The 72,089-nt window shown below is 41.8% G+C and overlaps 2 protein-coding genes across 3 annotated transcripts; both read left to right on the plus strand.

Moving 5' to 3' along the window:
- Positions 1 to 5,900: 5,900 nt before the first annotated feature.
- Positions 5,901 to 6,676, plus strand: LOC147612240 (uncharacterized). The gene is made up of 2 exons (XM_086784286.1): positions 5,901 to 6,060; positions 6,205 to 6,676. Exons 1-2 carry the CDS (start codon positions 5,927 to 5,929, stop codon positions 6,551 to 6,553), a joined length of 483 nt encoding a protein of 160 aa, XP_086640412.1. The 5' UTR covers positions 5,901 to 5,926; the 3' UTR covers positions 6,554 to 6,676.
- Positions 6,677 to 29,441: 22,765 nt separating this feature from the next.
- Positions 29,442 to 33,135, plus strand: LOC147612241 (uncharacterized). 2 transcript variants are annotated; one of them, XR_015263681.1, is made up of 3 exons: positions 29,442 to 29,590; positions 29,750 to 30,687; positions 30,842 to 33,135. XR_015263681.1 is itself a non-coding variant. In XM_086784126.1 (2 exons), exons 1-2 carry the CDS (start codon positions 29,475 to 29,477, stop codon positions 30,132 to 30,134), a joined length of 501 nt encoding a protein of 166 aa, XP_086640252.1. In that variant the 5' UTR covers positions 29,442 to 29,474; the 3' UTR covers positions 30,135 to 33,135. The 2 variants fall into 2 exon arrangements, 1 of the variants encoding a protein (XP_086640252.1); XM_086784126.1 differs by having other exon boundaries at positions 29,750 to 33,135.
- The last annotated feature ends 38,954 nt before the right edge of the window (positions 33,136 to 72,089 follow it).

The following is a 72,089-nucleotide window of genomic DNA, read 5'->3' on the forward strand; positions in this document are numbered from 1 at the left end:
TAGAGTGAATTTAGAACTCTTCTTAGAATGATGGGAGAAAGGAAAACCCTTGCTCAAAGTTTTCAAGTTTCACTCATAAGTGGATGAGATGATAAAGAGAATTGTTTAAAACTACGATTTCCTCCTCAACCCGTGGTGTAAAGGATTGATGTAAGCTCAATTCAACTAGTTTGGGGCGATCTTTGGCTTGAATTTGTAAAAGTGCAGCTTTCGATTTTGAGGGCATGGGTGGGTAGGCATTCTAAAATTATTCTTCAACAACCCATGGTTAAAAGCAAGGTTACTGTTGTATCAAGGTTACTCTCCAACCCCCTCCCCACTGTTAAAAGCAAGGTTACTCTCCACCCCGCTCCCAAAGCTTCTCAAGTCTAAAGCTCCAAAGCATAGTTGCCAACTCATGAGTTTGCTAGTCAAAAGCAAAGCACCAAAATTTGGACCTAAGACCACCCAAAGGTGGTTCAAGAAAACCAAACAACCTGTCTACACCTTCTTCTCTCTGATAGAATATCATGTGGATAACAACGAGCCTAAAGTTATAATATGTGTAAAGGATGATATATTGGAGGAGTACACTCCTAAAGGTTCTACTACAAAAGCATTACTGAAGGTTGGCCTGGACTTGGGTTATTATCTTAGGTGGGATAAGCATTACTGAAGACTGGCCTAGACTTGGGTTATTATCTTAAGTAGGATAAATCTCCTTTTGTATGGGAGGATAACACGTAGGATGCTAGCTACAAATTGTTGAACTCCACATAGTTAGCTAGCTTTGTCTCTTTAGACGATGTAATAGAAATATTGATCAGATTATGGTGTAATTGAGACCTTCAAAATGATGGCAAGTCACCTTATAGTCTTTCCCATTTTTAGCCCCCTTTAGTGTATTTTTTTAACGGCCCCTTGCAAATTTTGAAAGTACTTATTTAATGGTGAAAAATGCTCAAAAGAGGGGCATGACGGCTGTCGAAGATCAAACCTGGTGAAAAAGATTGATATTTGGTTCTAAATAGTTTGGGGCAATCATTGCCAACCTAATGCCTCTCCAACCTAGAAAAAATCATAGCTTGTGATCTACAAAGCGTCACCATAGGAATTGTCATTGAGAAAACAATTCCTATGGAGATCGAGTTTCCTTGGAGAGGCCTACCACAAGATCCCCATGAAATGGCACCTCCAAAAGAATCCTTAAAACAAGGAGGAGGCTGAGGCAAAGATCTCATGCTTGCCTAAACATGCAAGTGAACGCCTGCTTGTGTGGGGAATCCCAAGAGAGAAGGTTGCCTATGCTTTTCTACAGTTTTTGCAAACAGTTCGTTGCATCTACGAGACGGTGAACTGCATCATTTGTTTTCGCTCGCCTGCTATGCTATGAAAGATCTTTGCTAGAACATCAAGATGGCAAATCTCCAACATGAATCATGAGCACAAATGGGGGTGATTATCCTTGCCATAAGAGTGCCAGGTACCCGCCCACAAACTTTCGGTCCCTATTGTAAGGATGTTGGTAACAACACCATGCACATGGACCTGCAATGCTTGTGCCCAACAAATGGCTGAAAGGCGTTGAGAATACACGAGGCAGTCAGGTTGATTTGTTCTCTTTGTGTAGCGTGATTGTGTTTTGCTCAAGTAAGATTCCATCTAAAGCCAATGTTGCTAGATGGCTGCAAGATGATGTTATGGCTTACCCTAACCCCCCTTGAAACACATCCAGTAAGGGATTACCTGGTGAACTACAATTGTCGTGAGGATCTTTCCAATGGCCAAGCTCGTAACCCTTGAGGTCTCCAAGCTCGTAACCCTTGAGGTCTCCAAGCTCTACAACTCCTTGAGAAGCAATTCCACCGCGTTCACACCGGCGTGTTGCACTACGAGTACTCGTCCCTCCTCTCACCTCACATCACTCACACACACTCACTAGCATGCATTAGGGAGAGAGATTAGCAAGAGCAAGACTCAATTGCACAATGGGAGAGTATGTTGTATTATGAGAGAAATTCACTTATATACATAGCCATAAGTGTTCACCTCATTTAAACTGTGGCCAGCCGGGCACTTTAGGCTTATAGGAGGCCCAATGCTATTACAATGACTACTCTCATAATATATCCATGAATTACATCACTTGGGACTTCATTCTAACTTAGTACCACACGCTCTTGAAGCAAGAATCTCCATAAATATTCCGTCAGGCCATTATGGACGCCTGTCTAAGTTGTAGATTTGGACACCATTGCTTCATATCTTGAATGTATGACCTTTTGGTGTATCTACCTTGACTCCTTGATATAAGATAATGGCGGTAGCTTTGGTTAACCCCCTAGGAATGGGTTAACAGATGATGTCTTTCATGGTAGAGTGATTTCTCAGGTTTTCTATCTAAGCAAAGGTTTCTTTAATATTTTGTTTACGAAAGCACAAGCAATATCGGAGTTGTCCCCTCTTCATGGATCACAGGCTGATGCATGTTATTCCATTTGATCCTTTTTTTTAATGTTAATAGAAGCCTATCTAAGTCTTTTCCTATGTGGTTGGAAGTTGTTAGGCTACCTCCTTGGCTTCATCCTGCTCTGAGGGAGATTGCTAGCATGATTGGCTTGGTACTATATTTACTTAAGGAGGATGCAAGTAATCGACAGGTTAATAGTGTGTGTATTACATGGAATAGAGCCATAAAAAATCCTAAATCTATAGAGGTGGATTTATGTGATTTTTAGGCAAGACGGAGTTGATTCTGAAATTTCTAACTTTCCTTGGTGCATGCTTTAAATGTGGGGGGTTCAGACATATTGCTAGAAATTGTGTAAAGGGGGGTCAGGATAGCAACTTAGGGTGAAAGTAAGGATAAGCAAGGGGAAGAGAATAAGACCAGGGAAAAGGAAGTCGGCGGGAGTAAAGGGGAAGAGCCTGATAATAAGGGAAAAAGGATTGTGGAGAATGATCGGGATTTGGTAGGAGAGGGAGGCTGGAGGACACTGAAGGGGAAAATGAGCATAAGGCAAGCTAAGGACGAAGCCAAAAAGAAATCCAGTGGAGGAGGAATTGGGGCTAATCAGGGTAGCAAACATTCTGATAGCCTAAGCCCATTGATGTATTCAAACCCTTTTAACCCACTAGGGAAGGAGGATAATGGGACTTCATGAGTTTAGAAATTCAATTAGCAAGTGGATGAATCCTGGAAGGAAATTCAAAGAGAAGGGGATCAAGGGGGGAGTGGAGAGGAGATAGAGACGGTATTTGAGACTGCACTCTCATGAGCTCTACTATTAGAATTAGTAGTTGTTCGTGGAATGTTAAGGGGATTAAGGATAAAAAGAAGAGTACTTCTTTTTGGAGTTTGATTAAGGATTGGGATTTGCCTATTATAGCTATTCAGGAACATAATTTATATGGGTCTAAAATCTTGAGAAGGGACAAGTTTACGGATTGGGTTGTAATGTATGGGGGTGTGAATGGAGGGTTTAGTGATGTTATGACCATTGCTAAGAGTTATCTATGTCCTAATGTAGATGGACATGTGAGGTGGTGAAGAGAGGTCAAATTGTCATATATTTAGGGGTTCCATTTGGGGCTACGGTGACCAACAAACAACTGATCGATTGGGCACTGGACAGATTCTTTGTGAAACTGAAGAAATGGGAGGGTATCAGGGTCCCCTTCCATGATAGGGTGGCTATATGCAATACTGTATTGAATGCCTATATAATGTTCCTATGCCCTGTATTGGACTTTAGAAAAGGGCACTGGCAGAAGATAGTCAGACCTGTGAGAGATTTTGTGTGGAGGAATGCTGGGTCCAATAAAAAGACATTGGCTTGGTTGGCTTAGGACAGAATTAGCCTGCCTAAGAGTGAAGATGGATTAGGTATTCTTCATCTTCCTTCTCATACTATTGCTAGGTTGCCTGTACTTTTGCCTAAATGTCTTCAACAGAAGGAAATTTGGTTAAAGATACTAAAAGAACTAGTGGACTGTTCAACTATCTATTTTGATGGAGTTTGGCAAGGTCTAAGTTGGAAAGATAAAGTGTTTTCTCATGCTCCTCTCAAAAGGTCCTCACCCATTGTGCAGGATGTCATGTACTAAATGGAAAGAGGTGTTGGAACTTATGGTTTGGGATGGCTGTGGTAGAGCTTCAGGGAATTCTTTGATGTGTCTAGGGATTTGGTGGACTCATAAGTTTAACCCCCCTTTAGCTTTACAAGACCCTAGAATAGCCAAAAGATTGAAAAATAAGGGGTTGAGGAGATTTAATGACTGTTGAGATGAAGTATCAATAGGTTGGAAGGAGCTTGAGCAATTGGAGATGGACCTTGCCTTATCTAATAGGGAAGCACAACTTGTCAGACATGTGCTGGAGGAGGTGCAGAAAGACTGGACATCCACAGTAGTGGATGAATCTTTCCGGATTAGAGACTGGTCGTGGTTTAATGGATTAGAGACTGGTCGTGGTTTAATGGATCTAAGCTGGTTAGGGGCACAACCAGAGTCTTGTACAATGCTTTGAGAATAAATGAGGATAATGTCATCTACTGTAATAGAATCTAGAAAGTGAGTTGGAGCTCCAATTGTTGGAGAAGGAAGTGGAAGCTGCAATATGGAAGATTGAAATACCTACTAAATCTTAGGTGTTTCTTTGGAGAGTGTGTATGGGACTCTGCCCATTGGTTCTAAACCGGTTTAGAGGAATTTTACACGTGGATGCTGCCCTAGATGTAAGTCTGCATTGGAAGATGGGAAGCATGCATTTTGGGACTGGCCTGCCATTAGGGGTGCCTGGTTTAAGATTGGGAAATGGGTCCAAAGCAACCTAGGGGTGAAAAGTCAATGGGGGGACTGGTTGATTGGGAGATGGACAATAAATGGTGGACATGTTGATTTGATTTTTAATATTATCAGATTCTGTTGCTTGTGGGAGATCTGGAATTCCAAAAACTGCATTGTTTTTCAGAAAGATGTGTTTGGGTTAATGCATAAATGTATATGAATGTGCGTGCTGGTCTATATGCTTGGTTAACAAGTTGAGTGGGGCTGAACTGTTTCAGTTGATTCAGACTTTGCAATTTGCTATCTATCATCTGACCCTTCTCCTCTGGGTGATACGTGTAGACATACTGGTTGTGCCTAATGATGTGGTGTTTTGGACGCCACTTGCACGCTCGTACCGGGATCAGATCATGGAAGCCACTAACCATGATCCCATGCGGCCAGAGAGTAATAGCGAGGGGGCTTCCTTGGGAGGACTTCCCTATGCACGCAGAGAGAAATAACGGGGGGCTTCCTTACGAGGAGAGAAAGCGTGTACCAGGATCAGATCATGGAAGCCAGTAACCATGATCCCATGCGGCCAGAGAGTAATAGCAAGGGGGCTTCCGTGGGAGGACCTCCCTACGCACGCAAAGAGAAATAGCGATAAAAGGGTGCTATTGGCGACTCCCTTATCGTACCCGATAAGGCATTGGTGGCCACGTTCTCACTCTGCAGGTGGTTTCCATGCAATGCAACGCGTGTGGATTTGCCACGATCTTCGAACCCTCCAAAATTTTCCAAAGTTCAGTTACCTTAGTAAAATTTCCAGAGCTCGGTTTTCCCAAGGTAAAGCTGAGACTTCAGGATAACAAAATTATTTATTTCAAGAAAAACGTTTACTAAAAAAATAAGTAGGTGGGTAGGCTGCAGGCATTCTCAAATTCAACACCGTGGAGCGAGGGGCGGAGAGACGATGACAACAAGGGTCCCACCACTGGAGCGGCGACGACTGGGCCTAGCGCGCCCACTAGAGTCTTGCTCCTCCAAGTCACGATTCAGACCGAGTGACGGTACTCGTGCGACCGGACCGAGTCATGGTGGTCGTGGTAGGCTATTAATAATAATCATAATCAGGTCAGAGCTGAGGGGGGTGTGTGTGGGTGGGTGCAGTCATACAATGGAACAATCAGGGGAGTGCCCATCCATACACAGGCAATTGGAGGAAGAGGAGTGCTGCAGCATGTGTGGCGATGTGGGCTTCCCGGAGGAGCTCTTCCGCTGCCACACCTGCCGTGAGAGAGTCCAGCACATGTATATTGCAGCATTTCTGAGTCCCACTGACTGCATAATCTAACTTATCAGTACATTAATTGAAGTCATTTCTTTGGTTTGATTATTAGCCTACGAGCAGGAGTTCTCAATTTCTGACGCCATTAAGAATTGCGCGGCCTTCAGGTATTGCAGCAGGTGGTATCTGAAGCTCTCACCCCAAGCTGACAACTGGGCTTGCGAGTGGTGCTTGTCTGCTGCTGTTGCTTTGAGAGAGCCCATTATGCCCCGCAAAGCTGCACAGCTCCGAAATATTGCAACTGCAGCTGATGATCCGAAAAGCAAGAAGCATTATAACAGAAGAAGCTCCGGCGCCTTAGACCAGGTTCATCGAGATGGAAGCAGCGCGGCAATTGTCAAAAGAAAGCGTAACTGTAACTCTCTGCAACCATGCCGACCCACCACCATCTGCACCACCACCAAAGGCAGCCGCGCACAACGCTTCCGGAGTCTACAGGACGTCCTGTGTTCTTGATTGGTAGCATAGCTTTTCCTATGATGTAATCGAATGACAACATGTGTTCCGAGACAATTGAACTAAGGTTCTTAAATCTGTACGTTGTAAACTTTATTAAAGAGCTAAGGTTCTTAATCTGTACATTGTAAACCCTTAATAGATGCACCCCAAACGTTTTTTAGTTTATGAATTAGTTTGAATGTACAAACCTTGGAGTTACGTATAAGGGGGCTTTTCATTTACGTATAAGGGGGCTTTACAAATGAAAGCGTGGAAAATCTTAAAAATTATATCGGGGGCATATATATAATTATTGTAAATATAAAGACATATTTTATCTTTAGCAAAATTTATGGCTCCAAACAAATTCATTTCTAATACTATTTCCATTTCTCCTTATCTTCTAAGATGGAGGTATTGGAGCCACTCGATTCATTAGATGATGATAAGACTTTGTCATCTTCTATCAATCGGTTTGGATTGACATCTGTGTGCCCAACACATATTGATGAGCATCTACTTCAAAATCTTTGGTGGGAATAGTAGTGTCGCTTTCTTTTATTTGTTCTAGAGGAATTGTATGTTCCTCAATATCTTTATCTTCAAATATGCATTTTGTAGTGCAACTTGTATTACGTACCACCATTTTGAGTTTCAAAAAATAGGTTGGTAGATTACATGTTACAAGTAACCAGCAATACTATGATCTATTATAATTTTCTCTGCACAAACATATACAAGAGGGTATGTACAAAATCGAAAAATCGATCCACGAGTCATGTGACCACATAGATCCACCTAACCCACATGAGTCGTGTAGTCGCCAGGGTCAAATGGAAAGGATAAAGGTGTACCACTGAAGATGAAGATAATCATACAACTGCCTAGGTCAAATGGAAATCTAACCTGTGCACATCCCAAGATAATGGCTCAAGAATCCCCTAGATCAAAGGGCTAATGCGAAACTTGTTGTTGATGGATGTCCCAAGAGCCATTGATCCATATATATATGTGTGTGTGTGTGTGTGTGTGTGTGTATAGGCACATGAACTATGTATATGTGTGTATATGTGTGTGGTCATGGGGGACTCTCAGAACACCGCTTAACTTTATAACTTCACACACTCTCACTCTGCTATGTAACTTTCTCACTCTCTTTCACGTGCACATCATGTTTATTAAAATAGAGATACAACACTCTTAGTTAACACATAACATATAGTACACATAGATAAATTGAATGGCAACATTGGTCTTTGTTTAATTTATTACGTCTAGAATCAATACAGGTTCACTATAGATCAACTTCTCGACACAAGGCTATGACTTCCTAAGAACCATGACTATGTTAAAATTCACATCACTCGTTATCCACTACTAGTTGTGAGCTAATTGCAACATGCAACCTCTGCAACCTTCAAACTAGTGCATCCCACTAACCTTACAGTATTGACCAGCCATCCTTTTAAGCTTTGTCTTCTTGATCTTGGCTATGGCTACTCTGGTGGTTACATCCTGCCACCTTCACACATGTACAATACCGAGGTGGTGCTTTTACGACGTGCAAGGTGGTCAAACTGAGCATTTTATCGCCACTGAGCTGCTGGGCACAACAAAGTCCCAAAATGGGAGGAGGTGTGTCAGGTAAATTATGGATTCCACCTGTGGCAAGGGATTGGTACTAATAGGGGGGATAGGGTCTTCACTATCCACTTTGCATCGAGAGAGTAGTGGAATTTGTTGGATTGTATCAATAATTTAAGGTATCATGATTAGTATATCTTTTGTAATAAGCACACCACAACCTCGTCCGTCCTCTACTATACAAACACTCATTTACTAGTTTGATTACCTGAAAAATTGGGGCACCAAGTTCCCTCTCCTAGGGTAAGTTATAAGATCCCTAGGGAGTATTTTCTAAATTTCTTGCATTTTTTAGAGCACAAGAAGAAGTAATGTCGTCAACTACACAACCCCGTCCTTCCTCTACTATAAATGCTCATTATACCAGTGTGATTACCTCAAAAATTGGGGCACCGAGTTTCCTCTCCTAGGGTAAGATGTAGGATTCCAAGGGACTATTTTCCCAATTTCCTTCATCTTTTTGAGCACAACAAGAAATGATGGCCTTATCTGAGTTCTTACTACTTGAAGGTGTTTGAAGAGAGGCTTCTGATGGAGCTTTTGATCTCTGTGACCCTTTAGTGTCAAACATATTTTCCTTCAAGTTAATAGCGGTTGTATCACATCGATTAAATATAGTTTTCCTTAAAGTTAATAGCGGTTGTATAACATCGATTAAATATATTTTTCCTTAAAGTTAATAGCGCCTATATAACACTCATTAAATATCATTTTCATCTGTAAAAAGGATAGTCCTGTAAAGTTTGGTCTCATAAACCCTTGAGAAACAAAAAGATCAAATGAGGCTAGCTTGGTTTCTCATCAACTGAGCAATGGGAATAGTAATATCTTATGCATCTAATGTAATCCCATACAGACTTGGTTTCTTGTTGTTTGACAATGTTCAGTGGTGGGACAAGAAACCAAGTTTGTACTCCCATATAGACTTGATTTTTTGTTGTTTAAAATGTTTAGTTGGTGGGAAGAGACTCCATTTGGAGAATTCCACCTAAAAACATTTTTCAAGGCAATGTACATAGCCTTTAGGCTCTAGTGTTCGGAACCAACGTCTAGCTAATCCATTGAAAATCAATTCAAAAGCCAAGATTTCACTAGGTGTATATGGCTTTGCAAATTTGTTAAAAAACTACCAGGTGGTCTATTGTGATGTTCCTGAGGCTCTCTAGGAGCAACAAGTGTTGTTCTTTTACTCAAACCTTGACCTGTAGCATCCAAAAAATCTAGCATTTCTTGAGATGGTTCAAAGTAGATGATGATCCAAGAGGAGAAATTGGTGGCACAGGAGATCTTTTTTCCTTCCTTTAATGTGCGTGTACTTATGCTCAGTCTGTGCAGTGAATTTAATTGTGCCTGAGTGGAAGTTAGAGAATTTAATTGTGCCTGAGTGAGAATTGAATTGTGCCTGAGTGGAAGTTAGAGAATTTAATTGTGCCTGAGTGGAAGTTAGAGAATTGAATTGTGCCTGAGTGGAAGTTAGAGAATTTAATTGTGCCTGAGTGTAAGTTAGAGAATTTAATTGTGCCTGAGTGTAAGTTAGAGAATTTAATTGTGCCTGAGTGTAAGTTAGAGAATTTAATTGTGCCTGAGTGTAAGTTAGACAATTCAATTGTGCTTGAGTGGAAGTTAGAGAATTTAATTGTGCCTGAGTGGAAGTTAGAGAATTTAATTGTGCCTAAGTGGAAGTTAGAGAATTTAATTGTGCCTGAGTGGAAGTTAGAGAATGCACTTAATAGCTACTAATTAGGTGCAAGATTGTTAACAACCTATAGGTCAAACAGAAGGTCTAAGGGTCGAGTCAATGTTCCCTATTGAGTCTAAGTTGGACTGGTCCTTAAGGTTGGCTAAGGGTATTGATTAGTGCGACGGGGGTCTTAAAGACTTTTAATTGGCATTTGGAGGGGTGAGGGTTTATCTAGGGTTTAATCTAAGGTCTAGAAGGATTGGGTGATATTCTAATGGACTCGCTGTAATGCCTGAAGGTTTTAACACCTAAAGTTGATGTGTAGGGGAACTAGGGTCTAGGGTTGTTCTTCAAGGTTTAGGCACCTAAGCCTTTGGGACAATGCCAAAGGGGTTCTAAAACTCTTTAGTGGAATTGGAGGAGTAGGAGTTTAAAGGGTGTACATGTGAATTGCCTATGATTTAGGGGTCTTACAATGGGTCCAAAGGTCCCAAGGTGGGTCGGAAGGGTCAAGGGGGTGGCCTTTTAGGCTCTCTGGGGATTTTAGGGGGTTGAGAGAAATTAGTGACTAAAGGGGTTGTCTTAGTGTCTAGGTGTCTAGGCTAGGGGGCTAATTGTGGGATGTGTGCTTCTACGGTTTAGGTGGGATACTATTGAAAGGAGGTTAATGAGGCAGGAGCAGTGAGTTTGGTATGGTGAGGTGGGATTGATGGTTATGTGAGGAGGCTAGGAAGTCATGGGGTGGGATGAGGTTAGGTTTTGTGAGGTGATATGTGTTAAGTAGCTAAGGTTCCCGGTGTCCATTTAAGTGGACTAATTCTTAGATTAGTTTATTCTATCGTTGTTTCTAGGAAGATGCTTTCCTATATTCTAGGAAAGCATATTGCTATTTTAATTCAAATATGTAACAACTCTTGCCAATAGCCACTACTATTTGTAGTGACCTTATCTTGTATAAAGAGACACTCTCTTTCGTTTGAATACATGATCAATAGGCAAGGTGCTACACACTGAAGCATCTCTCTCTCTCTCTCTCTCTCTCTCTCTCTCTCTCTCTCTATCTATCTACTCTACTCTACTCATTCTTCTCACTAACTTCACGGTTCTCACATGGTATCAAAGCTTTGAGAACTCCATAGCCATTGGCAAGCCTCTTTCATCTTGAGATCTCATATCTTAGCTTTATTCCTTACTACCTTCAAGCTCAAGCTCCTTCTCCTTCAATCAACGTATCATGGAGGTAGTTTCATCTTTCACTACAACAACCAATCCAAGGTTGTTCTCTATTGACAAGCTCAATGGAAACAACTACCTAGTATGGAAGCTAAGAATGAAGCTATATCTCAAGCAACTTCAATTATGGAAGTGCATCGAGGCTGATGGCAAACCCATTGAGGAGCAACCCGAAGCACTCAAGATTTGGAAGCAACAAAACATTATGGAGCAGATGGAGATCATTCTTCACTGCAAAGATCAGCAAGTGCAAATGGTGAGAAGCTTAAAGTCCTCACAAGAAATATGGCAATTCTTCAAAGATTACTATCTACACACTGACTTGATTTATCAAGTCAGAGACTATCTACACACTGACTTGATTCTTCAAAGATTACTATCTATACACTGACTTGATTTATCAAGTGTCTCTAGTGAAGAGACTTGTCAACTTCGACATGCAAGAAGGTTCTTGGACTTTTGGCAGGGTCTTCTAGATGAAACCCTTCTCTCTGGTCTTGAAATCCCAGAGACTCTTTAATCAATGTTCTTGTTGGTAGCCTTTTCTGCAACAAGGGGGGCAACCCATGCTTCAACAATGGAGCTCAAGCTTCAAAGCTTGGTGGAAAAGATTCAATAAGAGGATGCCTTAAGGGATCAAACATCCCACTCCAACATTAAAACAGTGGCTCTAGCCACTTCTATCAATGGTCATAAGCATGGTCATCACAAAAGTGGTTCTCACCACTCGTAGGCCTCATCACTTCAACCCTAAAAGGGGAGACCACAAGCATTCTCATGCTCGAAATACCCCTTACTCCAATGTGAAATGCACATATTGCCACCGTCATGGGCATGAAGATAAGGACTGGTGCACAAAGCAAAGGGCACTATCTAACAACAACAACAATCACCACAACAAGAGACCATTTGGAAGAGCTCACTTCACTAAGGTTCAAGAAGGTAATCAAGATTCTAATCCCCACTTCTATAATCCTCTTGCTTCTCACGATTACCCTCTTCACCTTTTTGCTACTAGTATCAAACATAATACTCCTACAACAAGCCAAGGGTAATGGTGAAGTGGTCATCTCTCTCCCTAATGGCCAATCTACCTTAGTCAAGAAGGTCGACTATGTCCTAGGGCTAAAGAAGAGCCTCCTCTCTATTAGTGAGCTCATTGATCAGGGCATTGAGTTCAAATTTGTAAAAGATGGCGGTCATATCATAGCCAAAGATTATAATGGCAAGAAGATCACCTTGGTATGCCCTAAACATGGCAAGCTTTACCCTCTTGGCAATACCTCTACATCAGCCAAAGCCCTCTCTACCACTATTAACACTCCTGTGTAGAAGTGGAAACCTTCCTATGGCACTATAGACTTGGCCATATTTCAACACATGTCCTGCATCAAATGAAGCACAAGAAGCTTGCAATTGGGCTTCCCAAGGAGATTACCCCAATCCAATTTTGTGAAGGATGTGTAGTTGGCAAGGCCAAACACTTTCCTTTCCCAAAATCCACATCAAGGGCTTCTGACCCCCTTTTCTTGATTCACACAGATCTTTGTGGCCCCATGCAAACCACCTCTCTCACACGTAACAAATACATGCTTTTAGATGATTTCACAAGGTACACATATGTCTACTTTCTCTCAGAAAAATCATCTACTTTCATGAAATTTACATTTTTTCAAGAGTAGGTGGAGAAACAACATGATAGAAAGATCAAAGTCCTTAGATCAGATAATGGTGGGGCGAATACACTTCAAATGCTTTCAAGGAGCATTTCCCTATACATGTCATTCGCCATAAATTTACCATCATCAACAAAATGGTGTGGTAGAAAGGAATAATCAAACACTCATGGAGGCCGCCCACTCAATGCTTGCCGTGGCTCGTCTCTCTCATGTATACTCAGAAGAGGCCATCACCACCGCATGCTACCTTGAAAGCCGATCTGCAACTTCTACTCTTTGTGGAATCACACCATACACACTATAGTATGGCCATGCACCAAATCTCGCTCATCTTTGCATTTTTGGTGCCCCCGCATATCCTCTCCATACTGGCCTCGGAAGCAATAGCCTCGGAAGCCATTTTCGTGGGCTACAGTGATTGCTTTGGCTACAAGGCTTATCGCCTTCATCATCCCAAGGAGCAATGTGCCCATTCGGCTGAGTGGATTGAAGCCATGAGTCAGGAAATGGAGGCTCTCCAAGATTAACACACTTGGGCTCTTACGCCACCGCTACCCATTGTTGGAAGGCCAAGCAGGTGGCAGCTGATTAGTTGTAGGTGGAGGTGGATGTTGCACATTCTACAGGCTTTGTGATTCCGAAATCAGAGGGGGTTGGTTATAGGTTTTTCGAAGGCCTCTTGAGTGGTCTTCAGTAGGTTTCCAAGACTTGGCATCCCACCATAATGGTAGTTGATCTTGCTGAGCATATGGTGCCTCCTTGACTCTGAAGCAGAATAGTTCATTCATTTCATTAATGCATACCAGATTCGACGGGAGCTTCTTGATGAGGCTGTTGAGCTCAGGTTTGCAGAGGACTCTTTGGGAGATAGGATTGCATATCTTGTGGTTTTTGCAGCATGCGAAGGATCTTGGACTCTTTTACACAGGAGGGGGATTGATGGATGGAGTCAGACGCCACGGATGGAGTGACTCAAATCGGGGAGGAGAGCTAGACACGAGGACCTTGACATTAGGCTACAGTTTTTCCCTTGGCTCAAGAGCAATTTTATGGAGCAGTAAAAAGAGGCATCCATCAATTGCCTTATCGTCAACAGAGGCAGAGTACCGAGTTGCTTGTGGTGCTGCTTGCGAGGTGGTGAGATTGTTGAGGTTACTTGGCAAGATTGGGTTTCCACTGGTGGAACCCACAGTCATCTAGAGGCATTTTTTTCGTGAAAAGATCGTTGATGTAGAGTTCTATTCGACGGAGGACAGTGCAGTGGACCTCTTCCCGAAGTCTCTATCACAAGCTTTGCTTTGGCGGCACTCCAGCTCCATGGGGTAGGTTCCATATCTAGGAGCTGAGAGGGGGTGTTAGCAGTCATCTCCTATCTGTATGTTTACACCAGGGCCTCTGTTGTGGGTATGCCTGCAAGATTTAGATTTTTTCTCATTTTTCCCCACTCTCCATATTTTTCCCTATTTTTACCAGGTGTGAGAGGCTATCCTTTGGTTCTTGGATTGATCCAGGTGATGGCCGACTGGTCCTACTGCTCCCCGCTTCTCTCTGTTTTGCTGGCCGACTTCACACGGGGTCGGGTATCCTTTTGTGGCTATCGGCTATCCTTGCTACTGATCGATTGGATCATAGGGGCCATATAAAATGGCCCCTTGCCCCCACACATCTTGTATTCTTGTATTTCAGGATTCCTAGTGTATATAGTAGAGTTACACCTCTCTCTCTCTCTCCCTCTGTATTGCTGTGTTTTTCTGCAGTGCACTTCCTCTTGTGTTTTCAGATTTTGTCTTCATCTTCGCTGCATATTCTGACAGGAGCCACGGTAGTTTGAGAAAAGGGGATGCGTGAGGGGTGAAGGTCATATGGTAGCCGTCAATACTCTAGACCATCGTCTGAACGATGGATCGCATATAGCAGTTGGGCCAGCTGGCTTTTGAGACAGAGACCACCTTAGAAAGCATTGATGGCCGCCGTGTGAAACTATGAGGAGAAGGCGGTGTGAGGAGAGGGTTTGTGTGCGTGAGCCAAACACATGGAAGTCAGAAGATAGAAACGTGAGGTCGTGGCCATGAGGCGACATGACTGGGCGAATGTCGGAAAGTGACGGTGGCCGTGAGGTAAACTCTCAGAGGTTGACGGAGTCATGCGATGGAAGAGGCAGAAGATGTGGCCGTGAGGTGGCGTGGACAGGCTGGAGGTGTCTCAGGCGTGAGGTAGTGACGTTGTGGATGGGAGGTGGAAGCATGGTTGCGTGGGACATGCATGAGGTGTGAGGTGGTGAGGTGGAGCTGATGAAGCGGGAGGTGGAGGCCGGAGGTGACGGTGATAGAGAGGAGGTCGACTGGCACGTGGCCGGTGAGAATTGTTGAAGCGTGAGGACATGGCTGGAAGGCGGTGACGGTGAAGAAGGAGCACTGGGAGATGGCAAAGGCATCACTGTGAGGAGGTGGAAGGTCATGATGGGGAGGTCGACCGGCAGAGATGTCGTGAGGTCGACCCGCAGTGATGTCGTGATGGTTGGCATGGCTTGCCCACCATGAGGTTGATTGCGGACAAGGCTCCATGTGCAGCAGAGCTGGAGGAGTTCAGCGCAGTGAGAGCCTCTACACGGTGGAGAAGGAGCCTACACCATAACTTCCTTCTCAGTATGATGTCAAAACTACTTTCCCTGAGGTTAAATCCACCCCTTTTCCACACTTTCTAACTCTTTTCTTTCTCAGCTCACTGCTTCCCTTTGCTAACAAGGGACCCTAATGGGGCTAAAGCACACACAAATTAAACATAAAATCACAAACAAAATCACACCAAAATATACACAAAGCACATTAACATCAAGCCAAACACTTACAAATTAAAAAAACAAATCCAAAGCAGCCCAAAAGATCTATTCAACCTCACACCAAGGCTTGCTGAGTGTCTACACAACAGATCCATAGAAACCACGTGGCAAAGCTTGGTGGCTTGCTTAAAGCTTGCCTCGATTCCGCAACGGCAGACACCCAAGTTCCAGTACTTCATGTGGGTGTCTCAGGTGGTCTCTTATTATTTGAGAACTTCACATAGAGTAGAAAATGGTGAGGAGAATGATATGAGAGGAGAGAGGAAGAGAGAGAGAGAGAGAGAGAGAGAGAGAGAGAGAGAGAGAGAGAGAGAGAGAGAGAGAAGGAGAAGAGAAGAAGATAGACTAGGAAGCAATCACTATGTATTTCATTCATATCAAACATTTACAATGGATTGGCCCTTTATACAAGATTAGGTCACTATATATGGAGGTGACTGTTAACAAGTGACTCTTGCATTCTAGATAGAAAATAGAAATATGCTTCCTAGAATATTTCCTGGAATCATGCATGGAATAAAGTTAATTCAAATGGACACCTTGCATTAATTGCTAACATCCCCCCTTAAGACAAGAGGTGGATATTTAAACATACTACAATCTAACAAGATGCTGCTTGGGACGATGATTCCCCCCTCAAATGGACATCAGAGAGGAGCCCAACACCAAGGCACGAGAAGAAGCAGTGTTTGTCGTGAGGAACAGGCTTGGTGATGAAGTCCGCCAAGTTCTCTTGAGTAGAGATGTAGTGCATGGTCTTCGACCACCTTGAATAGGTGTTATGCAATCTTCCATTGCTTGAGCTTGTTGGAGACCTTGGGAGAATGGGCAAGAGAGATGGCGGATCAGCTATCACAAAACATTGTGACGGGGGGTATCTCATATGGAAGTTGGAGCTCGCGAAGAAGTTGGTGAGCCAAAGAGCTTCACGAGTGGCGAGGGAAGCAACAATGTACCCTGCTTCAGTCATGGAAGAAGCCATCGATAGGTGTCGCCTGGTGTGCTAAGATATGGCACCACCAGCAAGCAAAAAGGGGTATCTAGAGAGACTCTGCATGTAGGGATCATGGCCTCCCCAATCTACATCTGTAAAGGCCTCCATATTGAGAGAGTCTATGCCTGAATATGTTAGTTTATAGTCCTTTATGGCATGGAGATAGTGTAGACACCCTTTGAGTGCTATCCTATGGAACTTGCGAGGTTGATGGTGGAGAGCTTGAGAGAGAATGTGGCTAGAGTAGCAAACATCCAACCGAGTACAAGTGATGCAATATCTAATCTGCCCAAGAAGATGATCATAGGGAAAGTCGTGCATGAAACTCCTATCAAGATGTGTATGGAAGATCTTCAGGTGCAAGCTAGGCATTTGTGACCACCAGGGGAAAAAGAACACTGGGACATTTGAACATTAGCAAAAATGCCCTCAATATACTTATCTCTTGAGAGAGTGAAATGAAGCACCCATGAGGATCACAACATCAGGAATTTTCTGGACCCAAAGAGGGCCTCTTGAATTAACTTTTGATTAGGAATGGACCAATAGGAAGAGGCCTTGGTGCACATTTTTGACTTCTTTGACCCTAGGGGGCCTAGGCTTTGGTTTACTAATATTACTACTCTTGTCCCCCTACCTCTTGGGCCGCCCAAACTTAGAGGTTTCCCCACCTAGAATCGTGCAGATTAAAAACCCTAAAAATTTTTATTTTTATTTTTCCAAAAGTGTGTTTTCTCTCTCAAACTTCCCCCCAACATACTCTAGGTTTGGAAAGTTCATTTTGAACCTCTTTCTTCCTCTTCTAAGCTCTCCATTGCTGTGCAGAAACTCCATACCTCTCAAGCTCTCCCTCCTTATCAAGCTCCCTCAGTCTCAAGCTCCCTCTCCCTCTTTCTTCCTTTTCTATGCTCTCCATTGCTGCAGAAAACAAAAAACCAGGTTTATTTGGCAAGCTAAAAGAGATCCCCAACCCCCCTCTTAACAATCCCGAATGGCCCAAACGTCATGCTTGGACCATCTTATGCTTAAAGTTTAAGATGGTAAGTGATATCAAGACATCACTCAAGTTTTCAAAGGCATCTAGGTCAGTAGGGCTAAATTGGTTTTGTCCTTTACATGTTTTTGTGCACATGTTCAATTCCATACCAATGCACCAAACAAAAACAATGTATATTTGTAAGGAGGTACGGTCTGACCTCATTCAAGGATTACTAGGAGAGTGTTGGGAGGTTAATGAGGGGTCACATCAAGGTGATGTGTACAAGTGCAATGTAGTAGATTCTACAGTGTCTTTCAGGTTCTTGAAGGCATGCTCTATTTTGTACAGGCATCTGCACTACCAAAGATGGATGCAAAAGTACGGGACATGGATCTCACTTCAAGCCTCAGAAGAAGAAATTATGCCTATTGAGGTAGCTGTGAGGATGATGCAAAATGGATGGATTGAGCGAGTGGCAGAAAGCAAGCATTGGAGCCTAGCAGACCTGCGTCAACATTTTCATGGGCTTTGACAATGTGGAAGAGTAAAGTTTCAAGTTGATGAGAAGAAAGGTATATCTGATTCCACTACATGTCTAGAATTAACCCTTACACTTTCTGGTTATCGTGCCACTTTCTATATCTTTACAGATTGGGAAGTATAAGGAGGGGACAACCATGGCCTCAGAATCATGGCAAATGGGGGGCCTCGAATTTAGCAAGGTGCATAGCCCTACAAACACATAGTAGGCATGTGGAAGAGCTTGAAGATGAACTGAGTATATGGGAAAATAGCCTCTATTTTGATGCACGTGAGAGGCAAGAGTTTCAGGATCGAGGTGAAGGCAATGACAAGCTTTCAAGTCAACAAGGAGATGGAGATCAACATGAAGTAAATGTCACAAGAGGGGCAAAAAATGAAGACATTATAACAATTTTAGATTCGATGACATGCTTGTAATTTTGTAGCAGGCTCTTTTTTAACCAATCTTTATTTAATTGAAATCTTAATATTTTTGCAAACTATAATTTTTTTGTCTAGCCGTCTATTGTGAAAAGGCCAAACTTTAAATTTTAACTATAAATAGCCAAAGGTACCTTCTTTCTCATTTTCACACCATAGAATCCAAGCAAGAGCTCACGCTATCTCTTTGCATTCATATGGCTACCCACTTTGACAATTTCTGTGAGTTCCTCTCCACCACCCCATGGGCGGGGAAGAGCGAGCTCTTTGTCATGTTCTCTCGTGAAGTCAACTTTTCATCGTGAAGTCAACTTTGAAAAGTTGCTCACCCTTGCGTCCCAACATTATGAGACACAGATTGCATACATGTAGCAATACTTGGCTCCCCACTCCATCTTCTTTCCCCATTGCCCCAATGATCGATGGGTTCCTATTGAGCTGGTTAAGTACATTTAACAATATGCCCGTGCCTACATCCAGCGCCTTGAACGCTTCATTGACATCTGCATCCCCGCAGGAGCTTACTGTACCTTCAATAAGCAAGAGGTGAAGAGGTTGGGGGGGCATGACAATTTAGGAACTAAGTTCCTCTCGTGTCTCACCAATTTTGCATTCCTCATCAGCGAGGATGATGAGGATTCGGATGAGGAGGTAGAGATGCCTGCATTGCAGTTGGCAGGGTATTTGAGGGATGACAAGGAAGTGAAGGCACTAGGAATGAGTGCTGGTGTAGAAGAGCAGCTTGCATCAGAGCACTTTCCAGAGGGTGCACAATCTGCAGTTGAACAGTCCACTAGAGTAGAAGATGCGGGGCCATCTTCCCCACACGAGGAGAGCAAGGTGCTACTAGAGCTTGAGATCAATCTCTTGAGCACCATTGTGGTGGAAGGTGAAGAATCCTTATTTCTTCATGACCTTAAAAAGGTAACTGGCTTGAGAATGGATGAATGTTTGGGCATGCAGAGACAGTTGCTTTGGTCAAGGAAACTGTGGTTGTTTGAGACCCCGCAGCAAGCCCTAGTTCCACACAGGAGGAATTCACAACCTTACAAGACAAGCTAAAGGCTAAAAAGGATACCCTTACTGCTGCTGGAGTAATGGAGGAGACCAAAGCACCAAAAAAGGATGAGGCTAAGTCCTCGATTGACCTCTCCGCCCCCACCAGCACTTTGGCAAAAGAAGACATTGAGCAAGAGGTAATAATCGACCTTTTACAACCTAGAAACATTTGTAATTATGTATAGGAAAATATTTTGATTTTTCCTTTGATTGTAGAGGGTGGTTGAAATTGACGCATTTACTGGGAGAGGCGACAGCAGCAGAGACCAGGCCAAGGTCCGTGGACATGATGCTACGTTGGCGCACTATCTTGGTCGACTTCGTATGGATGGCATCACCATTATCCACAGGGACCACCCCTCAATCTGCCGTCACTCTATTCTTTTTGAAAGCCCTCTCTAAGGTGCTCTGTGGATTAATTCTGATGAAAATAACACTTTTATAATAAAAATATTTCTAATATGCATCTTTCTATGCATAGAATGAAAATAACACTTTTAGAATACACAAACAGAGGGGATTACTCTTTTTGAATAACATAAAGATAAAACTTATTTCCACAAAATTTAAGAAAATTTTGCCATAACCTCCTTTGTATGGCTGACATATTAAATCTACATACCCCAAGATGAATTAAAACACTCTAATCTAATCAATTTTCACTTCTAAAGAGCAATCAATAGGAAAATTTTAAATTTATTTTGTTTGTTTCTCATTTTAGGCTAAAGAAAGGCTGAAATTCTTAATGAAGAGAAGGAGGATGCCTTTCCATCAAGGCATAACATCCAATTTCACATTAAAAAAAACAAGAAATCAGAAAACCATAGCTTCTTGCTCGTATAGGTATAGCCAAAAGCATAGGCATAGAGGATCCTCAAGAAATAGCCCAATCACGCCTTGAGCACACTTTGCCCAATTAACAAGAGAAGAAAGCTCAATATTGTAAGAAAGCTTTTGTAAAGATGATGTATCACTTCTTATTATTATGAATACAATACAATTTTTGCAAGCTTATTTTTATCAAGTATATCATTGTTTTTTCTATTTTGTACCATCAATGTTTTTGTGAATGCATCAGAAATGACCCTGAGAGCCTGGGGGAGCAGTGCTAGAATAGTGCAAATTTTGAGTCTACACTGTTGCTGTAGAGCCCAAATTCGCACTGTAAGGTATTTTTATCTTGTAAATTACTATTTCTCATAATCAATGTACTTAACTTGATTATAAATGCATCAAAAATGATTTGAAGGCCAGAACAGTGCAAATTTGGAGCCTGCACCGCTGCTGTAGAGCCCAAATTTGCATTGTTTTGGCATAGCTTCCCCAGCCTTCCAAGAGCAATTCTGATGCATTGGATGACAAATAATGTATTTTTATACATGATTAAAGGTATTTTTATTTTATAAATTACTATTTTTTTAATTAATGTACTTAACTTCATTATAAATGCATCAGAAATAATCCTGAGTGGCTGGGGGAGCAAGGCCAGAACAGTGCGAATTTTGAGCTTGCACCACCACTACTACAGAGCCTAAATTCGCACTCTTCTGGCATAGCTTTCCCAGACCTCTAGGAGCAATTCTGATGCATTGGATGACAAACAATGTAATTTTACACATGATTAAAGCTATTTTTATCTTATAAACTATTGTTTCTTACAATTAGTGTACTCAACTTCATTATAAATGCATCAGAAATGATCCTCAATAGTTTATCTTATAAGCTATTGTTTCTTACAATTAGTGTACTCAACCTTATTATAAATGCATCAGAAATGATCCTCAGTTGGCTGGGAGAGCAGTGCTAGAATAGTGCGAATTTTGAGCATGCACCGCCGTTGCAGAGCCTTAATTCGCACTGTTTTGACATAGCTTCCCCAGTCCTCTAAGAGCAATTCAGATGCATTGGATGATAAACACTATATTTTTACACATGATTAAGGTGTTTTTATCTTATAAACTACTGTTTCTCACAATTAGTGTGCTCAACTTTATTATAAATGCATCAAAATTGATCCTGAGTGGCTGGGGGAGCAGTGCCAGAACAATGCAAATTTTGAGCTTTGCAGCGCCGCTGTAGAGTCTAAATTCGCACTCTTCTAGCATAGCTTTCCCAGTCCTCTAGGAGCAATTCTAATACATTGGATGATAAACACTATATTTTTACACATAATTAAAGGTGTTTTTATCATTTAAACTACTGTTTCTCACAAAACTAGTGTGTTCAACTTCATTATAAATGCATTAGAAATGATCCTGAGTGGTTGGGGGAGCAGTGCCAGAATAGTGCGAATTTTCAGCCTGCACCGCCGCTCTGCAGAGCCTGAATTCGCACTGTTCTAACATAGCTTCCCCAGTCCTCCAGGAGCAATTCAGATGCATTGGATGATATACACTATATTTTTACACATGATTAAAGGTGTTTTTATCTTATAAACTATTGTTTCTCACAATTAGTGTGCTCAACTTCATTATAAATGCATCAAAATTGATCATGAGTGGCTGGGGGAGCAGTGCCAGAACAATGCGAATTTTGAGCTCTGGAGGAGCGCTGCTGCAGAGCCTAAATTCGCACTCTTTTGGCATAGCTTTCCCAGTCCTCTAGGAGCAATTCTAATGCATTAGATGATAAACACTATATTTTTACACATGATTAAAGGTGTTTTTATCTTTTAAACTACTGTTTCTCACAATTAGTGTGCTCAACTTCATTATAAATGCATTAGAAATGACCCTGAGTGGCTGGGGGAGCAGTGCCAAAATAGTATGAGTTTTTAGCCTGCACCGCCGCTGCAGAGCCTAAATTGACACTGTTTTGGCATAGCTTTCCTAGTCCTCCAGGAGCAATTATGATGCACTGGATGATAAACACTATATTTTCACACATAATTAAAGGTGTTTTTATCTTATAAACTATTGTTTCTCACAATTAGTGTGCTCAACTTCATAAATGCATCAGAAATGATCTTGAGTGGCTAGGGAAGAAGTGCCAGAACAGTGCAAATTTTGAGCCTACATCGCCGTTGTAGAGGCCAAATTCGCATTGTTGTGGCACAGCTCCCTCAATCTTCCAGGGCATTTCTGATGCCTTCGGTGACAAACTAGCACATGATAGACACTCTATGTTAAACAAACATGATAACACTGAGACATTGTAAGAGAAACTGGAAATTTTAATTATCAGAAGGTTACAAATGAAAGCCAGATAGGCTACAGTTTTTTCGTTAGCTCAGGAGCAGTAAGAGGCATCCATCTATTGCCTTGTCTTCGATAGAGGTAGAGTAACGGGTTGCTTGTGGTGCTGCTTGCGAGGTGGTGAGGTTGTAGAGGTTACTTGGCAGGATTGGGTTTCCCTTGGTGGAACCCACGATCATCCAGAGGCATTTTGTTCATGAAAAGATTGCTAATGATGACATCTTGCTAGAGTTCTATTCAATGGAGGACAATGTTGTGGACCTCTTCAAGAAGTCTCTATCTTAGGCTTTGCTCCGGCGGCACTCCATCTCCCTGGGGTTGGTTCGACATCAAGGAGCTGAGAGGGGGTGTTAGGAGTCATCTCCTGTCAGTATGTTTACATCAAGGCCTCTGTTGTGGCCAAGAGACTCAGAGACATTGCCTTTGGGATTTCTCGAAGACTCAGTAGATTTGGTAATGGATTCTTTGCATCTTTGCTATGGATAGGGAATCGACCCGAATCATCACATGGGGCACTGTTGCTTGGGCCATAGAGACTGGAGTGGTCAGAGACTATGAGGAGCATGGGGGAGGGCTAGGCCTTCAGATCTCTCATCATTGTATTGCAGCTCGATTTAGGTGTTTTCTCATTTTTTTTCACTTTCTATATTTTTTCCTATTTTTACCAGGTGTGAGAGGCTGTCCTGTGGTTCATGGATTGATCCTGGTGATGGCCGACTAGTCTTGCTGCTCCCCGCTTCTGTGTGTTGCTGGCCGACTTCACACCTGTGCTGGCTGGCTGACCAGAAGCTGGCCGACTGGGAGTTCAGCAGGTCGGGTATCCTTTTGTGGTTGTCGGCTATCCTTGCTACTGGTCGACTGGATCATAGGGGCCATATAAAATGGCCTCTTGCCCCCACACCGTGGAAGCTTGGTTGCGTAGGTGTGAGGTGTGAGGTGGATCTGATGAAGCAGGAGGTGGAGGCCGGAGGTGACGGTGATAGAAAGGAGGTGGACTGGCACGTGGCCGGTGAGAGTTGTTGAAGCGTGAGGACATGGCTGGAAGGCGGTGACGGTGAAGGAGGAGCACTGGGAGATGGCAAAGGCATCACTGTGAGGAGGTGGAAGGTCATGATGGGGAGGTCGACCAGCAGAGATGTCGTGAGGTGGACCCGCAGTGATGTCGTGATGGTTGGCATCGCTTGCCCACCATGAGGTTGATTGCCGACAAGGCTCCATGTGCAGCAGAGCTGGAGGAGTTCAGCGCAGTGAGAGCCTCTACACGGTGGAGAAGGAGCACCGGGCGATGGCAAAGGCATTACCGTGAGGAGGTAGAAAGTTGTGATTTACTGTAGACAAAGTTCCACGTGTAGCTAGCTTTAACGCCGCTGGCTCTTTAGCCAGCTTTCAAGTCATGCAACACCAATTTACTAGCCTTGTGACATAATTGTAGGCTTTCATAGTGTGGAATTAAAACCCTAGTCGATAGCTATCAACGCCTAAGATGCGAAGAAGATTATCACTTACATCACATTATTTTAATTACGCTAATTAAACTTACCTAAATCTAAATTTCAAGCGCCATTGATAACCACCTACCTTCATAGTTGAACGATGCCTCCTACACCATAACTTCCTTCTCAGTATGATGTCAAAACTACTTTCCCTGAGGGTTAAATCCACCCCTTTTCCACACTTTCTAATTCTTTTGTTTGTGAGCTTCTCACTGCTTCCCTTTGCAAACAAGGAACCCTAATGTGGCTAAAACACACACAAATTAAACATAAAATCACACCAAAATATACACAAAGCACATAAACATCAAGCCAAACACTTACAAATAAAAAAAACAAATCCAAAGCAACCCAAAAGATCTATTCAACCTCACATAAAGACTTGCTGAGTGTCTACAACAAATCCATAGAAACCATGTGCTTGGTGGCTTGCTTAAAGCTTGCCTCAATACCGCAACAGCAGACACCCAAGCTCCAATACGTACTCTCTGTTTACTTCATGCAGGTGTCTCAGGTGGTCTCTTATTATTTGAGAACTTCACATAGAGTAGAAAATGTTGAGGAGAATGATATGAGAGGAGAGAGGAAGAGAGAGAGAGAGAAAGAAGGAGAAGAGAAGGAGATAGACTAGGAAGTAATCACTTGATGTATTTCATTGATATCAAAATGTTTACAATGGATTGGCCCTTTATGTATACAAGATTAGGTCACTATATATGGAGGTGTTTGTTAACATTTGACTGTTGCATTCTAGATAGAAAATAGAAATATGCCTCCTAGAATATTTCCTAGAATCATGCATAGAATAAAGTTAATTCAAACAGACACCTTGCATTAATTGCTAACATCCCCCCTTAAGGTAAGAGGTGGACATTTGAACATACTACAATCTAATGAGATGGTGCTTCGGAGGATCATCCCCCCCTGAAATAGACACCAGAGAGGAGCCCAACACCAAGGCACGAGAAGTGGTGTTTGTCGTGATGAGGAATGGGCTTGGTGAGGAAGGCCACCAAATTCTCTTGAGTAGAGACGTACTACATGGTGATGTACCCTTCTTCGACCACCTCCTTGAGTAGGTGGTATGCAATTTTCACGTGCTTGAGCTTATTGGAGACCTTGGGAGAATAGGCAAGAGAGATGGTAGATCGGTTCTCACAAAACATTGTGACGGGGGCTATCTCATATGTAAGTTGGAGCTCACAAAGAAGCTGGTGAAGCCAAAGAGCTTCACGAGTGGCGAGGGAAGCGGCAATGTACCATACTTCAGTCGTGGAAGAAGCCACCAATAGGTGTTGCTTGGTTTGCAAAGATATGGAACCACCAGCAAGCAAGCAGAGGTATCGAGAGAGACTCCGCATGTAGCGATCATGGCCTCCCCAATTTGCATCTGTAAAGGCCTCCATATTGAGAGAGCCTGTGTCTGCAAAATATTTTAGTTTATAGTCCTTTATGGCATGGAGATAGCGTCTACCCTTTGAGTGCTATCCCATGAACCTTGCCGCTTGCGAGGTTGATAGAGAGCTCGAGAGAGAATGTGGCCAGAGTAGCAAACATCCAACCGAGTACAAGTGATGCAATATCTAATCTGCCCAAGAAGATGATCATAGGGAAAGTCGTGCATGAAACTCCTATCAAGATGAGTGGTTCAATAGAATGGATTTTAAAATCCCTCTTTTACAAATTTTTTACATACGAAGTGTACCATTTATAGAGGGTATTCACAAGTTGAATAGAAAAAGGGTATATTTTATTCATGAAAAATCCATAGATAAGGGATTTTTAAAACAGGCCTTGAATGCATATCATACAGAGGGCTTACTTATAGTGAATCCCCTGAGGACTATGTTCACCTGGCCTTCAACCCTTGGTTGGCTTATAATAACCATGTCTACTTTCTCTTACAATTGCCTATTTGTTTGTTCTGTGTAGACCAGGGCTTCCCTCAGCAGCACGACCATTTCTTGTTTTGTCTCTTCAACCACCTTCTGGAGCCTTGCTAATTGTCTTTTCATTTTCTCCATCTGGCCCTCTTCTGTTCTTCTTCTTCTTAGGTCCTCTTGGAGTGGTGCCTTTTGATTTCTCAGTTTTTGGATTATGGCCTCCTTTTTCTTGACTTCCGCCTATAACATAGATATTTCCTTGGATCCATTTGTCATACACCTTCACAGATAATTGAGGCTCCCTTGTACCGACCTTGTGCCAATATTTTTTGGAAAAGTGGCCGGACTAGGTTTAGAGGGCTCTACTTGTGATTGCTTGAGGTGGATGGGCTCTATCACCATGATCCCCTTATGTTTGTGTCCCAGGTGTAGAGGTCATATGGCGGTTCTTTCCTTATTTATATGTAGACATTGATTTGAGGGGGCTTTCTACTACTACTGTTCCTTGAGCTTGTGCGAGAGGTTGGACTTCCCAATTTCGGTGGTCCTTCTTGAGTTCTCTGCTCCTCTTGTCTTTTACGCTCATCTTTCCAAGTTTCTTCCCCTTCTTCATTTCTCCAAACTCATATGCCCTCTTCCTTTTGGATGACATTTGTCCTAAGCTTCCCTCTTCTTGAGTCCTTGAAGGAGTCTCTTCCTTGTTTTCTATGCTCTTCTTCTTGCTTGCTTCCTCCTTCTTGCCCAGCTCCGCCCAGGTCTTGTCTGTGCTTTAAACAATGTTGTTATGTAGGGGACAATTTTCTTTCTAATGTTCAGGCAACTGACTTTTCCAATCCGATCCTTGATATTATTGTACACGATTTCCATCCAAGCCACTTTTGTTCATGATTTTGCTGCTTTCACTAGTTTGTATGCCTTTCTAGACATGCAATACAGCTTGTGGGTGAGATTGATCACCTCCACCATGAAGTGCAAACGCTTCTATCATTCCTCATCTAGCATCCCTATCATTTTAAATTTCTTTGCCTTGCCTTCTAGAGGGCCGAATTCCTTGACGAGGTCCTCATCCTCTGTTGCCTTGACTTCACCCTCACCATCTACATCCGACAGTAGAGGAGTGAACCAAGTACATTCGTATTGGAGACTTGAATGACATCTTCTAGTTTGATGTTTGTCAACATCCGATTTGAGGTGACCTCCCCTGTGGTGGTCAAGGTAATCGAATTAGTTTGCCAGCAGGAAGAGAACATGAAGTGGTGAGGTGAGAGTTTCTTACCAGCATTATTGATCCAAATTTGAATACTGCCCTCAAGGACGTATTCCGAGAAGCTTGTAAAACATGCAACATCTTAGGGTTTGGAAACGTCACAAGGTATGCCAAGGCATTGTTGTGTTCACTTCGCAGAACGTGCCCAAAGTAGCTTGCAATCTGTCCCCATCATGCCCACACAAGACCACACGGGCCCTGCCAGCCAAGAACTCTCGTGCCACGGCATACCCAAGGCCCCTAGTTCCCCCCATTATCATTACCCCAAGGGAAAGATGGGCCGACAAGATGCCTCTCCTAGAACATTTCATCATCTCAAGATTAACCACCAACAACTGGAAGGCATTTCCGTCAATGGCAGAAGATGGCTGTTACTTAACGTGCGACTGGCTTTTCTTAAGTTGGGCCTTTGTGGAGTTTGGAATATCATAGCACTTTTGCATATCCTCATAACATTCACTTAATGTTTGCATGCTCCTGCCATTTCCACCTATATCTGCCTTCAGATCTTCCTTATCCTTGTGTGCCTATGCGAGGGATTTCATTATCGCCTCGTTATCTGCGTTGAGCATTTGGACCTTTGCATCTATCATAGCCTATTTTTTCTGATGTTCTACCATCAAGTTTTTCTCCTGAGTGGTATGTTTTCCTTGTAGATCGACTATGTGTTTAGAATGTTCCTTCTATATGCCATGGATTAATTCCTTTGCATGATCCAACTATACTAGACTTGGAGCATCCTTTGCTTGATTATGTTTTCCCTACTACAATTGCTTAAGTTCTTCTTCCCACTTGTTGGCTACTGTGCAAACCTTGCCCATAAGTCATCGTTCTCTTTTTGAAATTGTTGTTTTCTATCTTGTTGCTTAGAGTGAAGTTGTATCTCTCAGATTCTCAAGGTCTCCACTGAGTCTGCTAGTTTATTTTCACAGTTTTGTACTCTACTACTAGTAAGTAGATGTATCCCCATGGCAAGCCCAATTTCAGTGAAAGTCTCCTCTTCTTATGGCCAAAAGTGTTTGCTTATATGCGAGAGGGAGATATCCTGCCTAGCCAAGTCACTCTGTACACACTTAAACCTATGAGTGAGCATCTACATGGCTATTTCCAAATGCATGTTTGTGACATTCAAGGGTTCTTTCTCTGTGAATAAAGAGGACGGAATTTTGGAACTTGTTGATTGCATAGTCACGATAGAAGGTGCCGATAAAGTAGAGATCCCTGACACCATGGGTGAAATTCGAGATCTAGTCATTGGATTTTGTAGAGATAAGCATGTTGGAAGTATGGAGGTTACTGATGTCGGCTCTCACTATGATTAGCATGCTAGTGTCAATATAAGATAAAATGAAAATGGCAGATGATGCAGTGGTACTAGCACGTTGCACTAGAGGAAGGAAAGGACGAAGATGTGGTGGCGATGCATGAAGTGCTCCAAGGTGATCAAGTGACAAAAAAAAATATTTCAATAATTAGGATGATAAATAATTATCAACACCATTGGTTAGGAGAGAAATGGGTGCGTGTTCCTCAAATTCTTTATAATTGAGTTATGTCAGAAGATTGTTGGTGTCAAAATCATTTCTTAGAAATCCATTTTGCTCAAGGACATTGCACAAAATGCAATAGAGTTATGAAGCAAATTGCTGCACTCAAAATCATTTCTCTCAAGAGAAATGCAGAAAAGAGAGGGGCCATTCAAGATTCCATAATAAAAGTCCGGAGACAAAGACAGCGTGCCAACCTTTCCCACACTAGACTATTACGTTTTCCCATAGTAGATTATTACGAATAGTAATTTATTAACAATCACTTCTGAGATTTCTATATCCCCTTTACGATTATTATGTTCCAAAGCGCGTGCGTGTGAAAGCGAAAGCACGTAGACGAGACACGGCCGGACCAAGCGACCGCGTCTGGGGTGCCAAATAGACGCGGATGCAGGCCAGACGCGGATGCAGAGGCCTCAAATTTGAAGGCCGACCCCAACCTTCAATTGCGAGGCCAAATTTTACTTTGACCTTAGCGAAGATGATGATGATGCAGGACAGGCAGCAGCTGGAGGAGGAGTGCAGCATGTGTGGCGATGTGGGCTTCCCGGAGGAGCTCTTTCGCTGCCACACGTGCCGTGCGAGAGTCCAGCACAGGTATATTATTTCTGCAGCATTTCTGAGTCCCACATATACTATTACCGTAATTGTAGTGTTTATATGCACGTTATTGCTTTCGAGTTATAGCCTGTGGTCGACTAGCAGGATCAGTTTTTAGATTTTTTTTGATGCGATTACGAGCTGCGCGGCCTTCAGGTATTGCAGCAGGTGGTATCTGAAGCTCTCACCCCAAGCTGCCAACTGGGCTTGCGAGTGGTGCTTGTCTGCGGCTGTTGATGCGGAGGACTCCAACTCTAAAAAGCTCGACATGCCAGGTACGCCCTGCAAAGGTACTGCACAGCTCCCACTTATTGGGGCTGATCATCCGAAAAGCAGTGAAAGAAGAAGGTGCGCCTTAGACCAGCTTCATGAATTCGCTGGAAGCAGCGCCGGGGCGATTTTGAAAAGAAGGCATAAAAGCTCCTCCAACTCCCCGCAATCTATAGCTGGCCAGCCGTGCCTTAACTCCTCCGTCACCAACACCACAGCCAGAGCCAGCGGCGCACGACGCTTCAGGAGTCTACAGTCCTTGTTGTTGTAGACGATATTGAATCTATAGCCCAGCTTATTGTAAATAATGAGCAGCATTATGTGGAATATATGCAAAAGATAAAAAAGTGGAATAGCTGGCCAGCTGAAGGTTGGATTCGGTTGTATTGCATTATAAGGTAGTTACAAATACTACTGCATTTCATGCCTCAGCTGACGTCGCTAGAAACGACGTCAGAGCAATTATTATTTACAGAAAACTGGGCGTTCCTTCCAGCGTTGCACTAAACACTCTATTCGCAGCAACGGTGTCGCACCAAACATGTGAATTAGAAACTATCCAAGAGACTTCATACGGCTCAGGGAAATGCGATCGAAATAGGCTCGGAGAAATGCGTCCCTTTCTGATGTACTTAGGAGACACCATGAGAGCCTCGACAATGGCTTCTTCATTAAGAGGCAAGCTCTGGAAGCGATGTTTGCGCCTTCTGTGCAAACCCCCCGCCTCTTATAGATGGGTGCTCTCTTTCGCTCGAGTTCCTGTTCCATCGAGGCATTGCCTTTCAGATTAGTTGATTCTCACAATGTGCACGCATATGTGGGAGGTATTTTACAGATTCATTCTAAAAATCTTTTTTTTTCCATAATGTCTTATTCCATTCCTTTCCCATGCCCGAAAATTGAGAACAATGGGATGGAATCTGCCCTGATGGTCTATAGATCTAAGGGGTTCTCAGTTGGTTGGTACTCGTCATGCAGGAAAGCCATGATGAGCAGTGGTTGGGAATAATAGGAGACCACATGAGACACCTGAAAGCTGAGAACAATGGGATGCAATATGCCACGGTGGTCAAGAGATCTAAAGGGTTCTGAGTTGGTACTTGTCATGCAGGAAAGCCATGATGAGAAGTGGTTGGGTATAATATGTTAGCAATTAATGCAATGTGACCATTTGAATTACCTTTATTCCATGCATGATTCTAGGAAGCATATCTCTATTTTCTATCTAGAATGCAATAGTCACTTGTTAACGGTCAGCTGCTTATGCTTCATTTGGTGAAGCACATGTGCTTAAATGTGGCCAAGCCGATAGTGCCACAATAGTGCTTCTTCTTCTGCAGGGGTATTGATGGTTGTAGAGAGGGCTCTTTGTTGATGAGGATGTAGTGCCAAGAGGGTAAAGCTTAGCATCTTTGGGGCACACCAAAGTAATCTTCTTGCCATGAGTATCTATGGCTTGAATATGACAGCCATCTTTTAGAAATTTGAACTCACGACCTTCATCTTTTTTTTTCCATAATGTCTTATTCCATTCCTTTCCCATGCCCGAAAGTTGCGAACAATGGGATGGAATATGCCATGAGGGTCTATAGATCTAAGGGGTTCTCAGTTGGTTGGTACTCGTCATGCAAGAAAGCCATGATGAGCAATGGTTGGGAATAATAGGAGACCACCTATGATGAGCAGTGGTTGGGAATAATAGGAGACCACCTGAGACACCTGAAAGCTGAGAACAATGGGATGCGGCGGTCAACAAATCTAAAGGGTTCTGAGTTGGTACTTGTCATGCAGGAAAGCCATGATGAGCAGTGGTTGGGTATAATGTGTTAGCAATTAATGCAAGGTGACCATTTGAATTACCTTTATTCCATGCATGATTCTAGGAAATATTCTAGGAAGCATATCTCTATTTTCTATCTAGAATGCAACAGTCACTTGTTAACGGTCACCTGCATATATAGTGACCTAATCTTGTATAAAGGGCCAATCCGTTGTAAATGTTTCATATGAATGAAAAACATCAAGTGATTGCTTGCTAGTCTATCTCCTTCTCTCTCTCTCTCTCTCTCTCTCTCTCTCTCTCTCTCCTCTCATATCATTCTCCTCACCATTTTCTACTTTATGTAAGGTTCTCACATGGTATCAGAGCTTTGAGAACTCCATAGACTTTCCATAAGCTTTCTACATCTTCAGGTCTTACTTTCTTAGCTTCAAACTTCACTACCTTCTTGTTCTAAGGTCTTTCTCCTTCAACTAGAGGTCATGGAGGTAGTCTCTTCTTACGCTGTAACAACCAAGCCAAGGTTGTTCTCCATTGACAAGCTCAATGGTAACAACAACCTCGTATAGAAGCTACGAATGAAGCTATACCTCAAACAACTGAATCTATGGAAGTATGTCAAGGGTCATGGTAAACCCAATGAAGAACAAATCGAAGCTCTCAATTTGTGGAAACAACAAGATATCACAATGCAGATGGAGATCATCCTTCACTGCGGAGATCGACAAGTACAAATGGTGAGAAGCCTCAAATCTTCACATGAAATATGGAAATTTTTCAAAGATTGTTATCTACACACTGACTTGATCTATCAAGTGTCTCTTGTGAGAAGGCTTGTCAATTTTAACATGCAAGAAGCAACAACCAAGTTCCTAGATTCTAATTGGTAGGGTCTTCTAGATGAAACCCTTCTCTCTAGTCTTGAAGTCCCAGAGACTCTCCAATCAATGTTCTTCCTTGCCTTACTATCAACATGGAGAGTATTCACCACAATGCATGCTTCAACAAAACGGAGCCCAACCTCCAAAGCTTGGTGGCCAAAATTCAACAAGAGAAGGCCTTACGGGATTAAACATCCCACTCCAACACCAAAACAGTGGCTTTAGCCACTTCTCTCAATGCTCACAAGCATGGTCATCACAAAAGTGGTTCTCATCGGCCTCATCACTTGAATCCAAAGGGGGGACACCACAAGCATTCTCATGCTAAACATTCCCCATACTCCAATGTGCAATGCACATACTGCCACCACCATGGGCATGAAGAAAAGGAGTGCCGCACCAAGCAAAGGGCTCTCTCCCATAACAATCATCACAACAATCACAAATGGCCATTTGGTAGAGCTCATTTCACCGAGGTTCAAGTAGGTAATCAAAGTACTTCTCCTACTTTCTATAATCCTCTTACTTCTCATGATTATGACCTTCAATCTCTCTTGGCTATCTAATTTCACTCCTCACCACAAACCCTTAGATGTTTGTCTAGGAAATGATAGCTTATAGCAGCAAGCTAACGGCCATGGTGAAGTTGTCCTCACACTCCCTAATGGCAAAACTACCGTATTTAAGAGGGTTTATTATGTCCCAGGCCTAAAGAAAAACCTCATTTCTATTAGTGAGCTTGCCGATCAAGGTCTTGAGTTCAAATTTCTAAAAAATGGATATCATATTCAAGCCATAGATACTCATGGCAAGAAGATTACTTTGGTGTGCCCCAAAGATGCTAAGCTTTACCCTCTTGGCACTACATCCTCATCAACAAAGAGCCCTCTCTACAACCATCAACACCCCTGTAGAAGAAGAAGCACTATTGTGGCACTATCGGCTTGGCCACATTTAAGCACATGTACTTCACCAAATGAAGCATAAGCAGTTTGTTCTTGCGCTTCCCAAGGAAATCACATTTTCCTTTCCCAAAATCAACTTCATGGACTTCTGAGCCTCTTGCATTGATTCACACGGATTTGTGTGGTCCTATGCAAACCACCTCGCTCACAGGCAATAAATACATGCTTTTATTCATTAATGATTTTACAAGGTACACATGCTTATTTTCTCTCTGAAAAATCATCTATTTTCAACAAAATTACATATTTTTAAGAACAGGTGGAGAACCAGCATGACAGAAAGATAAATATACTAAGGTCCGACAATGGTGGAGAATACATTTCCAATGCTCTCAAGGAGCATTACCTTGGACATGGCATCTGCCATGAATTCACAATTCCGGATCATCCACAACAAAATGGAGTGGCAAAAAGAAAGAATCGCACCCTTGTGGATGCTGCTTGCTCTATGCTTATTGTGGCACGTCTCTCTCATGCTTATTGGGAGGAGGCCACCGCCACCGCGTGCTATCTCCAAAATCGATGTGCTACCTCAACTTTTCATGGGAGCACCCTTACTCTCTTAGGTATGGTCATCCTCGAAATCTCGCTCATCTTCCAATTTTTGGAGCACTTGCATATCCGCTCACAGTTGGTCCTCGAGCCAAGCTCACTGTTGCCAAGGTGTCTAAAGCAATCTTTGTGGGCTGCTATGGTGATTGGTTTGGTCACAAAGCATACCGCCTTCATCATCTCGAGAGTCGCCACTTCTCCTTTAGGCGCTCCATAATCTTCAATGAAGACGCTCTCACGGGCCTGGCTTCTCGTCACTTCAAAGCCTTGGAGTCCTCCTTATCTACCACGATCTAACTCTACACATTTGCAGTTGCCGCCTCTCCTACCCACACCAACTCACCCAACAAAATCAACTCCCACCCAACCCATCAACCTTTATAAGGTTTCTTACTCAACTTCCCCAAGCGACGTGTCCCACTTCACAATTAGCATCCTTGAAACCTCATCGCCAAGCATGGCTACCACCCACCATCATGGATTACCCCTCGCCATGCAACGTGGCACGTGAGCCACCATCTCTAGTGTGCAGGCCACCATGCGCACTCATCCTTACCTCCTGTGAGGAGCTTCACAGTGATGCGCCCACTTCTGCTCCTCCCCGCAATGCAACCAGCCATGTGTCACCTCTTCCATTGCATGGAGACCGACTTGCGCCAGTCCGAGTTTGCTCTACTAGCTCCAATGGCCACTGCCCCTTCTCCAACCACATGTATGGCTTTTCAAAGCATTTCATTGGCCACCATGCTATCTATCCTCCTTCATATCTCCCTCAGCCTACCCTGCCCCTGGTTCTAACACTACCCCTCTGCCTTCTTCTGCTCACACCACCTCCAATAGCCTCCTTGATGATGGTGAATCCCCACCTCAATGCCGCACCCATAGCCTTGCTATCTACAATTCCATGTGCTTCTCGACTCTCCTACAAGCTGAAGGTGTAGATTCACATCCTCTGGATCTCCTTGACGATCCTCAAAGTCCTACCGTTGAATGAGACACTTGCTAGTGCTCACTCTAAGGAATGGTCAACACCATGACACAAGAAATAAAGGCACTCACGGATCACATGCTATGCTTACATATTTAAGAGTGACCCCCCTAAGACATGGTCAGAGAAGAACATTTAAGGATCATAAGAGAAGTATGGGCTAGCAGTTTTGGTGAAGGCGGAAGCCAGGCTAGCAGTTTTGGACGCCGAAGAGTTCCCTGATGTCTATGAGTTGGAGGCAGTGAAAATGGAGCAATGGGAGAACCATGCCATAGAAGACTTAAAGGAGGTGTGGGGGGAATAATTGAGAAAGGTAAGAGTGGCCTTGCAAGCCCCCACACTGACCTACAAACAAATGGCTCCCCTCAATATAAGAATATGTCACAACGAAAAGAGATAGCAAGACAAAGCACAATAGACAATGCAATAGATACATAATGGAAAGAATTTAAAATTCTGATTATACCAAAGAGGTACAAGTGATGGTGCTATCCCCCGGTGCACTCTCAAGTAGAGCTTAGATGGCGATCTAAACAGACTCTAGATGGCATATGTACGAAGTGTAAAAGGGGGTGGATTCACGAGCATTGGATACCTTAGCTCATGGTAGCCATGTCCATATATAGTATTGTAGGCGGTGTGGTAGACGCGTATATAACGAGGGAAGTTACACTGCATAGACATGGTCACCGCCGCCCGCGTATCAAGAACGCGGCCCAGCAACCACTGTCCACTAATGATGGACCTGGTATCCAAGGTAATATTCTAGGGAATATTCCTCATACTGTCACCCCCAGATCCTAGCTAACACTCATACCCTTGACCATCTCCTAACCATCATCAATGGTGACAATAATGACCCCATCTGCGTCTAAGCTGGGGTTCCCCCACTAAAGACATATGCACCATGCCTACTCCTCATAATAGGAGCCTAACAGATGTGAATGATACATTAAAGTGAGATACATGCTGAGAGGCGAGCATTGAGTGTATACTAACACTCCAGACTCAAGATAGGAATTCGGAAGGAGAGACCTAAAATCTAGTTTCCAAAGAGACAACAAGAGTTCAACTAATAGCAGCAGTGGCAACCACTAGAGACAACCAAAAAAGTCTAGAAGTGGGAAGTAGAGGGGATGGGGCCACTAAGGAAAAAGAGTTGCAGTCACAAATTGAGCAGGTGAAAGTAGAGGTGGAGGCATGTATCAACCATCCCCTTGTCATGCTTGCTTCTGGCCTTGCTCTTTGTCTCATAAAGTCCTTTAAGGTTTTCATGAACCATCCATCGAACATGAACAACACCACAAAGTGCCACTTCATCAACCGAATGTACCACAAGATGAAATTGGCTAGTGAGTATTGTTCGAGGAAAGTTTTTACCTCAATAGCATTGAGACGAGCCATCTTGATGGATGTAGCATCTATCTCCTTTGAGGATATATACCCACATACATAGCAATCATGTATACTATTTATCATACCCAATCCATTTTTACTAGTTGGGTTGTGTAGTGAAAGTTTCTCCACATACTAACCTTCCCAGAAAATCCACTCCATGTTATGGCTTTTACGTAGACTTCTTTTAGGGATCTATTTCTAGCAAGATCAGTTTGAGCGGAACCAGAACTTTCTTTTTGAAGGTTTCCTTTCCTTGAAGGTACAGAATGCTTCTCAGTTGAGATTTTTCCTCTTCGCCCACCACGAATTTCCAAAAAGAAGAGATTTCTGGTCTAGTTGCGATAGAGGTTTCCCTCAGTAGGAAGTTTTCCAGTATAGTTGTAGTAGAGTTCCCCAGTAACATCGTGAGGTGTTTCTCACCAATTTCCCTCTCACCGAAAGGGCAAGAAAGAGTTTCGAGGTAACAGATCAGTTAGGAAATGCCGTGGGAGACGTGTAGCCACCTGACAGAGCTTTTGGATTCGAACAACAACCCTAGAGTGGTCATGGGGGACTCTCAAAACATCGCTTAACTTTATAACTTCACACACTCACTCTGCTCTCACTCTGCTATGTAACTTTCTCAGTCTCTTTCACGTGCACATCATGTTTATTAAAATAGAGATACAACACTCTTAGTTAACACATAACATATAGTACACAGAGATAAATTGAATGGCAACATTGGTCTTTGTTTAATGTATTACGTCTAGAATCAATACAGGTTCACCATAGATCAATTTCTCAACACAAGGCTATGACTTCCTAATAAGAACCATGACTATGTTAAAATTCACATCACTCGTTGTCCACTACTAGTTGTGAGCTAATTGCAACATGCAACCTCTGCAACCTTCAAACTAGTGCATCCCACTAACCTTACAGTATTGACCAGCCCTCCTTTTAAGCTTCGTCTTCTTGATCTTGGCAATGGCTACTCTGGTGGGTACATCCCGCCACCTTCACACACACGTACAATATCGAGGTGGTGCTTTTACGACGTGCAAGGTGGTCAAACTGAGCGTTTTATCACCACTGAGCTGCTGGGCACAACAAAGTCCCAAAATGGGAGGAGGTGTGTCAGGTAAATTATGGATTCCACTTGTGGCAAGGGATTGGTACTAATAGGGGGGATAGGGTCTTCACTATCCACTTCGCATCGAGAGAGTAGTGGAATTTGTTGGATTGTATCAATAGTTTATGGTATCATCATTAGTATATCTTTTGCAATAAACACACCACAACCTCGTCCGTCCTCTACTATACAAACACTCATTTACTAGTTTGATTACCTGAAAAATTGGGGCACCAAGTTCCATGTCCTAGGGTAAGTTATAATATCCCTAGGGAGTATTTTCTAAATTTCTTGCCTTTTTTAGAGCACAAGAAGAAGTAATGTCCTCAACTACACAACCCCATCCTTCCTCTACTATACATACTCATTATACTAGTGTGATTACCTCAAAAATTGGGGCACCAAAAGTTTCCTCTCCTAGGGACTATTTTCTAAATTTCTTTCATCTTTTTGAGCACAACAAGAAATGATGTCCTTATCTGAGTTCTTACTGGTTGAAGGTGTTTGAAGAGAGGCCTCTGATGGAGATTTTGATCTCTATGACCCTTTAGTGTCAAACATATTTTTCTTAAACTTAATGCGGTTGTATAATATCGATTAAATCTAATTTTCCTTAAAGTTAATAGCACCTATATAACACTCATTAAATATCATTTACATCTGTAAAAAAAAAAGTCCTGTAAAGTTTGGTCTCATAAACCCTTGAGAAACAAAAAGATCAAATGAGGCTAGCTTGGTTTCTCATCAACTGAGCAATGGGAATAGGAATATCTTTTGCATCTAATGTAATCCCATACAGACTTGGTTTCTTGTTGTTTGACAATGTTGAGTTGGTGGGACAAGAAACCAAGTTTGTACTCCCATATAGACTTGGTTTTTTGTTGTTTGAAAATGTTTAGTTGGTGGGAAGAGACTCCATTTAGGTCTAGTCTTGGAGAATTCCAGCTAAAAACATTTTTCAAGGCAATGTACATAGCCTTTTAAGGAGGCTCTAGTGTTCGGAACCAACATCTAGCTAATCCATTGAAAATCAATTCAAAAGCCAAGATTTCAGTAGGTGCATATACCTTTACAAATTTGTTCAAAAACTACTAGTGGTGTATTGTGATGTTCCTGAGGCTCTCTAGGAGCAACCAGTGTTGTTCTTTTACTCAAACCTTGACCTATAGCATCCAAAAAATCTAGCATTTCTTGAGATAGTTCAAAGTAGATGATGATCAAAGAGGAGCAATTGGTGGCACATGAGGCACCATAGGGTTTAGAAAACCCTGAGGCACGTGAGGTGGACTAAATACAAGTCTTAGTTGAGATATGGTAGAATCAACCACTCTTGGTGATGGAACATCCATACTAGTATTCATGGGTATACAATGGTGGTATTTTGATAGACGCTCTTTGTCTTAGATTGGTCCAACTTGAGAGTGAAGAATCCCTAAATTCCCAAGCTTTGTTAAGGAATAGATGGAGTGTTTGACTGGTTTCTCAAGAAGTCTAAAGGCTCATCATTAGGTTGAGAAGTGTGGAAATGTCCTAAACTAATTTGAATTTTAGCAAGTCCTAGAATTGTGGCTTAAAAGGTGGATGTTTTCGCATGTGAGTAATCATTAACCACATTTAAGGGGATAGAAGCAAGATGATAGTCTATCCAAAAGAGCTTTATCCAAGGGGTTAGTAAGTACTCCACCTATCGCCACACCAATGGAATCCTCTGTCTTCCTTAGCATTAACATGGACTAATGATGTCTCTCCCATGAATATTTTTGCTTGCTTAATGTTATCTAATGTGCCACTACACACTCAAAAACCATCTCAGTGAATGAATCTTCTAAGCTTGGGGTTAAAACACTCAACCTTATTTTTTAAAGCAACCCCTTTAGGTCAAAAAATCTCATAGATTCAGCGGTTTCCATCCACATATTCCACTTCATATGTGATTGGATTGATCATCTATTTAAGGATGCAATTAACCACCCATCAATGGACATATAGGTTCTGTGGGATGTCTCTAATCGTGTGGTGGAAGGATAGATTTCCACATTAAAAGTCAATGTTTTATCACTCAAGGAAGAGACAAATGTACTTGAAGCTTGGGGTTTCTCTAGGCCCTCTCATTTCTAGTCGTTTAAAACTCTTTTCTAGGTCTAACAATCATCGTTGGATTGTCTAATAACTCCTCCCTTAATATATGATAGGATGTCAAGGTCAAAACAAGGGTTCCTTTACCAGATGTGGGGTCAAGAATTGCTCAAGTCCCATTCTACTACTTGCAGTAGGAGCATAAAAGGTAACCTCACTTTCAATGTCCTTGGTATAGGGGATCTTTTCTATGACTGATACACCTTGCCAGACCACAAGTGTAACATAAACTCTAAAGGTAAATAGAGAAAGTCTAGTCTCAATCAGGTCTAGTCAAGGAATCCAATGGTTATATTTGTAAGTTTAAGGTACATGGAAGCACAAGCTTCCACTAGCTTCACAATAACTTGTTATAGGAGTCTTAGTTTACCTCCCACTTTTACCATGCATTTCAAGTTTGTTTCATGTTTTTAATGTATTTTTTGCTTTTTTCCTTCCTTTAATGTAAGTGTACTTATGCTTCCCGAGTGGAAGTTAGAGAATGCACTGAATAGCTACTAAGTTAGTTGGTGATTACACCAATCAGGTGCAAGATTGTTAACAACCTATAGCTCAAGCAGAAGGTCTAAGGGTCGCGTCAATGTTCCCTATTGAGTCTAAGTTGGAGTGTTCTTTAAGGTTGGTTAAGGGTATTGATTCATGCGACGAGGGTCTTAAAGACTTTTAATTGGCATTTGACATTCCCTAGGAGGGGTGAGGGTTTATCTATGGTTTAATCTAAGGTCTAGAAGGATTGGGTGATATTCTAATGGACTGGTTGCAATGCTTGAAGGTTTTAACACCTAAAGTTGATGCGTAGGGGGACTAGGGTCTAGGGTTGTTCTTCAAGGTTTAGGCACGTAAGCCTTTGGGACAATGCCGAAGGGGTTCTAAAACTCTTTAGTGGAATTGAAGGAGTAGGAGTTTAAAGGGTGTACATGTGAATTGCCTATGATTTAGGGGTCTTAAAATGGGTCAAAAGGTCCCAAGGTGGATCGCAAGGGTCAAGGGGGTGGCCTTTTAGGCTCTCTAGGGATTTTAGGGGGTTGAGAGAAATTAGTGACTAAAGGGGTTGTCTCAGTGTCTAGGTGTCTAGGCTAGGGGGCTAATTGTGGGATGTGTGCTTCTATGGTTTAGGTGGGATACTATTGAAAGGAGGTTATTAATGCAGCAGGAGCGGTGAGTTTGGTATGGTGATGTGGGATTGATGGTTATGTGAGGAGGCTAGGAAGTCATGGTGGGATGAGGTTAAGTTTTGTGAGGTGATATGTGTTAAGTGGCTAAGGTTCCCGATGTCCATTTAAGTGGAATAATGCTTAGATTAGCTTCTAGGAAGATGCTTTCCTATATTCTAGGAAAGCATATTGCTATTTTAATTTAAATATGTAACAGCTCTTGCAAATAGCCACTACTATTTGTAGTGACCTTATCTTGTATAAAGAGACACTCTCTTTCATTTGAATACATGATCAACAAGCAAGGTGTTACACACTCAATCGTCTCTCTCTCTCTCTCTCTCTCTCTCTCTATCTACTCTACTCTACTCATTCTTCTCACTAACTTCATAGTTCTCACATGGTAACAGAGCTTTGAGAACTCCATAGCCATTGGCAAGCCTCTTTCATCTTGAGATCTCATATCTTAGCTTTATTCCTCACTACCTTCAAGCTCAAGCTCCTTCTCCTTCAATCAACGTATAATGGAGGTAGTTTCATCTTTCATTGTAACAACCAATCCAAGGTTGTTCTCCATTGACAAGCGCAATGGAAACAACTACCTAGTATGGAAGCTAAGAATGAAGCTATATCTCAAGAAACTTCAATTATGGAAGTGCATCAAGGCTGATGGCAAACCCACTGAGGAGCAACCCAAAGCACTCAAGCTTTGGAATCAACAAAACATCATGGAGGAGATGGAGATCATTCTTCACTACTGCAAAGATCAGCAAGTGCAAATGGTGAGAAGCTTAAAGTCCTCACAAGAAATATGACAATTCTTCAAAGATTACTATCTACACATTGACTTGATTTATCAAGTGTCTCTAGTGAAGAGACTTGTCAACTTCAACAAGCAAGAAGGTCAATCCCGCCAAGTTCTTGGACTTTTGGCAGGGTTTTCTAGATGAAACCCTTCTCTCTGGACTTGAGATCCCAGAGACTCTTCAATCAATGTTCTTGTTGGGCAGACTTTTCCCCAATAAGGAGGGCATTCATTACAACCCATGCTTCAACAATGGAGCTCAAGCTTCAAATCTTGGTGTCGAAAAGATTCAATAAGAGGATGCCTGATATTAAAACTTCATTTCTTTATGGAAGATTAGAAGAGGACATTTGCATGCAACAACCACCATATTTTGTCTCTCAATCACATGCCCATTTTGTTTGCAAGCTTCAACGCCCCATTTATGGCTTGAAGAAATCACCCTGACAATGGTATCGAAGAATGCATGATGCACTTCTTTCATGGGGCTTGCAAAGGCTTCTCACGGATCATAATCTTTACATCTTGCATCATAGTCATGGTTGGGCACTTATAGGTCTCTATGTTGATGATATTCCCATCCTCTCATCCAATGAGTACATGATGCATTTAGCCAAAATAATGTTCCAATGTGAGTTCCCTATCACACTCATGGAATACTTCCTTGGTATCTAAGATATCCCCGTGACCTGCATAGTAGCTTCATTTCTCTTTCACAAGAAAAGTACATTGAAGAAATCTTAGCACATGCTAACATGCCTCATTCGTCTTATGCCCTTACTCCCATGGTTACCAATGCCAAACTTGCTCTTGAAGATCTACCCTACACTCATGTAGAAAGGAGCTTCATGTATGATTTTCCATATTCCCATATACTTGGACAAATTCGGTACTACATAACTTGCACCCATTTGGATGTGTGTTACATTGGTCATATTCTTTCCCGTGCATTGCATGAACCCTGAAAATTCCATGGCATAGCACTCAAAACGTGCCTAAGGTTCCTTCATGCCATCAAAGCACATAGAATGACTTACTTTTTAGGAGGAGGTCCTCTCTCCTTGGAGGCCTTCATAGATGTTGATTGGGGGGGGGACATGACTCTCACATGAGGAGTATCTCCGGTTATCTTTTCCATCTTGTTGGTGGAGCCATTTCTTGGCAAACCAAGAGAGAGCTCTGGGTGGCTTCCTGTACAAAACAGAAGTGGAATATGTAGCAGCTTTCCTCGTCGCACACGTGAGGCTCTTTGGCTTCAACAACTCATCAACGAGCTTCATCTTCCTTATGATGTGCGGCATGTTACAATGTTTTGTTACAATAAATCTACCATCACCATCGCCAAATCTGCCAAGGTATCCAACAAGCGTAAGCATGTGAAGATAGCATATCATCTTCTTAAACAGGTGGTCCAAGAGGGATATATCGACATTCAGTATGTCCCCACAAAGGACAATATGGCCGACTTTCTCGCCAAGCCTGTACCGATTGAAAAGCACCATGCCTCCTATCTTGGAGTTGCCCTTCTCCCGGGTCTACATTTGAGGGGTAAAACTTCCAAAGAAGATGCTTGATGCTATTCTTTTTGTTTCAAATGTCCACCTCTTACCTTAAGGGGGGATGTTAAGTGGCTAAGGTTCCTGATGTCCATTTGAGTGGACTAATGCTTAGATTAGTTTATGCTATCCTTGTTTCTAGGAAGATGCTTTCCTATATTCTAGGAAATCGTATTGCTATTTTAATTCAAATATGTAACAGCTCTTGCCAACAGCCCCACTACTATTTGTAGTGACCTTATTTTGTATAAAGAGACACTCTCTTTCATTTTGAATACATGATCAACAAGCAAGGTGTTACACACTCAAGCGTCTCTCTCTATCTTTCTCTCTCTACTCTACTCTCTCTCTCTCTCTCTCTCTCTCTCTCTCTCTCTCTCTCTCTCTACTCTACTCATTCTTCTCACCAACTCCATAGTTCTCACAATATGGTGTTGCGTTGAGGTCAAAAGATGGAGTGAGCATGATGGAATAATATAGAGAGATTGCAAAGTTAAGATTAGGTTGTGAGGTTGGAGTTGTTAGCAGTCATTTCCTCTCTGTATGTTTACACCAGGGTCTCTGTTATGGGTGTGCCCGCTCGATTTAGGTGTTTTCTCATTCTCCATATTTTTCCCTATTTTTACCAAGTGTGGGAGGCTGCCCTGTGGTTCTTGGATTGATCTAGGTGATGGCTGACTGGTCCTGCTGCTCCCCGCTTCTCTCTGTTTTGTTGGCCGACTTCACACTTGTGCTGTGTGGCTGACTGAGAGAAGCTAGCCAAGTGGGAGTTCAGCAGGTTGGGTGTCCTTTTGTGGCTATCGGCGGGTGTCCTTTCTACTGGCCGATTGGATCATAGGGGCCATATAAAATGGACCCTTGCCCCCACACGTCCTGTATTTTTGTATTTCCGGATTCCTAGTGTATATAGTAGATGCACGCCTCTCTCTCTCTTCCTCTCTATTGCTGTGTTTTTCTGCAGCGCACTTGCTCTTGTGTTTTCAGATTTTTTCTTCATCTCCGCTACATATTCTGACATGGTATCAGAGCTCTAGGCTCTTGATAAATCTTGGGAACTGTGAGCAAGAGGGGGGCTGTTTTGTTGCTCATTGGTGGACTATTTTGGACTGTTCGGGAAGAGGAGAAACAAGAGGAAGGTGGGCTGATTTGCTGGACAACCACTTGTAGGTTTAAGTTCTTCTTTTTTCCCACGCACCCACCCTTTTGAGTTACACTCCCGCAATGGCCTATTTACTTGAGATGGCTGAGAATCATGTGAAGATCTCAACACTCCCCATGTTCCCAGTGGACCTTCAGTTGGACAGGAACAACTATAGCATATGGAAGGTAATGATGGAATTTGTTTTGGAGTCTTATGACCTTGCTGATCTCATTGTTGTTGGGGTTCCATGACCAAAGTACGAGAAAGGGGAGTTACCCTCGATTCAGAAGGAACGCGAGGCACAGGCACAGTTATGGGATCATGTCAATGCCAGGGTCCATTCTTTCATTTTCCTCAACTACACATTGCAGGTAATCAATCATATCAAGCATATGATATTGGCTAGAGGTATATGGTAGCATTTGGCTTCTCTCTATAACAGGGTATCGCCCATGTAGAAGATCTCCTTGGAAGTACAGATGGAAGTGATGAATCCTCCAAAGTCGTCGATGATGTGGGAGCACATCAACAAGCTACAGGCTCTTCAGCAGGAAGTTCTCCAGGCGCTGGGAAAGAGATATCATGGGAGGATATGGCCATCATGTTGCTGTCACATTTTCCCTCTTAGTACTCAGCATTTTACTCTTCGTTGATTACCAGTATAGTAGGCTCAGTACCATCACATGGGAAGAGCTTGTGCCCATGGTCTTGGACGAGGAGGAAAGATTCTCGAACCCTCCACAAGGTAGAGGTTCGGAGGCCTTAACTGGCCAACGGTCGAAAAGCCGTAACAACAAGGGGAAAGGGAAGGCTTCATCGAAGAACTCTTCTAAGAAGAAGTCTGATTTAGACCGCGAGAGAAACTAAAGGCAAAGAGGACCTGCAATGATTGTGGTAAGAAAGGCCACTACTGGAGGCAGTGTCCCAAGCCGAGCACCGAGAAGGATGCAGAATCCTCAGCAGAGCAACCGTGAAGAGTCTAGCTTTTGTGCACCTGGAAGTGATGGATTTCTTTATTTCTTCTTTTTATCTTCTCCACACATTTGGATGAATCTGATTGGCCCCTGAAAAGCTTAATTCATTTTCTTCAGGAGGGAGGAGGTTCGAGGAGTCTCCGCTATAACAATTACTCGGGAGTGGATTCTAGACAGCGGTGCTTCTAGGCACATGACTCCTTCTCTTTCAGCTTTATAGGATATCTGCAGGTATTCTAGTCACATTCTTACTAGGGATACATCCACTATCCCAATTCATAGTGAGGGCTGGTTGGAGATAGTTCCCGATGGTGGCAGAGGGGGGAAGCATTCTTCTCAGGTGTTTTATGTTCCATCACCTAGTTTTCATATGTTGTCAATGCATCAGGTTTGGAAGACTGGTGTACGGGTGGAGTTTGATGAGCATTTTGTTGCTCTCTGGGACAACAAGGGAACAAGCTAGGTAGTTTGGGAAGGCGGAGTGGAGAATGGAGTTTACAAACTTTCAGCACTCTCTCTCCTAGGTCCTCATTTTTGTGATGAGTGGTAGTCTAGTAATGGCAACTTAAGTGTGGATACATTGTAGGTGCAGGCTTTCCCGAACACCAGATGGTGGATAGCTTACTCATTGGATATGGAAGCAGTTGTTAGGAACTTTCGAGTACAAATGTTGGTAGTTCTCTGATGTTTCGTAGTATTTCGGACAAAGAAACTCCTGGAGATGAGGAAGTTCTTTCCACAGGGACCTATTGGAAGGCCAAGCAGGTGGCAGTTGATTAGTTATAGGTGGAGGTGAATGTTGCACATTCTACAGGCTTTGTGATTCTGAAACCAGAGGGGGTTGGTTATAGGTTTTTAAAGGCCTCTTGAGTGGTCTTGAGTAGGTTTCCAGGACTTGGCATCCCACCATAGTGGTAGTTGATCTTGCTGAGCATATGATGCCTCTTTGACTCTGAAGTAGAATGGTTCATTCATTTCATTAATGCATACCAGATTGGATGGGAGCTTCTTGATGAGGCTGTTGAGCTCAGGTTTGCAGAGGACTCTTTGGGAGACAGGATTGCATATCCTGTGGTTTTTGCAGCATGCGAAGGATCTTGGACTCTTTTACACAGGAGGGGGATTGACGGATGGAGTCAGACGCCACGGATGGAGTGACTCAAATTCGGGAGGAGAGCTAGACACAAGGACCTTGACATTAGGCTACAGTTTTTCCCTTGGCTCAAGAGCAATTTTATGGAGCAGTAAGAGGCGTCCATCAATTGCCTTATCGTCGACAGAGGCAGACTACCGAGTTGCTTGTGGTGCTGCTTTGCGAGGTGGTGAGGTTGCAGAGATTACTTGGCAAGATTAGGTTTCCAGTGGTGAAACCCACGATCATCTAGAGGCATTTTTTTTTGGAAAAGATCGTTGATGATGACATCTTGCTAGAGTTCTATTCGACGAAGGATAGTGCGGTGGACCTCTTCCGGAAGTCTCTATCACAAGATTTACTTTGGTGGCACTCTAGCTCCCTGGGGTAGGTTCCACATCTAAGAGCTGAGAGGGGGTGTTAGCAGTCATCTCGTGTCTGTATGTTTACACCAGTGCCTCTGTTGTGGGTGTGCCCGCCCGTTTTAGATTTTTTCTCATTTTTCCCCACTCTCCATATTTTTCCCTATTTTTACCAGGTGTGGGAGGCTGTCCTTTGGTTCTTGGATTGATCCAGGTAATGGTCGACTGGTCCTACTGCTCCCCGCTTCTCTCTGTTGGCTGGCTTCACAGGTGTGCTGGCTGACTTCATAGGTGTGCTGGCTGGCTTCACAGGTGTGCTGGCTGACTTCACAGGTGTGCTGGTGGTGGCTGATTGATCCAGGTGATCGTCGACTAGTCCTACTGCTCCCCGCTTCTCTCTGTTGGCTGGCTGACTTCACAGGTGTGCTGGCTGACTGACCAGAAGCTGGCCGATTGTTGGGAGTTCAGCAGGTCGGGTGTCCTTTTGTGGCTATCGACTATCCTTGCTATACTGGTTGACTGGATCATAGGGGCCATATAAAATGGCCCCTTGCCCCCACACATCTTGTATTCTTGTATTTCAGGATTCCTAGTGTATATAGTAGAGTTACACACCTCTCTCTCTCCCTCTCTATTACTGTGTTTTTCTGTAGTGCACTCTCTCTCCCTCTGTATTGCTATGTTTTTCTGCAGTGCACTTCCTCTTGTGTTTTCAGTGCACTTCCTCTTGTGTTTTCAATGCACCTCCTCTTGTGTTTTTCTTCAGTGCACTTCCTCTTGTGTTTTCAGATTTTTTCTTCATCTTCACTGCATATTCTGACAGGAGCCACGGTAGTTTGAGAAAAGGGGATGCGTGAGGCCTCTTAGGCTGGACGTGAGGTGAAGGTCATATGGTAGCCATCAATACTCTAGACCATCATTTGAAACGATGGATCGCATATAGTAGTTGGGCCAGCTAGCTTTTGAGACGATAGCTACCACCTTAGAAAGCATTGATGGCCGCCATGTGAACCTATGAGGAGAAGGCGGTGTGAGGAGAGGGTTTGTGTGCATGAGCCAAACACATGGAGGTCAGAAGATAGAAACGTGAGGTCGTGGCCATGAGGCAACATGATTGGCGAATCTCAGAAAGTGACGGTGGCCACAAGGTAAACTCTAAGAGGTTGACAGAGTCATGCGATGGAAGAGGCAGAAGATGTGGCCGTGAGGTGGAGGCGTGAGGTAATCCCCTTACATCGGAAAGATCAACATGGATTTCCACTTCCCCTTTTTGATAGAGATTTTGTGTCTACCCCATTCTTTCTTTACTTTGCCATGTCTCAACCAAGGCCTTCCAATAACATTTAGTAAGATGACCGAATGTGGTTTTCAATGGTTATGACCACCAAGTTGACCTTCAAGTCTACTTGTTCATTTGGAAATTTTTGATAAGTTCTTTAGAAACCACCATTCTAATATCTGCCATTCTTATGTTAAATGGAATGGGCTTCCATTTGAGACCCAATCCTATTGTAGTTTCCTCAGTAATGACATTTACTCCGGATCCACCATCCAATATTGCATCATTGATGAGTACGTTGTTCAATTGGATTGTAATATCTGCCATTCTTATGTTAAATGGAATGGGCTTCCGTTTGAGACCCAATCCTATTGTAGTTTCCTCAGTAACGACATTTACTCCGGATCCACCATCCAATATTGCATCATTGATGAGTACGTTGTTCAATTGGATTGTGACTTTGGCCACTTCATCATATTTGGATGTTGAGGGTTCCTCAACTTGCATTCTAGGGTTTCTTCTTCTTCTGAGTCACTGCACATCATCATTATTGATACGCTTGACATTGTGAATCACCTTGAGTGTAGGAAATAAAGTGCCAGTGATTCCTTGTCTTAGAAATTCATCTTTTACAACCTGACGAATTGCTTGGTACCCTTTCATGCTGATTCTAGCCGCATCATAAGCATGTTGAATTAATGAAGAATCGATGGAGGTGGTAATCTCGCTCACTACATTGCTGACAACAGCTTGGCATATTTTAGGATGATGAGGGTCAGTAATAATTGAGAGAATATCCTTGGTTATTCAGAATGGCTTTGACCAAATCCTTCCATCCCTCTTCATTAGAACCACACACCTCTTGTTGCAGAAAATTCCTTGCAGAACACAAATCATGACTATTTTGTTTCAATCACTGAGTGCATACAACTCAAATTTAGGAATTTTGGAAAATAGGCACAATTTTGGGATAATTGTTTGTTGGATCCAATACAATGTTTACTGTGTGATATGCAAGATTTATTATTGGATGTTCTCAACAAGCATTTGAATAATGCGATATGATATTTGTACTATTGTACATTAGTGACAAGTATATATGATGTTGGTGGGATGTAAATTTGCCTGCACACACACGCACACATGAACACCAAGAATTAAGTTTGTTTTTATCACATAGCCTTCAATTGACCATCAAACACAGAAACTTTAACAAAGAAAGGATATTCAATGTAACTTTAAGTTGTAAGAAAGACTAGGTGATAGAATTAAAAAGATCACCATCTGTATTGAATCAAAATTCTTGAACAATGGGTGAACCATAAATCTAAAAGCTTAAGAAAGCCTTACAATCTGAATAATGATTGAACTATGAGTTTGGTAGCTTCATACAACATTGCTAAAAGATTACGAAGGTAGTTGCCCATGTGCTAACAAATCATTCTTGCTCAACTGCATTGACGTGTGATGGTGCCTCACTTTCATGTTGATGCAATTGATTCTGTTTGGCCTTGAGTATTATAGCCTTTGGAATCGTGATTTTCTTTGGAAGTCGTCCACCCTTGGGCTTCCATGCCCAAATGATACAGCTAGTGTCTTCCCAGCGCTGAGGATCATTTTTGTTCTCTCCCAATACTTGTTCCAGCAATCCTTATAAACTTGCACATCACTTGCATTCTTCTTCTTTGAAATTGGTGCCCAATATTGTATCTGAACTTGTAGGTAGTTTATCGAGTTGTTGTTTTGATCAACATCACTTGTTGTCACTCCCAACCATATGGTAATTTGCATCACTTGTTGTCAGTCCCAACCATATTGGGTAATTTGCATCACAAGGTTGTACAGGCACAAAATCTCCTTTAAACACATCAAGAGTCAGGTTGAACTCTTCAGTAGGTCTGTTGTTACGCATTGGACCACAATAATGGTCCTCATTTACATCAAACCTTTCATCTACATCATCCTCCACTTGAAGGTTAAGAGGCTCAGCTAAGTTTGCATACACTCCTTGGCCAAAAGTTATGAAATCCAATGTCTTCCCTTGCACTAAGGGTTTGCATATGTAGCATAAGATTCTCCCAATAGGCAAGGACCGGATTGATCCACTTAGCATAATCACTTTGGTCTCCTTTCTCTTACAAGTGTTCTTTCCACCAATTGACATGTTTTTTTAAGTCCTCCACAACCTTCTCATTTTCCTTAACATACTCAAAGAGTGGCAATACTTTTGGAAAACCTTCAGGAAGCTTGGGTCCTCCCTGGTCATTTCTCTTCCATAACTCTATACCGCTTTCTGGTAACCAATCAACATTTTTGGGGTGTACTTTGTATTGCATCAAAGGTATTCCATCACTCATATAAAACCTGAATTGCAATGGCTTCGAATGTCCAATCAAGCTATCGGCTCCATCATGTAAGCATCCCTTGACAAAGCCTTAAAGTCTGCCACCTTTTGTAGGAGAAAGGGTGCTGGATGCATGCTAACACACTCGTTAAAGATCTTCATCAAATGTGGAAATGTGAAAATGGTTTGTTTCCTCAACTTCTCAGAGAAGCGACTAAACAATGCATCAATATCTTCATGTGAGTATGACCAACCATAAGAAAACCAAGGTGCACCATGTCAAACACTCCTCGTGCAACCAATAGGGATAGATAGGCAAATACATAACGATTCTTATTTTCAGAACCACAATTGTCAAGTTGCAACAACAACGTCCTTGGAAATCTCTTAAAAAATATCCTTGAATTTGATGGCATTAAACTTGAGGCATTGCCATTGCCCCTATCCTGCACATGTGTGTTAGTATGAAAGACTGACTGCATATGTGAAGAACAATTTCCCTATGTAATGTCCTTGAATTTGATGGCATTAAACTTGAGGCATTGCCATTGCCCCTATCGTGCACATGTGTGTTAGTATGAAAGACTGACTACATATGTGAAGAACAATTTCCCTCTGTATCCACATTTGTTTCTACGTGTGTCTCTGCATCTACATCCTCAATGCTCTGCTTGCAATATGCGTTTCTCTCCTTTAGCACTTCCATATGCTGATACAGGGCCATAGTAGACAAAACACAATCAAAAAGATCTGTTCATGGTTCATCTGAGTTTTGTGAGCTCAAGTCACCATACATGTGTTGCTCTCCTCTTTCTAAGTTTCTTAAACATTTTGAGAGAGATGAAAATGTGAAGTTGGGATCACTTGGCCATAACCCCAAGAGAAAGTGACCATAAGCTGTTTTTCCATGTCCATGAGTGAGCATTCCTGTTAAGGATACTGGAAGCCTCTCAACCCCATTGAGAGATTTAGGAACTGGTTTAATTTGTGGTATGGCAGTCTTGCTCTAGTCCATCTTATCACGTATAATACACAAATACCTGTTTGGGTTCATTTCGGAAGAGCTCCTCCAAGCATAGTATAGATTTCTACAACTCATTTGATGCAACATGTGTGCCCTTCTTTGTGCCATGTATGTGGCATGATCCTCTTGAATTTTTGTTGATTCCAAGTTGACCTTGATTTCCGTACAAATATCGCATTTTGAGAAGGTGCTGGTTTTTGATAAACTAACTGTCTTGAACTCTATGTTCCACAATCTTGAGAATGATGGTTGTGACAGTGGGTCGGTATTCATATGCTGGTAGAACACATTGGGTCTCGCGGGCTCCATGCATAGTTGTCCTTGACCTATGTGGCATTTGATCAGCATTATTATCTATGAAGCCCTATATGATTGATTTTTCCATTTCAACATGTGTCATGCCCTTCCATATTATCCCACTGTTGCCATGACTGACAGTACATGCACCATTCAAGAACTTCTTTCTGAGCCTATAGAATGTTGACTTACCAATGCCATGCATTACATACCATGCTTTACCACAAAACTTCTTCCCATCAAATGTGAACTCAAAGCACTCGTCATCTTGACCTTGTCTATAGGCCATGCCCATGCAATCCAGTACAAATGTGTATCGTGTACTATATCTCTGTCCCCAAAAGCGTACCCTAGCTTGCATGATTTTGGATCTATCTCCAAATTGACAACATTGCTTCTCGCAACAATCAATGGTTGCGATGTTGTGAATGTTTGCAACATCACATTTTTTGCTAGCTCCATGGGTTTTATCATAATTTTTCATTACCCTTACCCTATGGACATAGCTCCTTTTCTTATTTGTCTCTTCAATGATATCATAGTCAATGATCATGGCATCATGGTGTCTGTCATCAGAACTATCGCCATCATTGCCCTCTACATTATCATCCTCTTTTTCATCACTTGAATTGTTTAGGCTGTCAATATTTTTTTGTATGAAGTGATCTTGAATACCCTCATCAATAGAAGAAGATTATGTTTCCTTCACTAATGGTTCACCATTCTCAAATGTGAGTTGCCTGATCGGCGAACTAACCAAATTCAGACTTGAAACACAAGTTAAACTTGGGTGCAAAGATCCTTCTATAATGACACCCAAGCTACTCTCCCCTAGTTCTCTACAATTTATGGCCTCGTATGGGTGGACCAGCAATACTACTCCATTGCCAAGTTTTGCAGATCTGTTGTCATCCCAGAGGATGACACTTTTCTCTTTCTAGCTCTCCCTATCTATAAAGTGATCTTCTTGATCAACAAGAAGTTCCGCAAAATTATCCTCTTTGGTATTAGTAATGTCTTTTTCCATAACAAGGTTGACCAATGGCCATTTGATGATGTTTGAAGCGAACTATGGGGTATTGAGTCAAGGTATGGTGTCAATTAGCCATCAATGTTTCATAGCTACAAAAGGCAAAGGTGAGTGGTTACAATAGTAGCAAAGGCAAAGAGAAAGCAATAGAGAGAAACGATATGCTAGTGAAGAGAATGTGACATGGAAATGAGCAAATGGACATTGGATTTGAGACTCTTCTCCTTTGTGAGACTCAAACTCAAGTTTGAGCCTGCCCCTCTCATTTGAAATGTTTGAAATTCAAATTTCCCACCCGCACTCGTCCTCCGTGCCATGCTCAACCAAGCGTGCCTGCATGCCACTTGGCATCTCTCTCCTCGCACTCGGCCCACGCTTGCCAGCTCATTTCTGCTCGCACTCGGCCAAGCGTGCCCGCACGCCACACTTGGTGTCTCTCTCCTCACGCTCGGCCAAGCTTGCTGCCTCGTTTCCACTTGCGCTCGATCAAGCATGCCTGTGCGCTGCTTGTCGCCCCGTCTCTCGTTTGATCACCCCGCCCTGCACCCGCACTCGTCCTCCTCGTGCTCGGCCAAGCGTGCCCGCGCGCCGCTTTGCCGCCCCACCCCTCTCATTTGAAATTCAAATTTCCCGCCCCTCTCATTTTTGAAATTCAAATTTCCACACCGTCTCCCAACCGCACTAGCCGTGTTCCCACACTGTGAAGACACGTCCATGTTCCCTCCATGTAAAAAAAACACCTTAATTAGAAACAAAGTGTCCAACCGACCTTGCGTTTGAACCAAACAAAAGGACCTACGAACCCTAAACGCGATTCTGCACCCAAAGCGATTCTGTGTGGTGAGCATACAGTGCTCATAATTGCCATCGCGCATGCCATCATATGCAATAATCATCTCTATTTCCTGTCTCTGAAGTACTCGCTCTCAGCCTTGCATCCTCCTGCGTTTCAAACAGTTTCTTTTCCTCCCGCAATCGACACCTCTGTGTTGGTTTCGACCTCTGTTTCCTGCAAAACTATCACGCCCACACGCCATCAGAGACTTCAAGCATCCATCACGTCTGTGCGACATCAGAGACTTTCATGCGCCCATCTGCGTTTCGTGTGTTCCCTCGTCTAATTGAATACTTTACGCAACAAGTAAGTCCTTCTTTAATTGATTACAGTAATCAATATAAACACTTACTTGATTGCATGCTAAGTGTGCCATTTGTCAATCGTTGCTCGTCCATAGATTGTTTGCACTTCTTGCTGCTCCCTTTGTATCTTCACATATGTCGAGAACCTGTAAAACTGATCTTTGTGCATATTATATAATCTAAATGACAAGGGTTCCCTATATAAACATGGTATATGTGTCACATATCTGAGTGCACAACTTGGATATAGACTCCACCTTCAGTTCGAGCCTCCCCTACATAGAACTTATGTGTTAATGCTCGACCTAGATTGAGTCTTTATTCTCCATGTTAGTGTACCATAGCCTTAAGGCTCGAACTTGAGTTTGAGCCTTTGCTTTCCATGCTAGTGCACCCCGGCCTTAAGGCTCAAACTTGAGTTTGAGCCTTTGCTCCTTTGCTCTCCATGCTAGTGCACCTCGGTCTTAAGGCTCGAACTTGAGTTTGAGCCTTTGCTCTCCATGCTAGTGCACCCCATCCTTAACGCTCGAACTTAAGATTGAGCCTTCATTATCCATGCTAGTGCACCACCCTGGTCTTAAGGCTCAAACTTGAGTTTGAGCCTTTGCTCTCCATGCTAGTGCACCCCGGCCTTAAGGCTCGAACTTCAAATTGAGCCTTTTCTCTCCATGCTAGTGCACCCCGGCCTTAAGGCTCGAACTTCAAATTGAGCCTTTTCTCTCCATGCTAGTGTACCCCGGTCTTAAGGCTCAAACTTGAGTTTGAGCCTTTGCTCTCCATGCTAGTGCACCTTGGCCTTAAGGCTCAAACTTCAGATTGAGCCTTCGTTCTCCATGCTAGTGTACCTTGGCCTTATAGCTTGAACTTCAGATTGAGCCTTCATTCTCCATGCTAGTGTACCTTGGCCTTAGAGCTTGAACTTGAGTTTGAGCCTTTTCTCTCCATGCTAGTGCACCCCGATCTTAAGGCTTGAACTTGAGTTTGAGCCTTCTCTCTCCATGCTAGTGCACCCCTGCCTTAAGGCTCGAACTTCAGATTGAGCCTTCATTCTCCATGCTAGTGTACCCCGGCCTTAAGGCTCGAACTTGAGTTTGAGCCTTTGCTCTCCATGCTAGTGTAAGCTGCCTTAAGGCGGCTCGAACTTCAGATTGAGCCTTCCTTCTCCATTCTAGTGTACCCCGGCCTTAAGGCTTGAAGCCTTTGCTCTCCATGCTAGTGCACCCCGGTCTTAAGGCTCAAACTTAAGTTTGAGCCTTTGCTCTCCATGCTAGTGCACCCTGGCCTTAAGGCTCGAACTTCAGATTGAGCCTTTGTTCTCCATGCTAGCGTACCCCGACCTTAAGGCTCAAACTTGAGTTTGAGCCTTTGCTCTCCATGCTAGTGCACCCTGGCCTTAAGGCTCGAACTTCAGATTGAGCCTTCGTTCTCCATGCTAGTGTACCCTGGCCTTAAGGCTCGAACTTGAGTTTGAGCCTTTCCTCTCGTTCTTCATGCTAGTGTACCCCGGACTTAAGGCTCGAACTTGAGTTTGAGCCTTTGCTCTCCGTGCTAGTATACCTCGGTGTTACCTTTAGATTGAGCCTTTGTTCTCCATGCTAGTGTACACTAGCCTTAAGGCTTGAACTGGAGTTGGAGCCTTTGCTCTCGATGCTAGTGTACACCAGCCTTAAAGCTCAAACTTCAGATTGAGCCTTTGTTCTCCAAACTTGAGTTCGAGCCTTGGCTATCTATGCTAGCGTATCCCTAGCATATGAGTGCACAACTTGGATCTAGGCTCAAGCTTAAGTTCGAGCCTCTCCTACATAAAACTTGGCCTTAAGACTTGAACTTGAGCTTGAGCCTTGTCTCTATATGCTGGTGTACCCCTGTCATGTGAGTGCACAACTTGGATCTAGGCTCTAGCTTAAGTTCAGGTTTCCCCTATATGGAACTTGGCCTTAAGGCTCCAATATACTAGTGTACCCCTAGCATATGAGTGCACAACTTGGATCTAGACTCCAGCTTAAGTTTAAGCCTCCCATACATGAAGCTTCACCTTAAGGCTCAAACGTGAGTTTGAGCCTTGCCTCTCTATGCTAGCGTACCCCTAGCATATGAGTGCACAACTTGGATCTAGGCTCCAGCTTAAGCTTCTGTATGGATTAAGTAAATGCAAGTGAGTCTCCCGCTATTCAAGAAAGCTAAGTGAAGCATCATTAATTGTAGCATGCATTAAATTTCTTAAGTTTGATAGGTTTTGATTTGATATGTAGCATTTAAATCCATTTTTTGCTAACGTTTTAAAACTTTTTTGTGCTTCACAGGAATGGAAGCTAGCAGAGCTCCTGCTACCTCGCAACCACATGGTGCACCAATCTTTACTCTGGATGCTCTCGAAACAACAACTCAAACTAAAAGTGTCACTCCTAGAATTAAGGTGGATAAAACCTTTGAATTGAGTAACAAAGAAGGAGTTAAATGGTTTGTGGATAGCTACGATGCTAGTGCAAACTTCAAAGGAGTCCTCCATTTGTTTCTGTCTCAAGGTGATACATCATATGGAGATATGGGGATTGTGGGAGGCGCTAAGGATGATGTGGATGCAAGAGCAAACCCATGCTTCACATGCAATGTATTGCCAGAAGGAGAAACTACAAAAGTAAATAAGTTTTTCTTATCATTGGATACTTTTCACCCAGCAAACATGACTGGTAGTAAACTAGGAAAGGATAATTCTATTGTAAAGCTAGGATTGAAGATCATTTACTTTTCCAATCAAGAAGACTTAGGGGTGGATAATGTGGAGGACCTCATGAAAGCAGTGAGGCATGCAAAGAAGGATTTGGATTCACGAAAAAAGTCCATACTTGAAAAGGAGACAACAATCACTCAAGTTAGGAAAATTGTGGAGAAAAAAGGCAGGGCCATAGTGAAGAGTGCACTTGAAGCATCTAGAAATGCTGGTGCAACTTCTTCAAAACATAAAAAGGAGGGTGACAAAACAAAAGACTGTTCCTTCATGTAAGCACAATAGCAGCCGAAGACATGGCAAGCTCTCAGGTGCAAGAAGAGGAGCAAGCACTTGCAAAGAAGAGAAAGGCAAAGCACTCTACAAAGGTTCAAGAAATCTCTTCAAAGAGGCAAAGGACAAACCAGCAAGTGGTTCAAAGGAGATAGATGTGTCCGACGACGAGCTAATGGAGGTTGAGACTCCAAACAAGGGCAGGAAAGCAATGATCTCATTAGAAATAAAGAAGAGATATTATCACTTTGGTCTAAATGAGGTCTTCAGCATTGATGTGATGAAATGTTATCCTGCTCCTTCAAACTATGTGTATAGAAGGTTAAATAAGGATTGGGTTCGTATTTTGACCCAAGACTTTATTGAGGACCCAAAGCAAGAGGAGATACTTGCAATTTTGATGCCCTGTAATCATGCTACAAAACAACACCTTGATAAACTCGCAAAAGAAGATATTCATAAAGTTGAATATTGGATTATCTCTGGTCAACACTCCATTAGTGTTGCAAAAGGCTTGTAGGCTCTAAATATGGCTAAAGTGACCCCTCAACTGCATCAGCAATTTAGGTTCAAGAGATCAAAGATAATTGTAAATTGCGCGCCCAAGATTTCTCGTGACATTTTCAAGGATGCAAATTTATTTGTTGCAAAGTCAATGCAAAAGGAGCCATTCCTCGATCAACTTCTACAAGCTCGAGTACAATGGCATGTAAACGGTCATCCTAGTAAACCTTTGCCTGGTGTCAATCAACCCAAGATGGACGAGTCTTGGAAGGTACTCTTTTGATTCTTTGCTATATCTTGGTAAATCATAGACATACATTGCTTCTTCTTTACTTTTCATAATATCTTTTACGGATCTATAGTTTCAAGTGTAGCAGTAGCATAAGAAAGATGCATGTGAGCCTTCTTCTCAAACTACATAAACTTAATAGTTTGGTTTGAAATTGAACTTCAAGCCTCACCTCTCTGTGATGGTGTAGCACTTGCATATCTAATTGTGGCTCGAACTTAAGTTGGAGCCTCACTTGCAAGTGCTAGATTTGCATACGGAGGTGATGCTCAAACCTAAGATCGAGCATCACCGTTATATACTAGTTTAGCACTGGCAAGTGAGGCTCAAACTCAAGTTTGAGTGTAAGCTCCAAATGATTGAAAACCCATAGATACATGATTCCTCCTAATATTTTGTGATATCTATAGTAAGGGGGCTAACTTCTTACTTTGCAACTTTGCAGGCCTTTGTGGAGACCATGGAGCACACACTACATAAGAATTTTGTCAAAAATGATTTACACTTGCTTCTATGTGATGATGATGTATGGCAGAATTGGGTTAAGATCATGAGGCTATATGCAAAATTCTTGCTACCAAATACAAAGGGTAAAACTCAAACTAAAGGTCTTGATCAAAATCCCAAACTTCCAACTTTGAAGAGTGGGCAAATTTAGCAGCAGGCACTAGGAACAGTCACGCTAGGCCCAACGTTGTTTAGGTGCATTGGAGGCCTTCAAAAGAGTGAAGTTTTGGACATTCAAACAGCACTTCTTGACAATAGAATATTGCTTAAAAAGGGAAAGCAAACCCATCAAAGAATGGATATGGAGGAGATGGCTTGGAAGCTAAAAACAGATCGAGTGCTCAAAGAGGCAATGACCGCCTTCTATTTTGATCTGACAAGGGAAAAGATGACTTGGGAATAGGTGTGTGACATATAAGCTAGGGGAATATGAGTATAATCGATTGAGGAGCTACAGCCAGTCCTTTGTTATTAGGGACTCCAAATTGTTCAAAAAAAAATCCTTTACTTTAAAAAAGTGTAGTAACTTTACTCAATCACCTATATAGAGCATCTATGGGTATTGTATCTCAACAAGAGTCTATTCCTTGGACAATTAGGGAGGTGGGTTTTGATATGACAAAGATTATAGCCTTTTGTTGTGAAAAGCATGTACCATTTCAACTGGCAATCATGGACCTACATGGTACAAAGGAGCAGCTCTCGTCAAAATTTTTCTCCAAGTTGGCACTTGCTTTGAACACACTAAACTCACAATATGAATATATTCCTGTGTGTTTTGTTGATTTCATCACCATTGGAATGCTTATCGAAGGGATTTCTAGCCAGTCTCAACAAAGGTGCACTATGAATTTGGCGTGATCCACACACAAAAAGATGATGCTTGGACATTTGGAACAGTTGAGATTGCAACTGTTATTCTTTTCATCAGCAAGGTTGACAAGTTTGAGGCCATTGATAAGGTTCTCACAAAAAATGTATTCATCTCAGGCTCTAGTGGGTGGCCAAAATAGTGAATTCATCGACAAAGGCTTTATTGACGGTCTCATTATCACAGGGTTTTGTCCTGAACACAGCTATGTTGTAGAGATATATTATGGTGGAGTTGTGCTAGAGGAGAGCTTGCTAAAGAAGAGACGATGTATTGCTTTATGCAAAGATGATTTGGAAGTGATGGCATTAGAATGAAAGTGCTCTGCTCTTTTAGACGGTCACCCGTCCTTTTGCAAGAGTGGTGTGGTGCAAGTGGCGGCACAAAAAAGCAAACACTAGATGATGCAAAAAAAGAGAATCTTCACATTGATGACTCGCCAAGTACAGAGGAGGAAGACGAAGGTGATGATATTGACAACAAAAATGACATAGATGATGATAAAGAAGTTGGGGATGCTATAGACTTTGAAGATGCAGGCAAAGGAATGGAGGACCAAGGGAATGATGCTCTATTAAATGAGGATGCCAAAGACAATTTTGAAGATATAAGAAGGCATGAAAATGATGATGAAGGTGGGAATGGTGATGATATATTGGATACTGCAAAAGCCACGGAAGCTTCACATGTTGGGGTTGCTATGGCTGTTGAGAAGATTGGGGATACAGATGTCAACAAGGCTTTCCATGCTCATAGCCCATCAAGCTCTCAACCCAACGAAAGGTAGAAAAGTGCACTGATAGTGCTTATGAATGTACAACGAATGGTGATCATTGAAAGGAGCTTATCAACAACTAATAGGTCTTGTTCAAAGTGTGGATTTGTTGAAATAATTATTAGTCTTTTGATTAATACATTGCCTTTTTTGGATTCACTTTTAACATTTTTCTATTAAAGTGAATATTTCTGTTCTAATTATCCCTGATTTCATGCCAATGTCTGGTACAAATGATGATGCACACTTATTATTAAGAAATTACTCCATATCCTAGTGTAGCAGTGAGGCTCAAAATTAAGTTTGAGCCTAATACAAATGATGACGCACACTTACCATTAAGAAATTACACTTACTCCATATCCTAGTGTAGCGGCGGTGAGGCTCAAACTTAAGTTTGAGCCGTACCTCCACTTATGTCCAACCTTGGGGATGTCTTCCAACACAAGGCACAATCTCAAGTTGAGCGATCTTTACTTTGCCCTTTGTAAGTGAGGCTCAAACTCAAGTTTGACCCTTATGTGAAAGTCTTGGGAGGTAATATGGTTCCTAATTCATTATGGTACATCACTCAATGTTGAGTAATCTAAGTTTGGATACAAAGTATATGTGTATATATAAAAATGACTAGTATTGTATTAGCCTTGGTGTATTATTTAAATCCTAAAAGTAATAGCATTTTATTTTAATCTTACAGATATATACAAAGAAGGGAAAGACGAAGATAACATTGCTCAACTAGAACATCATCATGAAAGCCCTACTAGAGAGATCAACTCTCATGATTCAAATGCTAGAAACAATGAAGACAACATGGTGGAGGTAGATCACATCGATGATTCAGCTTTGCAAACATCTTCAAGGCCTTTAAGTGATAGGACTAAAGAGACTAAGGACATTCCTGATTTGCAAGTTAATGTTGAGGTTAGTGAGAATAAAGATAAAGTTAATGAAGAGCTTCAAGAGACTTTTGCAACCAAGGAGAGACATGAAGAGATTGTTGAACAAATTGATGAGGCTACATATGCTACGAATAAAGGGAAGATAGTTGAAATCAAGGACTCTGTGGCAGAGGGTGTTGAAGAAATTGACGAGGCTACATATACTACGAGTAAAGAGAGAATAGTTGAAATCAACGACTCTACGGCGGCAGAGGGTGCCAAGAAAACTAAAGGTAGATCTTTTTCAATAGGATGTTATTTAAGATGATTTATTTAGCAATTTTGTGTGTTAAAAAGTATGTTTCTCAGCGAGAGTTATTTTTGCAAGTACATCTGCTTCTAACAATCACAAGCTAAGTATGCAAGAAATAGAGCAATGTGTTGAGGAGCTACATTCCGATACATAAAAGAGTAGGCCTCTAGGAAGTTTATATTCTTTTGAGAGAGTTGGAGATAGATTAGTATTTCAATCTTCACCAATCAATAGGGAAATGCAATCAAGTCTAGGAGCCATTGTCATAGATGAGTATGGGAGCATGAAACGAAAGTAAACTTGTGGATATTTTGTTGTAATTAGCTCTCATTGATGATAATATAGGATCACTTGTTTCTAACAATCACAAGCTAAGTATGCAAGAAATAGAGCAATGTGTTGAGGAGCTACATTCCGATACATAAAAGAGTAGGCCTCTAGGAAGTTTATATTCTTTTGAGAGAGTTGGAGATAGATTAGTATTTCAATCTTCACCAATCAATAGGGAAATGCAATCAAGTCTAGGAGCCATTGTCATAGATGAGTATGGGAGCATGAAACGAAAGTAAACTTGTGGATATTTTGTTGTAATTAGCTCTCATTGATGATAATATAGGATCACTTGTTTTAACATTGTTAAGTATGTAAACACATTAAAGTGTTATCATTCTTCTGTATCGTATGCAAAAAATATTCCTCGTGCAATCACCATAAAGAAACATGCACTTATACTTGATCTTAATGGAATTTTACTCAACAAGGAAGAGAAGAGGCATCCACAAACAAATTGTATTCGAATTGATATTGGTCGCACCATAGTTGTTATTCGCCCCCAGGTGTTTTGAATTTTTGGATGAGATTTGCTAGTACTTTCATGTTGGTATTTGGTCCACCATGATACACAAGAATGTTTGTGTCTATGTAAACACTCTTGAACAGTATGCACATAAGAAATATCATTTCTTTATGGTGTGGGGACAAGAAGAATGTTATATCCATAATCTTCGAAAAGTGTATAGGCAAGATAAGCCTACTGTTGAGGCTATGTTTAAACCTTTACTTAAGGTTTGGAATCAGTGCCAAGATATTTGAAGGGATGTGTTAATCCAAAAGACAACTCTCTCTTCCCTGAAAGTTTTCAAGGAGGGCACGACTACGTACTATGCAATGACCTTCTACCCTACCTTTTAAATCTAAATAATACAAATAACATTAGGTCTATTATTTTGCTTAATTGGCTAGGTCAATCTCCTATCACACATGGTCATAATTTATTTATCGATTTTCAAGATGTACTGGAAGAATGGCTCCAATTCACCTCTCAATTTTTGCGAGTTGTGCATCTTCTTACTTACCATTGTATGGTGATAAGCTAAAGTATGTCCAATCAAGAGGGAAAAAAAGAGAAGTAGAATCCATAAGCAAGGATCTAGCAATGTTGGCATCCAAAGCTGGAGTACCATTACTATCCAAAGACCAGCTAAGCTTATTAAAAGTGTGTTACAAAACAAGGATTTTGAGTGATCAACATGCTATTGCTTATGCTACTCGCTTGGGATATGATCGTGGTCATCTCATAAGTGGAGTTGCAGAGCAAAAGCATACATATCAAGGCTACAAAAGGCTTACTTGAGCTTATGGGTAGGATAATGTGTGGTTTCATTAAACATTGAGTGACAGTATAATCAGATTCCAACCTAGCCCATACTAGTTGTTGCTACAAGTCGAAGGAAACCATTGCTGAGGTCTAAACGTGCAGTTTGAAGTATGGGATCTGCACAAATATCAAGACTTGTTGGGTGCAAAATGTTTGGAGCCATTTTATACTAAAAGCCCATAAGATAGACTTAGGCTTTGGCCAAAACAATGTGGTTAGATGGGTTTAATTTTTGGATTGTATGAGCCAAATCTTTACACTATTGTATCAAGCAATCAAATGCCATTGTACTCCAAACTTACTGTCATTTGATAGTCTCTTTTGTCAATATTTGTAATTCGATTGCAATGATGTGTTTGTTTTTTATTGAAGATATTGCCTTGTCAAGGTGCCTTGTCAATGTGTAAGGCTGTGAATATTATAATTTAATTTGGATAGACTCAATTATCTCAACAGTGAAAATCTTTTATACATCATATTCAATAAATTTGATGAAAATTAGCATTGATAATATACTCGCTCTTTTATTTTTTTGGTTGAACTTCTGAGGTATTAGAGCATTTGTCTATGAAGGTTTAAGACCATCCATTTCATGGATGAATTTATGGTGTTGGCACATAATATATTTATTTAAAATTTTGAATGTCCATTAACCATACATTTTGTTTTCAATAGGATATGTTGACGCATATATCTTTGATTTCAAGTGTACAGAAAACTTACTATTGAGGTGGCACCAATCATTGGTGACTCATGTACCTAGAAGAAAAAGAGTTCCACCACCCCGAGATACAATAAGGAAACAAAGAAGAGTATTGATACTTGAACTCAATGGTGTTTTACTTAAGACCATTGAGATGCAACATGGTGATGTATGTCCAGACTGGGCCAAACATATGCATCTTGTGGAAGAGAATACAAGTGTTTGGCATTTGATTCGCAAAGATGCATTCACTTTCCTTGATTTTTGTATGCAATGGTTTGAGGTATAGATCTGGAGTACTAATAGACTAGAAAGGACTCGACGCATTCTTGAGTTGTGCTTTCCTTGATTTTTGTATGCAATGGTTTGAGGTATAGATCTGGAGTACTAAGTGTTTGGCATTTGATTCGCAAAGATGCATTCACTTTCCTTGATTTTTGTATGCAATGGTTTGAGGTATAGATCTGGAGTACTAATAGACTACAAAGGACTCGACGCATTCTTGAGTTGTGCTTTCCTCGGCACCATCAAAAGTTTAAGGTCGTAGCATGGCAGACAGCATGTCAAAAGACGGATCTCTACAATGTAATGTGGAATATGCCCGGAACCTACTTGATTTTTCCAAAGATGTGGAATCAAAATATAGAGGAGCTTCAAAGTTTTTTGGAGACAACATCACATGGTTACTTGGTTGGATTTATGCAAAGAACAAATGGGAGTATACTTGCAACACTTTAGTAAATGAAGCAGCTTATGATAGAGAAACTTTGTATGTATTGGAGCAATACATGAGAAAATGCTATGTTTAAAATACAATTTGTACTCAATTATTATCTTGACAAAGTGTCTACGAAGGGTTTTTGTCTTCGGATGAATTGTAAACTTGAATGTAACAATCTCATTGAAATTTGATTGCTGATATAGTGTCTAAGATGGGTTTTTATCTATGGATCAATCGTAAACTTAGCACATTGTTACTGTCATTGAGATTTACTTTTTGTTTTGTTGTTTCTAACACCACACCCTTTAGAGATCTCACATTTCTAAGGTTTCTTTTTAATAAGTGATATTTAGAATTCTTTTGGCAAATTAAATAAAGCCCATGTTTTTACTTCAATGTCTCAAAGTGGAGATAGTAACATTATCTTCTTCATATGAAAGGTGTTGTATAATCTCAATTAAGTTTAGTGTCATGTTTCCCTTGTCCTTCCAATATTGTTGTATCATTGATGTATGTATCTATACAACTACAAACAAATATGCCAAATAGTTGTGTTAAGATATAATCTAATGGCAGAAAGAGTGCACCAACAAATAGATGTTAGCTCAAACTACACAAAAATACCAAGTTTCCAACCAATCCTATAAGAAATGGGACTCGAATAATTCCCAAAATTCCTAAATTTGTCTTATAATGAAAGTTTGTTACTTACTTTGTTGTACGAATCCTTTTCTTCCATGCTCCACCTTTAAACACAAGAGATTCTATACCAGCCAATGTCTTTTTGCATTCACGAACACCATTTGGCATTGCTTTGAGTCATTTGATAAGTTTCTCTAGCCTTTGAATCTTTGCATCCTTCTCCACATTCTCCTGCGAGGATCTCTTTCATTTTATCTGATGATATTTTAAGCCCTTCTTGACATTGTAAAAGGCTGAATTGTGATGCTTGCAATTGAGATTGAAAAAATATGGGTTTGCCAAGCTCCACTCTTGTAGTCAATCTTCTGCAGTATCCTAACACGCCAAGCTCTCCTTCACCAACAAATTGTATAAAAGATGATAAATTGCGGAAAGGAGGGTTTGCTCTTAATGGAGGGTCAACTGGATAGAGATGCCCATCAACCCAAAGATCTACATTTTTCTCCTAAGCTATCCTACGAGCTTGGATAGATTGTGCATCAGTAGGATGGGGTTTTTTAGAAGCTGCCATACTCTTTAGGAATATGAATGTGTCAATCAACCTTTCGTTTTCTAGCTTCACAACGGGCTACACACACAGCTTACAAAGGCTCCATAGCTAAAGCAGAGGAAGAAGCTAAAGCAGAGAGATCCTCATAGGGGGGGAGAGAGAGAGAGAGAGAGAGAGAGAGAGAGAGAGAGAGAGAGAGAGACTATAAAACTTTGCTGTTTGCAAGTTTAACACAAATCCATTTTTCCAAGTAGAAAATGATATTTTTGATATACAAATATACTCACATGGAGTTTTTCATCAATAAATTATATTTATGAGAAAAATTAAAAAATAATAATTTTTGGGGTCCCCACAATTTCGGGATCTCATGGATGTAGTGGTTGTTGACAGTTAGTTATGTTTATGGGGTTGTGGGGACCTGATAATTAGTTATAAATGTTTTACCTCGTGATGACAGGCTTCTCACGTGACCCTTGAATTACAAGCTTTTTGGAGGGAAAATTTTATTTTCATCATACATATTGGTTGGGTGGTGTTTTTTCCACCTCAAAATGTAAAAAAATAAAAAATAAAAATTTTTACTTTTTGGGGCCCACCTAAATACGAGAATGTTTTGCTGATGTGGAAGGGAGTTATGGTGGGAGTTAATGAGAAATGAGATTTCAAACATACAAGAAAGATTCAATTTGTAGAGAGTGAAGATAAAAAATTCAAAAAGTATGAGAAAAGTAAGAGAGAAAGTATGAGAAAAGTAAGAGAGAAAGTATGAGAAAAGTCAAAAAGTAAGAGAGAGAGTATGAGAATATTCCATTTAAAAAGTGAAACTAGGGGGGTATGGCTGATGTGGCAAGGCAAAAAATAGGGGATATCATAGCCTTTGTCTCCCTTAAGCCCAGCTTTTTAAGCTCTAATACCTTAAAATTAGGAATCCTTAGGAGGCGCTTTTCGGGTCCAAAAAACTCCTAATGAATTACTAAAATGCCAAGAAAGTAAGAAATGGGACCATTATCAGTGATGGAGATTCCCCCCTAAACATATTTTTAGATAAAAGTAGGATATGCTCATTAGATGCAAGAATGGGAATGTAGTTAACATAAAGACCAATCTTGATAGCCCACCCATGATGATTGTGCAAAACATAAAGGTTATGATCAATGAGCAATCTGCGCCATCCCCAAGAGATAATGAGCAATCATGCATTCAGCAGTACCATTTTCGAGGGGACTGCTTCAAGCCATATATAGGGCATTGAAGCTTGCAAACAAATTAGGGATGAGAGTGACATAGAAAGTAAGGGGACTGATGCATATAAATGTCATCTAGCTTACCATGAAGAAATGCATTTTTTATGTCTATGTAATGAAGAGGAAGATTATAATGAGCAGCAATGGCAACGATCAAACAAAAGGATGCCATACCTAAGAGATGGGTGAGAAAGTGTCGGTGTAGTCAACACCATGTTGCTGAGTGAAGCCACGAGTAACAAGTCTTGCCTTGAATCGATCCAGATTCCCATCAGCCTTGTATTTTTTTCTTGAGGAGCCATTTACACCCAATGATATTGCGATGAGGTGGTGGCGGTACAAGAATCTAGGTGCCTTGCTCCGTGAACGCCTCCATTTCTTGTGTCATGGCGTCGATCCATTCCTTAGAGTGAGCACTAGAAAGTGCCTCATAGATATGGTAGGACTTTGAGGATCATCAAAGAGATCCAGAGGATGTGAATCCAAACCTTCAGCTTGTACGAGAGTCGAGAAGCACATGGATCTGATTATGGTGTAATTGAGACCTTCAAAATGACGACAGGTCACCTTATAGTCTTTCCCATTTTTAGCCCCCTTTAGTGTATTTTTTAACGGCCCCTTTTTTACTATGATGTGACAGATAGGGGCGGGGTAGTGATGGATGCAAGGGGGAACGAGGTAATGGAGTACATGTGTGGGGTAGTTTTAAACTTGTATAGAAATTGTTTTATTAAATTTAAAGATCAAAATAGCTGATTAGTTGGGGAGGTGATAGATGCTGTACATATTCGGTACCCCAATCCCCCACATGTGACATTCTCGAATGTATGGGGAAGGACGCGAATAAGGGAGATCTTAAGTAATAAAAGATCTCACCTTAAGAAACTCACGTACAATGATGGGCTAAATATAGCTACGGGTGGCTATCCTGTTGAGAAACCTGCCACCACTACACACAAACGCGAGTGGAAGGAGGCAAAGAAATGAGCAGAGGGTGGTGTGAAGATGTGGAGGCACGATGGATCCAGATGGAGACCATTGGATCTTTGCATTTCAGATCTGGCGGCGTCGAGTCATGGGAGGCAGAGTTCGTAAGTATCTTGCCACTTTTTTTGATTGTTTACTTAATTCATTGATTTTATGATTGTTTTAATCTTACAAATTGTGTTGATTATGATACAGAGAGGTTATGGTGGGGAGGAAGCCCACGATACTGGGGAGGAAGCCCACAGCCCATGATACTGGGTATGCTCACCGGCATAGCAGATGTGACACGTGGGCCCTCTTCAGAGCCGCCGAGGGACATGTATACTGATGTGAGCTCATCTGATCATGGAGGGAGCAGCAGGTCATCATCTGGGTCTGAGTAGTACTCAGACTTATAGTATCACATTCCATATTGAGGATGTGGTATATATATTTTTGTAACTGACGCCATTACATATTGAGGATGTGGTAGTATATATATTTTTGTAACTGAAGCCATCGGCTTTTTCAGACAAACCAATTTGATTTTGTATATATTTGTTTATAATTGAAGCCATGGGCTACTTTGACATATGGACTCCCTTGTATATATGTGCACACATAAAATTTTGATAGTAATATTGAACCGTGAATTGATAGTATTGCATTCATGTCTGTCTTGAATCGTGTAATGTATCCATTCATGTCGTTCTTGAATCGTGTAATGACAATGCACTAAATCTTCCTCATGGATGGTGCAATGCACAAAAAAAAACCTTTTTATTGGACCCAACATTCCTCCACACAAAATCTCTCACAGGTTTGTGACTATCTTCTGCCAGTGCCCTTTTCCAAAGTCCAATACAGGGCATAGGAACATTATATGGGCATTAAATATAGTATTGCATATAGCCACCCTATCATGGAAGGGGACCTTGATACCCTCCCATTTCTTAAGTTTCACAAAGAATCTGTCCAGTGCCCAATCTATCAGTTGTTTGTTGGTCACTGCGGCCCCAAATGGAACCCCTAAATATATGACAATTTGACCTCTCTTCACCACCTCACACGTCCATCTACATTAGGACATAGATAACTCTTAGCAATGGTCATAACACCACTAAACCCTCCATTCACACCCCCATACATTACAACCCAATCCTTAAACTTGTCCCTTCTCAAGATTTTAGACCCATATAAATTATGTTCCTGAATAGCTATAATAGGCAAATCCCAATCCTTAATCAAAATCCAAAAAGAAGTACTCTTTTTTTTATCCTTAGAGCCCTTAACATTCCATGAACAACCAGTAATTCTAATAGTAGATCTCATGAGAGTGCAGTCTCAAGTACCGTCTCTATCTCCTCTCCACTCTCCCCTTGATCCACTACAAGGGATCGGGCCCATACCCGCGCTCCTAGCCACGGAAAACGACTTGTGGAAAAAAAGTAGCGGGCCCGTGTATCAGCGCGTGTATCATCGCGGCCAGAGACATGCGTGTAAAAGTGCGTGTATAGATGCAGTTAGACGCGCTGATACGAGGGCTTATACATGTGTTTCGTCAGTTTAGCTGTGCTTATACATGCGCATTTCATAGAGTATCCGCGTATATACACGCAACTTTTACAGAGTTTATGCGTTTATACATGCGAACAGAGAGCAAAAAAAAAAATCCCAGAGAGTGCTATTTGGTACCTGAATGCTGTCCCAGCATTCCAGCACCCAATAGCACTCTTTGGATTTCTCATACTATTGCTAGGTTGCCTATACTTTTGCCTAAATGTCTTCAACAGAAGGAAATTTGGTTAAAGATACTAAAAGAACTAGTGGACTGTTCAACTATCTATTTTGATGGAGTTTGGCAAGCTCTAAGTTGGAAAGATAAAGTGTTTTCTCATGCTCCTCTCAAATGGTCCTCACTGTGCAGGATATCATGTACTAAATGGAAAGAGGTGTTGGAACTTATGGTCTGGGATGGTTGTGGTAGAGCTTCAGGGAATTCTTTGATGTGTCTAGGGATTTGGTGGACTCATAAGTTTAACCCCCCTTTAGCTTTACAAGACCCTAGAATAGCCAAAAGATTGAATAATAAGGGGTTGAGGAGATTTAATGACTGTTGAGATGAAGTATCAATAGGTTGGAAGTTGCTTGAGCAATTGGAGATGGACCTTGCCTTATCTAATAGGGAAGCACAACTTGTCAGGGAGGAGGTGCAGAAAGGTTGGACCTCCACAATAGTGATGAATCTTTCTAGATTAGAGACTAGTCATGGTTTAATGGATCTACGCTGGCTAGGGGCACAACCAGAGTCTTGAGAATAAGTGAGGATAATGTCATCTACTGTAATAGAATCTAGAAAGTGAGTTGGAGCTCCAACTATTGGAGAAGTAAATGGAAGTGGAAATATGGAAGATTGAAATACCTACTAAATCTTAGGTGTTTCTTTGGAGAGTGTGTATTGGACTCTGCCCATTGGTTCTAAACTGGTTTACAAGAATTTTACAAGTGGATGCTGCCCTAGATGTAAGCCTGCATTAGAAGATGAGAAGCATGCATTTTGGGACTGGCCTGCCATTAGGGGTGCCTGGTTTAAGATTGGGAAATGGATCCAAAGCAACCTAGGGGTGAAAAGTCAATGGGGGGACTAGTTGATTGGGAGATGGACAACAAATGGTGGACATGTTGATTTGATTTTTAATATTATCAGATTTTGCTGCTTGTGGGAGATATGGAATTCCAAAAACTGCATTGTTTTTCAAAAAGCTTGTGACACAAGAATTGATGTGTTTGGGTTGATGCATAAATGTATATATATGTGCTGGTCTATATGCTTGGTTAACAAGTTGATGGAGCTAAACTGTTTCAGTTGATTCAGACTTTGCAATTTGCTATCATTTGACCCTTCTCCTCTGGGTGATACCTGTAGTTATATTGGGTTGTGCCTAATGATGTGGTGTTTTGGATTGTAGGGTCTTAGAAAGCAGAAGGTGTATGCCAATCTAGTCAGATATGGACCTAAAACAAGGAGATAGTACAAGAAGGTCAAGCAAGCAAGTTACATCTTTGTTGCTTTTATAGAGAATCTAGTAGGTACTAGACCAACAGTCAAAATTTGCTTCTAAAAAGGGGATGCGAAGGGTAATATGTTGGAGAAACAAGCCCCTTCTAAAAAGGGGATGCGAAGGGTAATGTGTTGGAGAAACAAGCCCCTTCTTTATTGCCATAGATGGAGGAATGTTGTAATTCACCATTACCACTCGCCATATACTATATGAGGTGCTCTTGATTTCAAAAGGATTAACACCATCCATACCCAATCCAAGTCTCAAATGTCTAGGCTCTTTCTTGAAGCTTGGCCACATTTCCTCGATGTGCTTCCATGCAAGAGTGTCTGCGAGAATTCTCATCTTTCCATCATTGGATCGATGAGAGGAATGCCATGACATGAGCTATGCAATAGATTTGCACTTGAATATGTGTTGGATGTGTGGAATGATGGGAAAATGTTGCAACACCTTATGCGGCACCTGTAGGAACACAATCATTGATACATGCATGGATGCGAGTATAATCCAAGCCTCCAAGAGATGTCACAAAGTGCCTTGCTTGGTCTCTTGAGGTTGGCAATTTATTTTACTTTGGAAGCATCTTTGACAAAAGCCTATTGACAAAAAAATCAAATATATTAATAGAACAAAAATTTCTTCTTATATATCTGTAATGGCAGTAGACAATTTATGAAAGTAGAAAACTCACTTGAGAAGTGCATTCAAACTTGCATTGCTCCATCCATAGATTGTTTTTGAGTAGAGCAAATCGAGAGCAGTGCATAGAATGGAATATGTGCATCCCTCAAAAATGGGGTCGAAGCCGCATTATAAAGGTGATCATTTTCCATGGCTTTTTCATTTTCACTATGCTCATTAGCAAATAGAGCACATACCATATCTTCTAAAACCTCTTCCTCCACCATCTCATGAGGAAAGGATGGTGGGCTTGTATCTTCATCATTCCAATCCTCCACCACTTCTATGTTTTGTGAAGTCTCAGCCATTTCTCTATAACGCTTGGCCTCTGGATGCCACCTATGAGTTAACATAGAAGGGTGTGGCGCATTATCCTACACACGAGTATTTCAATGTGAGTCTCCATTGAATACTAATTCTTACAATGTAAGAGAAGTATACTTACCGTTGACCCTATCGGTTCCCATTTTCCATACATTGAAATGTGATTCATCGTAATGCTACGTTGTCGACGCATACATCTTGGACAACGATCACACATACATCCTGGACAATGATCACACATACATTTTATTTTTTGTTGCAACCAACGATCTTGATTTTAAACACGAAGGGACTCATCATCACTAGAAGAACTGATTAATGGAGACATCTTGCATATTCAAAATAAGAATAAATGATTTTCATCTTTCTATGTGTGTGTAAAAACTTTTTTGTTTCGTGTTTATTTGCATGTCTATAAGCGCATCTATACACGTGTCTACTCTGCAAAATAGATGCATTTATAGATGTGCTTTTAGA

This window comes from Cibotium barometz, chromosome 46 (genome assembly GCF_041138505.1).
Source record: "Cibotium barometz isolate CiBa-2024 chromosome 46, ASM4113850v1, whole genome shotgun sequence".
Lineage (NCBI taxonomy): Eukaryota > Viridiplantae > Streptophyta > Polypodiopsida > Cyatheales > Cibotiaceae > Cibotium > Cibotium barometz.

Excerpts from the sequence above, each read along its gene's own strand:
- LOC147612241 (XM_086784126.1), top strand. The coding sequence starts at position 29,475 with ATGATGATGATGCAGGACAGGCAGCAGCTGGAGGAGGAGTGCAGCATG. Across the intron at positions 29,591-29,749 it reads CGTGCGAGAGTCCAGCACAG|GTATTGCAGCAGGTGGTATC; the intron begins GTATATTATTTC and ends CGCGGCCTTCAG.
- LOC147612240 (XM_086784286.1), top strand. The coding sequence starts at position 5,927 with ATGGAACAATCAGGGGAGTGCCCATCCATACACAGGCAATTGGAGGAA. Across the intron at positions 6,061-6,204 it reads CGTGAGAGAGTCCAGCACAT|GTATTGCAGCAGGTGGTATC; the intron begins GTATATTGCAGC and ends CGCGGCCTTCAG.